At 38.2% G+C, this 72,089-nt stretch overlaps 2 protein-coding genes and 1 pseudogene across 7 annotated transcripts; 1 reads left to right on the forward strand and 2 right to left on the reverse strand.

The window, feature by feature from the left end:
- Positions 1 to 10,142: 10,142 nt before the first annotated feature.
- dctn1a (dynactin 1a) lies at positions 10,143 to 29,506 on the forward strand. Of its 6 annotated transcripts, XM_066659632.1 has the most exons (30): positions 10,143 to 10,299; positions 12,469 to 12,720; positions 13,335 to 13,416; positions 14,358 to 14,392; positions 14,561 to 14,578; positions 15,384 to 15,407; positions 16,730 to 16,783; positions 17,915 to 18,058; positions 18,554 to 18,577; positions 18,862 to 19,059; positions 19,838 to 20,042; positions 20,321 to 20,399; positions 20,634 to 20,793; positions 20,914 to 21,018; positions 21,302 to 21,493; positions 22,034 to 22,150; positions 22,593 to 22,745; positions 23,067 to 23,227; positions 23,743 to 23,911; positions 24,086 to 24,367; positions 24,451 to 24,612; positions 24,761 to 24,892; positions 25,178 to 25,303; positions 25,683 to 25,825; positions 26,054 to 26,220; positions 26,412 to 26,536; positions 26,887 to 27,079; positions 27,184 to 27,257; positions 27,380 to 27,469; positions 27,614 to 29,506. In XM_066659632.1, the coding sequence occupies exons 2-30, from the start codon at positions 12,493 to 12,495 to the stop codon at positions 27,752 to 27,754; spliced, it is 3,783 nt and encodes a 1,260-aa protein (XP_066515729.1). In that variant the 5' UTR covers positions 10,143 to 10,299; positions 12,469 to 12,492; the 3' UTR covers positions 27,755 to 29,506. The 6 variants fall into 6 exon arrangements, with proteins under 6 accessions (XP_066515729.1, XP_066515730.1, XP_066515731.1 ...); XM_066659633.1 differs by lacking the exon at positions 18,554 to 18,577; XM_066659634.1 differs by lacking the exon at positions 16,730 to 16,783.
- A 155-nt stretch (positions 29,507 to 29,661) lies between these two features.
- Positions 29,662 to 34,591, reverse strand: LOC136687266 (ependymin-like). The gene is made up of 7 exons (XM_066661603.1): positions 34,403 to 34,591; positions 34,124 to 34,220; positions 33,441 to 33,475; positions 32,990 to 33,124; positions 32,207 to 32,393; positions 31,658 to 31,745; positions 29,662 to 30,398 (listed from the first exon to the last, which is right to left on the reverse strand). The coding sequence occupies exons 2-7, from the start codon at positions 34,197 to 34,199 to the stop codon at positions 30,284 to 30,286; spliced, it is 636 nt and encodes a 211-aa protein (XP_066517700.1). The 5' UTR covers positions 34,200 to 34,220; positions 34,403 to 34,591; the 3' UTR covers positions 29,662 to 30,283.
- A 1,124-nt stretch (positions 34,592 to 35,715) lies between these two features.
- On the reverse strand, positions 35,716 to 55,421 carry LOC136673280 (alpha-protein kinase 1-like; annotated as a pseudogene).
- Between the last annotated feature and the right edge of the window lie 16,668 nt (positions 55,422 to 72,089).

Consider the following 72,089-nt stretch of genomic DNA (forward strand, 5'->3'; position numbering starts at 1 on the left):
CTGACATAATAACACATATTAATAATAATAATAATAATAATAATAATAATTATTATTATTATTATTTTTATTATTATTATTATTATAAATGGCATTTATAAAGCACTTTTCAGTAATCAAAAGACGCTCTTTACAATGGGAACTAATCACATCTGATAATCAAACAAATCAAAAGGTACAAATAACACACCCACATTCCACTGTTTTTTGTTCTCAGAGATATGCAAATTTTCTGCAAAAAAATTTGTATTGCATTCTGTTGTGTAACAATTTCCGTTTGCATTTCATGCAGTTAAATGTCAACAGTTTTCCCATGTGGCTATATTCCTCACAGTAGCATGTTGGTGTCTGGTGTATTCTTCTGAGTGGGAACAATAAAGGCTTCCTTTGTTTTTAGGCTATTCATTTAGATAAAATTATTATTCATGCATTAAAGTATAACTACAGTATTTTAGTCCACAGTTCACTGTCAGCCCCCTCCAGGGTGTGTTCCTGCCTTGCGCCCAATGATTCCAGGTAGGCTCTGGACCCACCGCGACCCTGAACTGGATAAGCGCTTACAGATAATGAATGAATGAAGGAGTTCACTGTCACCCCTGGCTTGCTCAAGGCTTGGACCCAGATCTCTGTAAAGCTGCTTTGTGACAATTTCTGTTGTGAAATGTGCTATATAAATAAAATTTGATTGACAATGATATGCACGGCATAGTGACACAGCAGGTAGGTCTCTCTGTGTTTAAAAAAACTCCAAATGACATAAACAGAGTGAGAGAACGCTTAGCATACCTGAACCAGACCGTTTATTTTAACTCATTTAGAGACACAGGGGCTTCGTAAACACATTAGGTGGCGTTTGCACACACAAACAGAATGTAGAGGTAGTAAACAGTGAGGAAACATCTGAATTTTATTAAAAGTATATTTTTTTTATTACAATCGTGAACATCATCTTTAATTTGACTTACTTAAATAACACTATAAAAAGAAAAAGGAAAAAACCCATACCATCAAAACAGGGTAGACAACCTACTGCAATGACAGCATATTTTAATAGATATTCATGGGACATTAAACACTTTGTTTAGATTAAATGAATAATCATGATAAAATTTGTAACATTTAGTGTAAAGCTTATACAGAAGAGTAGAGGTTGATAAATTTCAGAAAAGATGCTGCCAAAACAAGTGACCACAGACATATCTATTCAGGTTAATTCATAATGTGAACGCTGGCCTGCGGTTAAGTCTTGTTCGATGAGTTTCCTAAATCTGCAGGAATGTTTCCTCATCAAACTGGCTTGGGCTTGTCAAGGCAAGCTAAGATTAGAAGGTGGTGTATAATGTTTAGGTGAGTGTCAGATTAAGAACAGATAACTTCATCATAACCTACATTACTAAAAAGAAAAATCCTGTTACTTTCCCTGTTTTACTCTTTTGCTTGCACTGCTAGGCTAAAGCCTGTTTATTTAAGTGTGGTCAGCAGATTAGCAGTGAGTTAGCATCAAGCTTTGGCTAGAATAAGTCCCAGGATCCTAAAGGATCTAAGATCCTGAAGCTGTGTGGCAGTGACCCTTCCAGCAGCCACCATGCTACCCTGATGTGCTAACTACCTGTATATTCTATGTAAAAAAGGCCAAATTCCTTAAATTCCTAAAACTATTTTTGCTGTGTCTGTTTTGTAATGGTGGTTTTGCCTAGGAGTGGTTCACTGATCAAAGAAATGTTTAACACTTGGACAAACCAGTTATTCATGGGAATTATGCAAATAGGCCAAACAGTAGGGGTACTGTTTCTGACAATTACAGAAAGAATAAGCTAAAGAAGTTAACAAAACAAAAAATAACATATTACAAAACATTAGAAAAATTACAATATGAAAACTATTCTAACACATATGCATTATATGCAATTATGTGTAAATTGAATAAGGAAAAAAGGTTTACACCACCCCTACATGAACTCCTTGTTTCTACAGTCATTGTTCATTTTATCAGCTCCACTGACCATACAGGTGTATTTTGTGGTTCTGTAATTAGACACTGTAGTCCATCTGCTGCTCTGCATACATTGTAAACCCCGTTTTACCCTGTTCTACAATGGTGAGGAACCTCACAGAGCAGGTAGGTGGTGGATCATTCTCAGCGCTGCAGTGAAACAGACATGGTGGTGTGGTAGTGTTGCGCTGGTACAAGTGAATCAGACACAGCTGTGCTGCTTGAGTTTGTAAACACTGCAGTGTTTCTGCTGGACTAAGAATACTCCAACCAAAAATATTCAGATAAAATCATCTTGTGACCACCAAAGAAAGACTAGAGGAAAACCAACAAAAACAGCAACAGATGAGCTCCTGTCTATGGAAATTTGTTCTTTGTATGTTCTTCCCGAAAAGACTTCCAATTATATTCTAATTAATGGAAAACTGTTGTTAACTAGTCCATGGATGTTCAGTTTCCATTCATTGATTCATTGTGTTTCATGTTTTTTTTAAGGACAAAGGCATCAAGTTAACATTAACGTTAAGATTAACACTTCCGGCTCTGGATAAATTTAGCTAAATATTTTGAGACGTCAAACCTGTGGTTGACGTCTCAAGTCTCTCCAGAATAAACTGGAATGGAACTGGGCATATTCTTGCCTGGAAAAGGGTTAGGCCACATTGAAAAGGGTTAGGCCTTTGTCAACATTTTTCTGTCTCAGAAAAAGGTTATCATCGGCAATGTCAACTGAGATGAAAAACACATTTTCTGCATACCATACACTGCACAAGAGTCTAAAAAAGAGATCACAATCAAGAACAAAGCACCCATGTGCACTCAGTCACATACGCACAACTGCTCATTAATAACAATTACATCTGTAATCTGAGGACAATATGAAATGTAGATATCCGGTGTATGGAAAATAACATTCCAGTTAGGTTATAACACCCTCTACATTTATCACATATTATGAGTCATTTTATCACCAAGACATAGTAAATAATGTTTGTAAATTGATTAGTAGCATTTTAGATTTGCCAGTCAAAAAAAAAAAAGATAAATCTCATTGTAGGCCCTGAATCACAGAGTGGGTCCATCACATGTGGGTCGCCATGTTTAAAATAAGTTTAGTAAACTATCTCTGATACATCCAGGTCACTATATAAAGCCAGTGCCTTAAAGTAATACTACATAATATTTATACCTTAAAATACATTTTCATTCATTCATTATCTGTAACCCTTATCCAGTTCAGGGTCGCAGTATGTCCAGAGCCTACCTGGAATCATTGGGCGCAAGGCAGGAATACACCCTGGAGGATGCGCCAGTCCTTCACAGGGCAACACAGACACACACACACACACACACATTCACACCACTGGAGGAAACCCACTCAGACACAGGGAGAACACACCACACTCCTCACAGACATTCACCCAGAGAAAACCCACACAGACACAGGGAGAACACACCACACTCCTCACAGACAGTCACCCGGAGGAAACCCACACAGACACAGGGAGAACACACCACACTCCTCACAGACATTCACCCAGAGAAAACCCACGCAGACACAGGGAGAACACACCACACTCCTCACAGACAGTCACCCGGAGGAAACACACGCGGACACAGGGAGAACACACCACACTCCTCACAGACAGTCACCCGGAGGAAACCCAAGCAGACACAGGGAGAACACACTACACTCCTCACAGACAGTCACCCGGAGAAAACCCACGCGGACACAGGGAGAACACACCACACTCCTCACAGACAGTCACCCGGAGGAAACCCACACAGACAAGAGGAGAACAAACCAACTCCTCACAGACAGTCACCCGGAGCGGGAATCAAACCCACAACCCCCAGGCCCCTGGAACTGTGTGACTGCGACTCTACCTGCTGTGCCACCGGGCCGCCCCAATACCTTAAAATTACAGGTTCAGAATCATTGTGATGCTTCACTGTTCTGTAATTAATAGAACCCCTGTTTTTGCTCTGTCACTGCCACTGTAAATAAGAATACATTCTGAATGACTTGTCTGGTTAAATAAAAAAAACAAATAAACCTTTTTTTTTCAGTGCAGCACGGAAGAGACTGAAATATGCAACTAATGTAGGATGGTAGGAGATTAGTTCCTGAACCAGAAAAACTACATAATCTGGAAAAAAATGCAATTAAAGAAGTGTATTTTTGCACCTTAAATTTATGGCTGCTGCCTCTGAAGAAGCTACAGAATGTTATACAATAATGTTCTGCTGCTCCTGAGGCAGCCTCTGGGGAACAGTGCATTATAGTATAGCATTCTGTAGCTTCTTCAGTGGCAGCAATGATAAAGTGTGCAATATGTTCTTCTTTAGAATCTCCCTAGACTGCCTAATTTTATCGTGTGACATTTTGCATCTTCCCCTGAGGCAGCAGCTATAATAGAAATGTGCAAGTGTGATAGGAAAAGGCAATAACATTGTAATGAGATAATAATGATTGTATATGTATGATAATAATGAATAATGATGTGTATATGTATTCGGTGACTCAACGGAGACCGAGGGCTGATATATTTTGGCTATGGCCTCAGATCAATCTTTCCTTAACATTGGACAGGTACATGTGCACTTGTCATGCTGGCAGAGCCGACACTTACTTTCCCTAAATTCAAATGATCTGATCTTGCATCTAAAAAGGTAATTCACAGACTCAAGAGGGGTTTCCTGGGGGACCATTTAATGTATCTGTATGCTATCAGCATTCCAAGGGGAATCCCTGATAAATTCAAAGTGCATAACCCTATAGCAGCAGGGTTTGCGTCTATTTTTGTATGGGTTATGGTCAAAAAAAATGTGGATTGGATAAATTTCATTTGGTAAAATATATAATATATGGTATAATATATAAGTATAGTATAAATGATGATTGAATGGTGCATTGGTGTTGAAATTAACTATCATGGCGATCATTTCATTATTAGTACTGGCAGTAATCAGATGCTACATTATTCCCTGTGTTAGAAGTCTGATCACCAAATCTATTGAGTGTTCTGTCACCTTCACTATGGTTAGTGAAGAAGTGTACACGTAATCCTCTGGACGAGTTGCCCCTTGAAATGCCTCAGCCAATTTATGCCTCCTTGAACTATGATTCTACTGAGGAGGATGAGTAAATATTTTAATCATTTTATACATTGCATCAATATTTCTTTAATAATCACTCGTTTGATCACTCAATCGGTTTACCATTTTTATTTTACTTTTGCTCATATTACGCTCATTTTTCAATGCATGATACCTAGCTAGTCTGAGGATGATGTTATCTTTTGCATTTTATTACTTTACTTTGATTTATGATTAAGTTGTTCTTTATTACATGCTTAATTAATCATAAAAAGGGAGGAATGTGATGGGAAAATGCAATATAACATTGTAAAGAGATAATAATGATAATAATCCACCAATATATTCTATAATGATTGTTATAGACACATACTTCCTGACTGAAGTATAGAACATATTGTGCTTAAGCTTGTGACCTTAAAGGGATTATTACATTCTGTTCTCAGGGCACGACCGAGGAGAGAGGGGAGCAGAGAGATTAGAATAGGGAAGTAGGTCCCTAGATAGGGTACACATGATGCTTGGTGTACGTGCAGAAGGGGCACATGACAGTGGGGTGGGCGTGACTGAGGTCCTATATATACTGAATCAAATATTCGAATAAACTAGAGATTAGAGTGAATACTTGACTCAGTGTCTTTGTTCCTCTGATTTCTCCTCGGGCCTGAGAATCGTTCTTCCTTACTGGTTACACTTAGACAATTGCCATAACACAAGAAAGTACTTCTTCAGAATCTGCTTCTGAGGCAGCAGAGCATTCTACAACTTCCTCGGAGGCACATTATCCTTCAATTAATCAAAACAGAATATTAAAAATATTGAACATTTCTAACAAATTACGAAACAGAACTAAGTGTACTGTATACTGCACTCTTTTTCCTTCCAGAGGCATTTCTTGCATTTAGAGCAGACAAGCCTCGAGGGTCTAGGTGGAGCTTTACCAGTTTGTGGTGCAGTATTTTAAAATCTTGGCCCAATGCAGTTTAACCAGTTACATTTGTTCCTGCCTGTTAGTTGGTAACCAATCAAGCTCCTCCTGCCCGAAGGCAGCGCTGCCTTCAGAACCATTTTGAGTAGTGATTTTGCACTTGCACACATAATGTTCGGGAACTATACCCCAAAATACTCTAACAGTTAAAAAACTTTAACAGACGGAATTCATGCATCACTATGATCTGAACCCACATCAAAATCATAAACCATGATTCCTGACTCTATCCATTTATCTATGGCTCAGGTGCTCAATTCAACCACAGCAGTGTTGGATAGCTCCAAGGTTCCCAAGTATCCGGTTCAAGGACCGAAGTTCTTTTACCGCTGCACTATCGAGTGTGTTCTGACCAACTGTGTAACAGTGTGGTACAGCAGCTCTACTGTGGCTGACAGGAAGCCCCTGCAGGAAGTTGTGAAGAATGCTCAGTGATTTATTTGCGCACAGCTAACTTCCATCTGAGACATTCACCACCAGTGCTGTCTGAGCAGAGCCACCACCATAACCAGGCCACCACAACCGCACACTGTACAACCTCCTACCATGTGGAGGGAGATACAGGAGCATTTGTGCCAGAACCAGTCAGCTCAGGTCCAGCTTCTTTCTGTCCGCCATCACTCTACTGAACTCCACAGTAAAGAGATAAACACTGCTGCCTCACAAACTGTGCCTTGCACACAAATGAAAGGTGTATGCACACTGTACACAGTCATACAGGTTTATACTGAATATTCTGGATATATCCAGTCTGTACATAGTCATTATATTCTATTTGTCTGTTTTTTTGTGGAAAAGGGCTGAGTGTAATCTCATAATTGGCCTCAAGGAGGCAGCATTTCAAACACAATAAAAACAAACACCCCCGTTTCTCAGAGTATGAATAAATGACCTACAGAGATTATTACTTTTCTACATTTTGCTGTAGTGCATCTATAGACATAAATATAAGGTAAAACAAAAAATTAAAAATACAAAATTGAAATTAAATTATATATCATATTACTTTCAAAAACATTCATGACTTAAAATGTTAAATTATATAATATAATATAAGTTAATTGTGCCCACAAACATGAAAAGGATCAAATGGAATAAAAGAAGTAGAAGAAGAAGAAGAAGAAGAAGGAGGAGGAGGAGGAGGAGAAGAAGAAGAAGAAGAAGAAGAAGAAGAAAAAGAAGAAGAAGGAGGAGGAGGAGGAGAAGAAGAAGAAGAAAAAGACTGTCATGAGCAGGGTCCTGGGGGTATGGGTTCAATCCCTGCCCTGGGTCACTATCTGTTAGGAGTATGGTGTGTTCTCCCCGTGTCTGTGTGGGTTTCCTCCAGGTGCTCTGGTTTCTCCCACAGTCCAAATGCAGGTTTGTTCAAAATTGGCTGTTCAAAATTGTCCCCAAATATGAGTGACTGGGTGAGTGTGTGATGCCCTCGGATGGACTGGTGCCCTGTCCAGCACGTGTTCCTGCCTTGCGTACAATGAAACACCTGTTAGGCTCCAGCACAACCTCGATACTGAACAGGATGATTAATAGAAAATGTATGAATGAATAAATCCCTAAGTGGAGCAATCGCTCGATTACACAATGTGACAAATAGAGCCTCTTGTGAGTGCGTAGTGAGTGTGTGGGTTACAAGCGAAATCCATGAGGTGTTTCGCATCGAAAAAATAGCATTAATCATGAATAGCACATTAACCGCTTTCTTCTGAATCATAAGTGAACACAAGATGGCAGCATTGCAAACAAAGTAAAGTGCCCCTTGCTTCAGTGTCAGCAAACTGAATAAAACGTTTGTATCTTTGTAGTATGTTGCATTTATTTATACATAAAAACAGATATAAATATCTGTGCTTTATGACATTAGAAATATATATGACCTAAAATATTAATATTTTGTAGTGTACACAGTCCTAATTTTTACAGTTTTTCTCAGTCACTTTGGAGCATTTCTCAGATCAGTATTGAGTTTCTCAAAATTACTTGTTCAAACCCCACATAATGTAGGTATTTGTGCACTTCATTAAAGCTGTTTCTCGTTTATTTGGGATAAATAGCACATGCTTAGGTTAATCGTGCGGATGATTTTGGTGCAATAGGTGTTGCAGTCACAAAGCTCCAGGGTCCTGAGGTCATGGGTTCGAGCCCCGCTCTTGGTGACTGTCTGTGAGGAGTGTGGTGTGATCTCCCCGTGAGCATGTGGGTTTCCACCGGGTGGTCCAGTTTCCTCCCACAGTCCACAAACACACATTGGTAGGTGGATTGGCAACTCAAAAGTGTATGTGTGAGTGAATGTGTGTTGCCCTGCGAAAGACTGACGACCCCTCCGGTAGGCTCCAGACAGTAGTGGTATTAACATGGAACCCAGTAAACATTTAGCCTTTGATTCAATGTTGAAATAACGTAATGACTGCCATCTAATCAACGTTCTCTTAAGGTTGAAAATGAAATTTGAAAAGACGTCCAAACACAGACATTGAAAAGACGACTATTAGACGTATTTTGGACGTCCATTGACATTTTTTAATTGGTCCCAAAATAAATTACTTGTATAAAACGCATTTTGGACGTCCACTGACGTTATCGATTGGTCACCGTGTGACGTCCTTTGACGTTTAAAATATTTCCTTGACGGACAGACTACTTTTAGACCTATTTTGAACATCCAGGGAAGTTCCTTGTTTACTGGGAAAGAAATTGGTACCTTATATTCTGCATCTTCATTTATTCATTCATTATCTGTAACCGCTTATCCAGTTCAGGGTCGCGGTGGGTCCAGAGCCTACCTGGAATCATTGGGCGCAAGGCGGGAATACACCCTGGAGGTGGCGCCAATCCTTCACAGGGCAACACACACAGTCAGACACCACACCCACGGACACTTTGGAGTGGCCAATCCATCCACCAACTTTCCGGAGGAAACCAATGCGGACACAGGGAAAACATACCAAACTCCTCACAGACAGTCACCCAGAGGAACCCACGCAAACACAAGGAGAACACACCATACTCCTCACAGACAGTCACCCGGAGCAGGAATCGAACCCACAACCTCCAGGTTCCTGGAGCTGTGTGACTGGGACACCCACCTGCTGCGCTACCTTTCTGCATCTTACTCACCTAAATAAATGATTTCAAAAGAAAAGCCATAAGTGAAGAAATCAAGAAATCAATCATGCTCTTAAATGATGACATTTCTATCAATTTTATATCAAATTTATTAAAAAGGAATGCTTCACCAATTTCATGTACAAATTATAGTACAACACCTGAATGTGTCAATCATCTATTATCCAAGCATTCTTATATGCAATTTTAAAATAAAGGCCCCTTTGTGTTATCTCATTTCTGTAACTTTAATTCCAAATATAGTTAATTATTAAAAGGACAATTTTATAAAACTATGAAAAATACCACTAACAGAGAATAAACTTTAAATAGTATTTGTTTATAGTTTAGGGGCAAGTTTGGAGCTTTAGATCAATCACTGATCCACCTGCTCTTTCTTTCCTGTATGATAATGAGATGGTCAGTCTTTGACCTACAGTACAAAGAGTACAAAGCATGAATTTTGTCCAGTTTCTTTTAATCAATTTCCCACATACAGTAATGTCTAATGCTGTAATTTTTACATGTACCTCACAGTAAAAGTGCAGCCAAGTGATTTTTTATCACTTTCATCAAAACATTCAGAAAACACTTACAGGTTTAATGATATTTAATGATATTGTTCGTAAACAATAAAATAAGGTCTTGTCATTCTGATAACACTGACATGTTCATTGACACAAATACATGATTCTGGGACATGAACTAAAGAGCAAGTAACAGGCATTAGTCAGCAATCCACTCTGTAGTGCTGTTTATGCGAAATATTTTGAGAAATTTACATAATGTTGTGCAAATATAAATGATGATTCGAGAAATGCTCCAAAGCGACTAAGAAAAGCTGTATTTCTATGCCACCTGCTATATCCTCTTTCACTCTGCTCGTCAGTTGTGTTACTTTGTGTTGTGCAGTTGTGGTCACTGAGGGTAAAACAGGATCTAATCTCCAGCAGCACTGCCGTGACAGTGTTCTGCGCATTGTTCTGCGTATTCTCTACGCATTGTTGATACAAATGATGTTGTGGCGTTGTGCTGAGTTGCTGCTGTTAGCTTTGTTGTGCTGAAGAAACAGACAAAAACTGCAGAAACCAAAAGATTTACCAGCGATATTTTACAGGTAATAGTTTAATTAAGTTATATGTTTATTTTACCTCGGGGTACAAAATCAGTATTTATGCACAGGAAAGTATACAAATATTTTATAAATGTGGAGCTAGCTCCTTCACAGAGACATCAGTATTAGCTACTTGCCTCTTGTTACTCTCATACACGAAGAAAATATTTTATAAAGAAATAAACGTAATTGATATCTAAATGTTCTTATATCACTCAGTTTTAAGCTATTTTGGGTAGTTGTCAACATTAAATAGAGGGAAGATGTTTGTAAATAATGTTAGCAGTGGTTGGAAACGTTAATGATAGCTAGCTTATTTTATATCATCATTAACCTTATCCAAGAATGTCAATACAAACAGAAATAAACAGTCAATTAAAGCAGTGATTACAAAGCAGTGGTTTTATAACCTTATTCCATAAAATTGACAAGAGTTTTCAACATAAATGTAAAAGCCAACATAAGCGTTTACAACAAGCCTCCATTTAGCTGTTCATTTTCTGAAGGAAACGTTCAAAATTCTGAGTAGAAAGTTTGAAATAAAGGTATAATTTTGCCAACCATTTATACTTAATTTATATTTAAGAATAAGTAGTGTTAAACTACACTTCATAAACTCAAATTTGAATACCAGAATTAACAGAATTATGGTTAATCTCAGCATTAGCTAATTATTTATGTCTTGTTCAGAAGACGTGTTTTTGATTAGCAGCAGTTTTACAGCAATAAATAAATAAATTAATAAAAATAATGTTCTATCTCCACCCACACCTCCACCGCTGGCCAGCTGTTAGAAGCCACACCCGCTAGTAGGAAAAAAAACCTTGGCTGTTTGAATATGGGTATTTGATATTGTCTTGGGAATACAACTTTCAGAATTGATCATATAGGGTGTGAAATACTAGTCTGTAAAGACTCATTTTAAATCGCAAGACCTGCAAATGGAATTGTATCATACGTTATTTAAGCCTCAAGGATGCGCTGAGGGAAATAAAGGTTTATTGTATATAAATAATGCTTTTCAACTGCAATATAGGTCAAAATGGCCAATTTTTGCATACTACTTTTGTTGGACTTTTCTTCAATTACAAGTTATTGTCTCAGTATGTATATTCTGTTTATTGTATATTCCACAATACTGAGTCTTACCAACTAGAAAGAGAAGTAGAATCCTAACTGAGCTCTTTGTGCAGATCATCTTTTCTCCTCCCTCTTTACTGAGCAGTTTTAAAAGAGGGGAGAGTAGATATTTAATTTATTTCAGTCCGTAAATCTATCATAACATAACAGCAGCATGTCGTTGGCCAGGAGGAACTCATGCACACCCAGAGTAAGTGTTACAAAAGAGAGATTTTTTTCTTTTATTCAATTTTAAGTAAGTTTACCCATTTTTTATTCTGTACAATATGCCTCTGTTGTGGTTTGCTTATTAATGAACAGCATTTACATTTTTGTGTCTACTGTTTTTTTTGATCATATATCTTATCTTTATAAATAATAGTCCAGTTTATCAAACAAAATCTGTTATTTGACCCAGCCATGAAACATTTATCCAGTATTATAAATGTATACTCACTGTGTCCGTTATGTGAAAGCTTCATTTGTTCTGCATTCGTCCAGTTTTCTTAAGCACGGGTTTACTGTTGTATTTTACCTGTATGAAGAAAGTTGTTTTTGCTGAAATGTTCATATGGCAAACATTCAAGTGCAGAAAGAGGATCCTCTCACATCTTTTTTAGAATTTGTATCAACTGAAGAAAATTGTCACAGAAAAACTATGCATATTTTAATGTTACATATTTAATTTTATAGTGGTGTTAAAGGAGCAGCAGACTAAGATGTTGTTGTGAGGTGTGTATGTGTTTGTGTGTGTGTTGTGGTCAGGCAATTTCAGCATGTGATGTTCAGCCTATCTCTCCCTCAGGGCAAGTGTGCTACTGATTTTTTTTAAAAATAGTTTTTCTTGTTTCTCTCAAAGTTTTTCAGTATTTTTCTTGTCTGAGAACAGTCTTGAAGAACTCTTTCCCCCTTTCTACTCTCTCCCTTATTTCTCTTTATTTGGATTAAATAATGCTCTGATATACTATAAAATGTCTGCATTATTTCTCTCTCAAATAAATTATAAAATCTCAGATTAAAAAAAAATCCTCTCTCTCTCTTTGTCTGTCTAAGCTATCCAGTGGAGTGATAAGCAGGATGAGTGCTGATGGAGGAGCAAAACCTGCAAAAGTGGGATCATTGGTAGAGGTGATTGGTAAAGGCCAACGGGGCACTGTCGCATATGTTGGAGCCACTCTCTTCGCCTCTGGGAAATGGGTCGGTGTCATACTTGACGAACCAAAGGGCAAGAATGATGGCACTGTGCAGGGGAAAACATACTTCACCTGCAAAGAGAATCATGGTATTTTCGTACGTCAGTCCCAGGTGAGGACAGACTGTAAAAGCATGCACATAATAAAATATAGCATTAAAACAACACTATCCATCCCCAACACTAAGCCCCAAAATATTGGGAAATATTATTAATGCAGGAAATGTAAAAAGTACCTTTCTAAAAACAGCTTGAGGTATTGGACAAAAGTTTGATCATTTGAAGCTCATTAAGGTGATTAAAGAGTGAGGTGTATTTAGTGGATCTCCAAACATCTAGTATCTATCAGCACAGGAACTGCAGTGGGCACCAGTCTGTTGTTCTGATTTTTGGATAATTTTGGCTTAAATAAAAAGCTGAATTTCCAAAGTTAGAAGTGGGACCCGATCACAAAGCAGCACAGAAGTAACACACCATTCTGTTACACACAGCATCACATTACACACAGTGAAGGGAATTAGAAACTATATTTATTCAGAATGAAGTAAATAGTAGATTCCTGTAGTCACTAATAATCATGAGCAGGAGAAAAAGTATTACCATTTGAAAATATTCAGAAAATGCACCAATCCATTTTTTAACCAAAAATACAAATATATTACTAAATATAACCCACCCTTCTCTGTGTGTATCATATTGAGATGTTTTGTCTTTACGTTATGTTCAGATCCAGTTGATTGAAGAAGGTGGAAGCTCTGCTACATCTCCAGACACACCTGAGTCAGGTGTCTCCAGACTGCCTCGGAAAGGTAACACATTGATGTTATCATAATTATTCCTGTAAATGAAGAATAAATGTCATGAACATCATTTATTATTGTTATATAATTGTAATAAGGTCAGAATTAAAGGAATACAGTGAAACCTTGATTTACAAGTGAGTCAACTTACTAATTTTCCGAGAAACGAGCCATCGCTCGGTTGATTTCTTTTGCTTTATGATGCAAACCAAGATCTGAGTTATGAGCGAGTGAGCTTACGCCACCCGCTACTACGTGGCCCAGCAAGAGTTCACTTCACTTGGTTATTTTGCCATGCAAGCATCTCTGTTGTATCACTGTTTTATGTAGCATTGAAGCATTAAGTGTATAGCGAGTAAGTTAAGTTAAACTGAGCAATTGAGCACGAAATGAAAAACTCCCCCAGTCTCCTCCACCTCTGCCAGAATCTTCATTTGACATTCAAGGTAAAAACACTTAATAGAACCAATTTATTTCTTTACATTCTGATTTTTTGTGTATTATTATGTTTTTATCCAATATTATTTATTTATAACGTAATTGTTTCCTTATTTAAAAACACGTAACAATAAATGTGGTGTGTTTTTTGAGGAGCTAGAACGGATTAATAGCATTTCAATTCATTTTAAATGGGAAATTTAATTTAATATACGAGCAGATTAAGTTACGAGCTCAGTCACAGAACGAATTAAACTCGTAAGTCAAGGTATTACTGTATTTAGTTTGCATGGCAGAAAAGTTTTTATACATTAGGTTTAATCTGAACCTTTTTGTACGATACTGATATACAGGCAGAATTTGTAACTTCTCAGTTTGAATAAATGCTTTCATGTCTTTTAAATGTCTTTACAGAGTATTTTCTCAAGACATTGGAATTGTAGGCTACCTGGAAAAATTAAGAGTACAATTAAGCACTTAAAATAACAATGTTTTTTTTTCTTATTTTACAGAAATTCAAGAAACCCCAGGAAAAGGAATAAAGCAGGTATGCTCATCTTTTCCCTTTTCCCTTTCCATTTCTTTAGTTGCTCCTGCAATCCTCCAGTCATTTGTTCTCTGTTCTCATTTAAGACTTAAAACTGACTGAGGATCTATTCTCTTGTATGTGTCTACTTTTCTCCTTGTTCTTTTTTCCCCCAACATGATGTAAAAGACTCCAACTGCAAGGAAGGTACAGAAATGCGACAGTTTTTTGGGGTTTTGGTCACTTTTTAATTATCTGTCATTTTACTTATTTATTTACAGAAGTCTATAAAATTACCTTCATTTTTATAAATATATTTTCCTGTCGTTTAGATATCTTTGGTGAAAACATTTCTTTTATCCATTTCCACACGTTACCAGTCCATATTGTCCCAGTTTGCTTGCTGATATTTTTTTATGGTTTTGGCCATAATTACACTTGTTGTTTCCATTATCTGTTTCCATGGCGATGAGTATCTGAAAGGTTTGTGCATTACAAATGACACAAACAGAGAGTGTTTAAATGGGTTTATCATTTTTAATTTGTGGTAAGGAGTTACACTTTTGTTCCATAAACCATCAGAATAAATATAATATTCCATATAATTTAAACGGAATTACACTGACATTTCACTAATTTCCCTATAATTCAGTGTTTGAGTTACAGATAAATTAAGGGAGTGTGTGTTGTTGAGTACCAATTATAGAGAAACTTGTGGTTTTACAAGTTGTCAGAATGTTCCCATTTGCTATGTCTTTTAAATGAGTTTCCTGTATTGTTGTTATTATTAACACTTAACATTGTCTCTGTGATTTTTCTGCCTTTGAAATGCTTGGCTTTTGTCTCTCTCCCTAAATTTTGTCCTGTTTCTATATCCTCTTTCTTGCTGTTACTCCCTCTGTCCTGCTTGCATCTCTCTTGCTTTCTACGCTCCTTTTGCATTCCCTTGTTCCCTGCCCCTCCTCTGTGTGTTCTCCTGTGTTTTCTTCACAAATCTCCTATCCTCCTTCAGTCAGCTGTGCGTCGTAGTACAAAGGTGAGCCCTAACCCATCAGCTGAGGATGCTGGAAAATATAATGTTCTAAACAATATTCACAAATGTATGTCTTCACTGCAATCTGTTCCAAAATATAGTCATAAAGTATGCTTCCTTGATTTAATTTCCAGTCAAAATGACCATTAATTACAAGACATGCAGGAGCTATTTGTGAAAAGATTAGATATAAAAGAGAGGAAAGCATAATGAAGACTGGAGTTCAAAAATAAAAAAAGAATCATTGTAAAGAAAATAGGACCCATAACCACCAAACAAAACCTGGTCCCTTTCCATAGGATAAACACCATTTGAAGTTTTCAACTGTGAGAGAAACAACAAAAAAAAAAATACCAAGCTCCACACTTGGCTTCTGATCCGAACATATCCACAGTTTGTGTTCATCTTTCCACTGTAGAACAGGGGACTCAAAATATGTGGATCTCTCCAGGTAATAACTTTGAAAAAGAAAATGACACTGAAGAATAAACTCAAACAAAGAAGCTCCTGGTTTTTCTCTATAAAATGGACTGATAAACCCACAGAGCCCAGACCTCAACTTGGATTGTGAGAATAAGAAAATGTTTAACTGTTTTCTGAGAATTAACTTTTGAGATGTGGCTGCAAATTTTTTTAAATAACTGAAACCCTGTCTACGTGAATACAAATATTGAGAATTAAATGTGTCTGCTTTGTGGTTTCCCATCCACATGAAAATGGTGTATTACATCAACAAAATTTCAACTTTTTATAAACATCCCCAGTGGACAAATCTGAGAAAAACATTGTTATTGCTGAAGAACAGCTAAGGAAAATGTCAATGGGCATCACATGCCTCAGAGTGAACTGCTGCAGCCTTATATAGAAGGAGATGCAGAAATGTAGAGGTCTGTTTTTTTGTGCTGTGGTGTGGACTGAGATATTTTCAAAAATCCTGATGGTGCAGAGGAATATAGTTTTGAAGACAGACGCACACAAACAAAAACAACAGTATCTGGATTAGCGTGGAAGTGGCTTGTAAATCAATCTCTAGAAAGCTTTAATAATAGCAATGTGTGGGCAAACAGCACTGAATACAAATATGATGTACTTAACGGTCATTTTGACAAATATTAAGGCAATGAAGCATGTTCTCTGCACTGTATTTGTGTTAATGTCAGACGAGTAAAATCCACACCCAACACATGCACGATTCATCTTTTCATAATTCTTAATTAGCTTCAATGAAATACTATAACTACAATGAATAGAAAGAGCAATATTTCTTTACAAAAGCTAGGCTATAAGTTTGTGAATATGGGCTCATGGTGTTTATTCATGTGCAGTGGAGTGCTCCCGGTCGACTTTCATACTCATCCTCCTTCCCCTCCCTCCTTATGGTATGTTCCAAAACCACCCAAAAAAGTTGTGAAAACACGGTGGTGGTCCAGCGCAGTTCTGAAGGGGCTACAGAAATACATTTAACATGCATGGAATTATAGTACCATAATAACAAACAAATATCATACTAAAGGTGGGTGATATGACAGTGATCATTATTGTGATAAACCATTACTAACCAGGTTTTGGAAAAATATGAAGTTGTTTCCTGTCGGATTAATAACATCCTTATCAAGTTGTGGACCCAGATATTGTTGTAATAAATGCACCAGCCTTGCTTAAAATATAAAACTTTCAAACATAACTTTCTTTTTTTTTTGTCAGTTTGGCCTCTGTAGGTCCCTCTCAGGTTCAGCTCTCCTGTTCCCTGTTAATAAGGGATGGCATTTTAGCCTAGTTTCTAATACAGTTCTAGAGTTTTCTGTCTCCAATCACTGCCTCGTGTTTTTACCAAACTTATTTTTTTTCAACCTTTTGTTATTCACTTAAATTAACTAATCTATCAATTCTGCCTTCTTTCTAGTTTCTTTGGCTTTACTTCTACCATCCGTCGAGGTTTTATTTGGTGGAACCTGTATTATACAATACAAAAACCGTTGAAGTCAAAACTGTGGTGTGCGCTACAGTCTAGCACAAATTTAGATCCACTATGTAAAAAAGTATTAATCTTAAAATTTTATAATAAAATGTTGTTGTTTTTTTTATAAAAAAATGTGCCGCCCTAATTTATTATTATTATAATTTATTATTAAATGTTGAATGTTTAGTTCTGTTATTATTCCATACTCTAAAATGCCCCTTCATGAATAAACTGGACAGCGATCTTTCATAAGGTTGTAAAGAAAGCACGTTTGCTGTTGGTGGAAAAGGCATGTTGTTCTCGCACTGTATAGTTTGCACAGGGTGGGGTTTTTTTGTGTTTCACCTTCAAGTTCAATGGGATGAAGATACAGGGTTCACCAATATATGGAGTACCTTTGCTTATAACACACTGGAAATAGCACTGTGACACTTTTTATATCCATTTTAAATGGTAGTGTGTATTTATTTATTCATGTTTCTTTTGTCACTGTTCTTTCTATTAGGCTGAAATATTTATTAGATTTTCTATCCATCTATCTATTATCTAGACTGGTCGTCCCTCTGCTCTTGGATCTGTTCCTGATTTGACGGAGAATGAGCCTGCTACACCTTCCCAAACTGCACTGGGTGCTCCCATAATGCCACAGCCCAGCGGAACCCCTGGAGGCTCTTCCCATGCAACCTCCACCAAGGTGAGATGTCTCTGAAGATAATAATTTAACCCTCAGATCTGTATACCTCCTTTTTATACAAAAACATACACTTCGTGTGATGTATTGCAACCTGCCACAATGGTCGTGCAGATTATGAATACAGAGCATTATAAAGCTTAAAGTGTTTTTAAATATTATAGGGGCCAGATCACCCCTTCTAATTCCAGTGAGTTAGAATGTGTCGGGGTTTTTTTTATTTATTTATTTTTTTTTTGGTGCCTTTCACTAGGATAGGTAGATATTTTATTGAAATGATGCTCACTTTTGATTGTGGCATGGTATTTTTAGCGATGTGGAGGGGTCAATTCTGTGAAGTGTTACATATTTCTCCTTTAAGTAAACACTCCGCTGGTTGGCAACTCTGTTGAAGGAAAAAAAAAACAAGACAAAACTCATTTATTCATTTTCTTGTTTTACACAATCCATCCTTCTTTTCTTATCCATCTCATCATTCTTTCATGTCCTGTTCCACAGGCAGAGTCTGGGATTTCCAAACAGGTGAGTTTGGTTAAAGGGAGGCTTTTTGTCAAGAGCTTGGATTGGATCACACTTTGGAAAAATGAACTAATTTATTAAATCGTTGTAAAATTCACATTCCCTCATTCCATTTGAGCATGCTCTCTCTCTTTGGTATATCTGTTTGTTTTGCACATGAAGATCACCCAGAAGTTCACATTTAATTCCATTTATTTAAACCATGTTGTAGTGAATGGTTCTCTCTTTCTCTCTTCTTGTTTTTTTTTTTTTTCTTTTTTCCTAATTTTTGCTATTCTCTCTCTCAGGAGGAGGAGGCCCTGAGAGCTCAGGTGAAGGACCTGGAGGAGAAACTGGAGACTCTGAAAATGAAGCGAGCTGAAGACAAGGCAAAGCTCAAGGAGCTGGAGAAGCACAAAATTCAACTGGAGCAGTTGCAGGAGTGGAAGAGCAAGATGCAGGAACAGCAGAATGAGCTTCAGAAACAGCTAAAAGAGGCCAAGAGGGTAAAACAAAGCACGCTACATCAATAACAGACGTATACAATACACAATACATCAGACACAGACCATTATGAAACATGAACAGCTCAAGTAAACCAAAACCACACAGAACTGTATGTTAATACATATTCACAGGGATTTTGCTTTGTTCGGAGGTTGTTTTTTCGTGTTTCAGGCAGCAGAATCAAGAGGCTTGACCTGTGATGAACTTGAGGAACAAACTAGAATATTTAAGAATTAAATTAAATTTAAGAAAGAAATTGAAGGGAATTTTCACTGGTTGAAATGCTTAGATGTCAGTTTAAGGATCTGTATGAGAAAATGTAGCTGTAAAACCTTTAGTATTGGGCTGTGGAGCAGTGGAAATATAAATTAAATTCTTTTTAGAGGTTTTGTTTTTATGTTTATGGAGAGCTTTTTACATCTGGTGTTGTCACAAAGCAGTTTTAAATATTACCAGGTCTTAAATCCAGCTGAGCACCAATAAGGTGTCGATATCAAGGAAAAAGAAAAAGAAGAAACCTCATCAGACATTAGAACCTGACCTTGCTAATAGTTATGTGGTTCAGTACTATTATCACATACATGTCCAATATCTAGGTTATAGCTTTCCCAGGAGAGTAGATACTCTTGTTATAGGAAAAATAAAACACACTCCTGATTAACACACTTCATTATAGAAGAAATGCTGGAGATACTAAATAATTGTACCAAATTAAGAAAAAAAGTTACTTTTGTGGCTGTGTTTCTGTACTTGTTCATATGTTTTTTGTGCTTATAGGAAGCTAAGGAAGCCCTGGAGGCAAAGGAACGTTACATGGAGGAAATGGCAGACACTTCAGACGCTATAGAGATGGCAACACTGGATAAAGAGATGGCGGAAGAGAGGGCTGAGTCTCTGCAACAAGAGGTTGAGGGGTTAAAGGAGAAAGTGGAGGAGTTAACCATGGACCTAGAGATCCTCAAACATGAGATAGAGGAGAAAGGTGGAGAAAATATACAAAGAACTGTTCAACATTGACGGGGTTTATGCTTGGAATGGTATAGACTTGGAGCATGTAACATTTAGGTTCAATTCCAGCTATTTATGAAATTATTTGGTGTATGTATGCAAAATGAATATATATGTACATTTTGGTATGATATGTATATACCAAATGTGATTGTAACTTTCAGAGCACCCCAGTGAATGTATAGTACTGTGTGACTGATTGTGTAGGCTTTTTAATTTCTAATATCTCTCTCTCCCTCGCCTCCTCCCTAGGTTCAGATGGGGCAGCGTCTAGTTATCATGTGAAGCAGCTAGAGGAACAGAACAGCCGGCTAAAAGAGGCTCTGGTCAGGTGAGCTCTTTGACAGATTCCTCCTGGAGTTGTCGATACTTGCGTTAACTTTAGTTTAGTAGAGATTATGATTTCAATATTCTTATCAATATAAACGATGTTTCTTTAATGTAAGGCATGACAAATGCCAGTCACAATATGTTGCAAGATAATGGGAATATTAATATTCTGCCTTATTATAATCATTATTTACTCCATTGGCCTCTTCCAATGAAATGCTTTGGTGTTGTCCAGAATGAGGGATCTATCTGCATCAGAGAAGCAGGAGCATTTGAAACTTCAGAAACAGATGGAGAAGAAGAACTCTGAGCTTGAGACTCTGAGAGTTCAGAAAGAGAAGCTGCAGGAAGAGATGAAAGAGGCTGAAGCCACGATTGATGAGCTGAAAGAGCAGGTCCAAAACTGAATGTGTATCTCAATTGTTTTATGTTGTTTTAAATAAGAATATGCTCATGATGATTTGCCCTAAATTGCAGCTTTAAAAAAATGCTTGATAATAATATGTGGGTTGTAGGTGGATGCTGCTCTGGGAGCAGAAGAAATGGTGGAGACTCTGACTGGAAGAAATCTGGATTTGGAGGAAAAAGTGAGAGAAATGAGAGAGACTGTCAGTGACTTGGTAAGAATCTCATATAAAGGAAAATATTTATGAATTTCTAAGGTACAGAGATAAATAACATGGGACATATGGAAAAAAATTACTTTTGAGTGCAGTAGCACATTATTAATTATAGTGGGTCCCTAATAAGGTGCTGCACAGTTAATGCAAATAAAACAGTGGAAACCAGACTGAAGTAACTGATCTGACAGTGTACTCTTGTCTTTACAACAGCACAGAAACAAAAATTATTGCTCACCATTTTTAATCATTTCTGCACTGTCCTATGACTTTTGGCTCCTAGGAAGCAATGAATGAGATGAATGACGAGCTGCAGGAGAATGCAAGGGAGACTGAGCTGGAGCTCAGGGAGCAGTTGGATCTTGCTGGAGCTCGGGTTCGAGAGGCAAATAAAAGAGTGGAGGCAGCTCAGGAGACTGTGGCAGATTACCAGCAAACTATCAATAAATACAGAGAACTCACTGCTCACCTGCAGGTAAAAGAGGAGGGGCAGGGGCACAAAGAAAGATCCAGAATTGTGCAGACAGACCTTTATAATTAGTACATTTTGCAGCTGGGACTGTGTTCACTGGCGTGATGGAACTCCATTCAATATCTGTGGGATGAACTTGTGTGATCCAGAACTAATCATCCTACTTCATTGCCTGACCTCACTAAAGGCTGTATGCAGTAAATCATTGCTGCTATATTTCAGCACCTAGGGTAAATGCTTCTCATAAGCTCTTACTGCAGCCAAAAAGGAACAAAGGCTTCATTTCATAAGAAATTTGATAAACAAAATGTTGAGCATGTATAATTATCATTAGTTAAAATCAGTGCTAATACTGTAGCATTGAATCCAAGTCGCAGATATTTTAAAGCACGTTAATAATTATCTTTGCTTTACACCGTTATTAGTAAAATGGTCCTCAGTAGATTTTACAGGTAGAAATAGTGAAATTAAAGGGACAGAGTAACTAATGCTGTTCCTATGTTTTCTCTCTTTCTCTCCTCTCATCATCTGTGCTATAAACAGGAAGTGAATCGTGAGCTGACCAGTCAGCAGAGTGCTTCAGCAGAGCAGCTGCAACAGCCTCCCACTGAACTCTTCGACTTTAAGATCAAATTTGCTGAAACCAAAGCTTACGCCAAGGTATAGTTCCCTCAGATAAAACCTCTCAAAACCCAGAATGTCAGTCTTAGGATTTTAGTACTAAGTATCACCGCTGTGATACACCTATACCCATGTAAAATACATTTAACATGTTAAGGCTGGGATTATCTGTTCTTTAATTTTTAATTCAGTCTTTTCCTTATATGTTAACATACTTAGTACTGTGCTTTGTATGTGTCTGAGGGAATATGTAGCTTTTTAAATGTGCCTTATATAGTAAAAGTACATTTCTGATTATTATGTAATTAGTATCGCAAATAAATCATAATAAACAGTATTCTGTGAAGGGTTTCCAAACCAGTTTTTTACATTTATAAAACACTCAGGCATTGTACTGGTATTTAAATGAGAAAGAAATTTAAACGTTTCCGTTTATCCCAGGATAATTCAAGCACTGTGTTAATACTATGTTTGTGTGTAGGCCATAGAGATGGAGCTACGTAAGATGGAGGTATCTCAGGCAAACAGACATGTATCTTTGCTTACCTCCTTTATGCCTGAGTCATTCCTGAGACATGGAGGAGATCATGACTGTGTTTTGGTCCTGCTACTCATCCCCCGACTCATCTGCAAGGTAACAATACTTCTAGGGACATCTAAGGTTGAGCATAATGGGTTTGGAGGGTGGGGTTGTATGAGGTGGTGCATTGCTGTGTTGATTTCAGAGCAGATGACCGTTTAGCTGCTTTTTGAATGGTAAAACTACATTAGGAATGTTCACCAGCTGTATGTTATGTAATGGAAAATGCAGATTTACACTAATGAGTGATGATTAATAATAACTAATGACATAATATATGGGGTTTGATTAATCTTGGTAAACCTTTCCATTAACATGTGTCATAAAAATTGCATCTCTTGATAATTACAATAAAAAAGATCACTTTCTTCACAGGCTGAGTTGATCATTAAACAGGCTCAGGAGAAATTTGATCTTAACGGAAATATTGTGGACAGGACAGGACAGCGAGGACCAGCTGGAGAACAGCAGAGCTTTGCCACTGGACTTGTTTACTCTCTCACTCTCCTACAGGCCACATTGCACAAATATGAGCAGTATGTATTCACACGTACACATTCAACGTGCGTTACAAGTTAGCGTCAACCTGCAGAGCCACAGTTAGTCTATTTATTTAATATAGCTTGATAAGTAAGGATAAGGGTATAATAAACTGACTCCTGAAATATTAATCCAAATTTATCTATCCATACTTTTATTTTTCATTTCATTTCAGATTTTCTCATTCTTGGTTCTGGATGAGTTTTTGTAAATGAATGATGTGATAGCAACATTTCTCTCATTTTCATAAAAAGAGAACTTTAAAGGTTTTTAAAAATATAGCCATTATTCAGTGTATTCAGTATTAATATGTAAACAAAGTGATGGAAGCATTTTAACTGAAATTGTTGATTGTGAAAAAATGACTGAATTTATTTCCAGTGGGGTTCAATAGAAACAGATGTCCTTTGACCTACAACATAGATATAACATTTATAATATTTAGTCTCTCTTTCTTTCTCTCTCTCGCTTGCTTGCTTCCTCCCTCTCGCTCTTTTGTGTACTTTCTCAGGGCTCTAAATCAATGCAGTGTGGAGGTCTATAAGCGAATGGGAACACTGTTCTCTGAGATGAGTGTTCATGAGAGATGTCTAGACTTCTTCATTGATCTTCTTCACAAAGACCAGCTTGATGAAACTGTCCAAGTGGAGCCACTCACCAAGGCCATCAAATACTACCAGGTAACCACAGACACATAATAACAAGGATGTGGCAAAGTGCTTGCACTTTTATGAGCTAATTCTGCTTTGATTTTATGGCTGTTAATTTTTTTTTAAATTAGCCAATCTACTGTAAATCTTACTTTATATCTGTTTTTTTTTTTGAAAGAGTAAATTTTTTTTCTCCTGTTCTAGCAACTGTATGGCATCCACCTGGCGGAACAGACTGAAGACTGCACCGTGCAGCTGGCTGATCATATTAAATTTATCCAGAGCGCTCTGGACTGCATGGGGGCAGAGGTTGGTCGTCTGCGGGCCTTCCTGCAGCCAGGACAGGAAGGGACAGAATTTACCCTTCTACTGAAGGACTTGGACACTTCCTGTGGAGATATACGTCAGTTTTGTAAGAAAATCCGCCGCAGGATGCCTGGCACAGATGCTCCAGGAATTCCTGCAGCACTCAGTTACCCGCCTCAGGTATGTTAACAAAACACTCATGCAAGAAGAAATCATCACTTTGCATGTTAATTTGTTAATAATCCGAGTTATACCTCATACAGGTAAGTGAAGTTCTGGTGGACTGTAGGAAGCAGATGGCTAGAGTACTTGCTGTTCTGCAAGAAGTGGCAGCAGCTGGAGCTCAAACGATTGCTCCCCTCGCTGAACAGGAAGGCCTTTCCTCCCTCAAACTGGAGGACCTGACCTTTAAAGCAGTTGAACAGGTGAACACACACATCCACTTCATTGAGACGCATCAAATAAATTAGGATTAAAAACTTTCATTATCATCGCTAAAGTAACTGGTAGTTTACCACTTTAATGAAAGCTACTTAATAATAAATAATAATGATCAGTATCATCCTGTTGCAGGTTTATGGTTCTCACGGTCTGAACCCTCAAGAGTGTCTGCGTCAGTCATGCAGCGCTGTAATAGCAACAATGAACAAGATGGCCACTGCCATGCAGGAGGGAGAGTATGACTCAGAGAAACCCCAGCGAGTGGTAAGACACAGGCTCACAAAAAAACTAAAATAATAAAGTGTGCATGCATACAATCATATACACATAAATACATATCTGTGGTTAGAATTTCTGTATTTCTGCATTTGATTAAAGTTAATATTTGCATGTTTGATATGTATATTTCATGGTATATATGCTTTGCAGCCATAGCCATACTGTTAACATACTACATTACATCGTGGAAGAATGGTAAATTCTCGTTTACAGGAATTAGTTTAATTAGTCCTTGACCTTTTATTGATGTGTGTGTTTGTGTATCTCCAGCCTCCACCTGTAGAATCTCGAGCTGCTGCTTTGAGAGCTGAGATCACTGATGCTGAGGGACTGGGTCTGAAGTTGGAGGACAGAGAGACTGTTATCAAGGAGCTCAAAAAATCACTGAAAATCAAGGTCAGATTAATCCCTCTCATATTGCTCTTTGCTGTTTTTTGGCTTTTTTTTATTTTATTTTCTCCATCCTGTTATGATTAACTGTGGGTCTAGAGATTACAAAGATTCATTGAGTGCAATGCAGGAACCCACCCTGGACTGGGCGCCAGTCCATTACAGGGCATGACGCAGCTGTGTCTCTCTCAACTCGACATGCTCTTGAACAACCAGTGCACCTATGTGTTTTTGGACTGTGGGTGGAAAAAACAGTGACCTGAGGTGGGGTTTAAACCTGTGACCCCAGGACCCTGGAGCTGTGTGACCGTGATGCAATTGGTACCGCACCATCTCACTATATTTATAATTTATGTATTCTAAATATTCTGCTTCTTTCTCTCAGGGAGAGGAACTGAGTGAGGCAAATGTGCGTCTGAGTTTGCTGGAGAAGAAACTGGACACATCCACTAAAGATGCAGATGAACGAGTGGAGAAGATCCAAACCAAACTGGACGAGGCTCTGACTCTGCTGAAGAAGAAAGAGAAGTGGGTTTTGTGTTTATATGTGTGAAAGAGAGAAGGAAAACATGTAGAAAAAATATACTATGGAAGAATTAATTTTGAGCACAAGAGATGGTATATATTTGCAGCGTTCATCTCATTAACTTCTGAATTTTACTTGGACCAGAATATGAGTACATGAATTATTAACATGAGTTATTAACATTTGACTGTGTTATATGAATTCATTTTCTGTGTGTGTGTGAATAAAAGGGAGTTTGAGGAGACGATGGATGCTCTCCAGGCTGATATTGATCAGCTGGAGGCAGAGAAAGCGGAACTAAAGCAGAGACTCAGCAGCCAAACACGGGTCGCTGTTGAAGGTGTGCGCGGGTCCCCAGCATCCGGCATCGCTTCCATTGTTACGGGAACTGCAGCAGGTAAACCTGATGCATACACACGTGCATATGCATACATACATACATACATATGTGCACAAACTATTCAAAATTTCACATATTTGCACATAGCAGTGCAATACAATTATGTGAATATTGAGGTTTATATTTTTAAGCCTGTGTGTGTGTGTGTGTGTGTGTGTGTGTGTGTGTGTGTGTGTGTGTGTGTGCAGGAGGAGGTATTGTGGGAGGTATATCTGGATCTGTTCAGGTGGTGGATTCTCCGCTCATGAGGCAGCAGATTGACGTCCAGAGACTCGCCATCAAACACTTGAAGAATGAAAACTACAGACTCAAGGTCACACAAACACACACATGTGGAGTCTTCTTTAACCATTAATAAACTTCTTATTCCGCTCTATTAAAGCAATAAGAGTGGTCACTTCCATATCAGAAATCCCAGGTCTTAGCTGTATAAATATATATGAATATAATTTTTGAATATTTCTGCTATCGTACCCTGTATAAAGAAAGGTGTTTACACTATGTTTAAATATATGAAATATATTTAAAAGCTATATTTCAAATTTTCATAAAAATGTCAGTGCATTCTTTGAATCACCATGTCCTTAGTGGTTTGAAACAACATATTTTAAATGTATAATTGCTTATTTATAAATTTCATATCTGCTGATTGTTTTCTTGCAGGCTGAGAAGATGAAGGCTCAGCTGGCATCTCTTCCACCTCTCAACACCCCGAACTTGTCTCAGAGAATTAAGGAGGGTGCTCTGACTGAGGGGGCAGCAGGATCTTTGTATCGCAAAACTGACCTGCTCCTCAACAACCTGCTGAAAATGAGTGCAGGGGTCAGGGTTGTGGACATCACCGGAAAAACCCCAGGTATTTAACCAGTGTGAATATAAATTCTGAGCTTTTACTTGATCTCTCCTGTAATGTGGCACATATGCTTCAAAGAGCATCATTTTCCATTTTGTTGTTTGTAGTAAGTGCGAGTGCTCAGCTGTTAGAGCAGATGGCCAGATTGCAGTCTCTCAGTGAAGCTCTGGACAAACTGAAGGTGACTCTCTCTCTCTCTCTCTCGCGCACACACACACACACACACCATTTTTTTAACAATTTTTTGGGATTGTTGTGTTTTGCCATGTTATTATATGTTCTCTCTCTCTCTCTCTCTCTCAGAGTGAAGTATCTGAGCACATAGTAAGTCAGCAGTCAGGGGCTCAGGTTTGCTCAGATTTTGCCACATTCCCCTCATCTCCTTTCATCAAGGTAAAACTACACGTCTATTAATTACAAACATCCTGTCTGAGGCTAAGCCTTTGTTTAATCTACATACCTTGTTTAGTTTCTAAATATTACATCTTTCTTTCTCTCTCTCTCCAACTCCACCTCTCATTTTCCCTCCAACCTCAGGCCGAGGAAGAGAAGAGGAGGTGTGGAACAGTGTTGGTGGGTAAAGTGATGATCCCTTGCTCTCGTGGTAAAGAGCAGGCTCATTCACTCATCCTGACTCACCCTCAGCTCCAGCAAGTTCATCACCTCTTGATGACATAAGCGTCTACTCCTTGGTCAGTCTGGATCAGGAACTGGTCTCTCCATTAATCAGAATTACCCTTCCACGGTTAAATTTTTTATTACTTTGATCACTCTCAGGAACAGGTTAGTTCATTGCTTCCAAGCCAAAGAGAATCACTAACACCAAGCAGATGATTACAGGCGTGTGAAAATGTTTGAACACCTGGTCAAATGTCGACACATCCTCTATGTAGAACATGTGCTAAACATTTTATAAACGTAGCTACTTCCCACATGGGGGACCCATTCCATGAAGCATAAACTGGTTCATTGTTGGATTTAAAAGCAATTAGAATTTTCATCTTAGGTAAAATGAAATAGAAAATAATTGGGTGTTAAAAAATATGCAAAACGTACAAAGTTTTTGGACATTTTATAATGTAAAATTATGCAAATAGTAATTAGTTGTGTATTAAAATATGTAGAAGAGGATGTGTTCACATTTTAAGCATGAAGAACAGATATTTTCACACAATTGTATGGTTGTACATTTTTCTGAACAATCACCAAATAAACAAGTAAAATTAGCTTATATACCTCAAAAACAGGTACATTTGTGGAAATATGGCAACTAATTACTAATGTTTATTATTATTTACGTGTTACTGATGAATGGAGGGCAGTTCCATGAAAAAATGAGGTGTTGGATACAGTTTAGAGATTGCTCCTTGGCTAACTTTGAAGAAGATATTCTGAATATCACTCCTTTTGAGCACTTCATGAAATGATTTTATGCATACTGATGCTTTGCAAGAACGAGGGGGACAGTGCATAGTTCAGGGTATGAAGCGTTAATAAAAAGCTGGTAATAGGCATTAACTCTAGTTTGCACTAATATTCACAACCAGTTTTCAGGGTGTAAACAGATATAGGACCAAAAATTCACCACTTTTCAGGAAATTCTAATTTATCTGTTTAAAAGACATTTACACGAAAGCCTCTAAATAATCTGCCAAGGTTTGAGAAACACTTTGTTTTAACATCTGCTTCTGAAGAACAATTATCTTTTAACAAACAGTAAATAAAGCCCTGATAAATAGAAACATATCGTTTGTAAACAAGTAGAAATTCTGTATAAATGTCTTATTGTGTGTCAATAAATGCTTTATATAAATCTTATTATACATGCTAAAAACACATTTATAAAGCATTTCTCAGCTTGCTTACAAATGACTTTTGTTATTATTTAAGCATAATTAGTTACCAGCTAATATTTAAGTAGTTATTTAGACGTAGACTGTAAAATATAGTGTTACCGAGTTTTGCTCTTCTGTAAGCAGCATGTTCATCAGAAGAAGAAAAGGAAAACTAAATTTATTAATATTCTAGTACGCTATGAGACATTTGTAAGGAGAATTCCTCACACTCAGCATACCCTGAAGATCTATTTGTAATTTTTTCACATTGTGAATTACGCAATTTTGTCATGTTAAAAATGTCCGCTTTTTTCAGACACTTTTCTACACACTTTTGTGACCTTTTCTAACACACCACACAGTTTTGGTCTATTTAATGATGTTAATTAAAATTAGTAAGCTTTGCTTACTGCAATCATAGATGTAGTGTTGGTCCATGTAACTCAATATTTAACAGCTTTTTTGCATTAAAACATCAATAAAGTTGAATAACATGCACCTTTATGAATCATGATGGTTTTTCAGATGTCTTTTGTCTTGGTTTGTTTATGTTTGAATTCTGTATCAGGTTTTCCACTTTTGCTTGTTTTGAGGGTACTGCACAAACAAAATAAAGGTTTTCATTCTCTGCATTGTAATTATCAATAATGTATCTAAATATGTATTAAAAATAGAAATTTTTAACATGAGTACCATAAAGGCAACATCAGTGTTCCATATTAATTAACTTTATTTAAAAGCTACACTGAGATACAGAAGCATCCCCACCCTGTCAGGAAAAGAAATACTAAAAACAGCTCAGTAACCAACGCAGTCAGACACCAAACACTAGGGTGTGATATGTATTCAAACAAACCAGTCAGTTCAAAGATTTCTTTTTGAAGTTTTCGTGTGTTTAGAGATAAAGAAATGGAGATGGGTCAAAAACAGCAGCGTAATGTGTTATGATGTAAATACATTTAAATTTAAATCTGTTGAAGTGGCGCAGTGGTCTAAGAAACGTGGTTCAATCCCCAGCCCTGTAGGGCTGGGAGTCCAAAAGAGAATAATTGGCATCTCTTTGTGGATTAGCAGGGTGCAGGTCGGCAGCAGCTCAACACAAGTCAGTGTCTGATTTCACGTGTCTTGGAGAAAGCATGTACTTGCCTTCACCCTCTCAGATTGGAGGCATTATGTGTGAGTGGGCAGTCCTAACTAACAGGGTGGAACTGGGGACAAATGATGATTGGTAGGACAAATGGGATAAAAACAATTTTGATAAACTTTTTAATAATTCCAAATGTCTTTAGACTGATCCGGATTAGTTTTACAGCATTGATTAATGAGTTTAATACAAATAGCTGTGTTATTTAAAGTCCTGGTGTTTTGTATTTCAGAAGAAGATGCTGAAGAAATCTGAATTCTCCATCTCCATTGTAGCGCTGGTACAGAATGAAGGAGGAGTTAAAGGACCAGGGTCTGTTATCCCCACAATGTTGTTAAAGATGCTGCAAAACACAGAAAATAGAGTGTGAATTTGATCATATAAAATTTTAACTTGTTTTAACACTTTTTAATCTGTGAAATATAAATATAAATATTTCAGGCTGCAACCCAGATCTTTCCTTACACCCAAGTAGTACACATATGCCTTTAAAAAAATATTGACTCCCCGCACTCAGTCAATGCATCGGGAGTCTAAGAAAGATACATTTGGGAGTCAGGTAAACACAACTGGACACACAGTGCAGTATTTGCATGAATAAGGTAAGATTTAACTGAGGTAGAATCACAGACTACCAGAGGGGATGATTCCTAGTTTGAATTATGAAGTGTATGCAGTAAATGGTGTAAGTGGAGGACACAAGTTATCTGTAAACAGATCCAGGGACTCGTTCGGAAACGAGCTGCAATAAAAGCAAAATATTTCTCAGATAAGAGTAAAGCAACAATTTACAGAAGACCTCAACAGTGTCTTGAGCATTTTCCATTTGTTTTTCCTTTGTACTGTGTCTAGTATTCGCTGGTTGTTGCTTTACGCACAGCTCAGTTTGAATCTGTCAATATGCAATATAAGGTAGGTATTAGTTTAATGTGTGACATCATGGACTACACCAGTGTGTGTGCAGGGGAGTGGAGCAAAGAAAACGCATGAGGCATGTTTGAGCACTGTAAACACTGTGGGAGTGGGCGGCAGGGGTATAGTTTGAACAAGGCCCACGTGCAAGTTCATGCGCATAGACACTCGTTTCTGGCTGATACGTGAACTTTGTGTGGGATCTCAAATAAATCTACAAAAGTGGGACACTGCACAAAAATGGTGGTAACCACTGGACTTTGCTGTTTACATTGTTATTCTGAAGCTGTGGTTAGGGGGAAGCACACAAAACAAATTGCATGTTACTTTCTTCACAGTGCTGTGATGAACAACTGTTGGACTGAAACCAAATTCTGAAGAGAATCATATTTTACTGAAAAACTGATTTTATGAATTAAACTTTACTTTCAGCTAAAAATGTATTTTTAACAACATACATTTTTGTCAGGGCCAACATCATTAAAAAACAACCTATTACAAGCTTTCTAGTATTTTATTTGTTTCTCTTCATATTTCTCATTTAAGGTCATGTGATATTTTAATAGTTTTCCCTACTGATGTTGGAAAAGCTGAAAAAAAACAGGCGAATATTGCAAACAAACTAACAAATTAATTCAGTATACATCTGAATAACTATAAAATATCTCTTTATTTGTGACAGATTATTACCTGGTCGCTACCCAGCCAGTCTTCGGTGAGTAGTAGTAAGTGGAGACGGGGAGACAGCCAGAGTCAGTAAATGTCAGGGAGTATTTAGCTAGAAGAAGAGGTAAATATGTTTGTTTAAGACTTTTACTTAAGGATAAGGTTGCTCTCAGAACAAATGATCATCTTCAGAATGTAGCGTTATAAGTAAATCATTTTATTTGGTACAATACAATTGTCTTGAAATTGTTGCACAATGTAAAGGAGATTTGGTTCTTCATTTTGCCTTTAATTATGCAAAAATTAAAAGAAATGTATAGGAGATACAAATTTTTGCCCAGCTAGGAAGACTTAAGGTGAAAATGGCTTTGGGTTTGTCAGAGATTTTTACCCCAAAAACATAGCAAATATTTTTATTTATATGTAACTCTCATGCTTTGTAGTCTCTGAATGAACCAGTTTATGCTCAGTATGAAAGTGGCCAAGTTTAAATTATGCTATGAACAATAAACATTGGGGAAATCACTTATTGCTTCTCTAATGCTGTCCCCGTGTGTGTGTGTGTGTGTGTACCCTGGGTTTTAGGTATTTCCCCAGTCCAGGTGTTCACCACCAGACTCTCTTCTGGCTCTAAGAGACTCCCCAGAGTCACCTGCCCCAGAAGAGTGGCATTCTCAGGGATCTCCATGGGGTGGAAGGTGGCCTTTAGTTCTTTCTTAACGCAGCTCTCATTTTCAGAATTGATCACATACATCACATGCTGAGAAGGAAACACACAGAGAATGAGTGAGGGGATTCATGTGTAGAAGAATTATCTGTATATTTACGGAATTTGTGATTTCTGCTGCTTTAAAGTTTACACATTGTGGACACAGACTGCACCATAGACTTCACAGAAAAGCATCTCGTGTTAAATTCTATAGCAGCTGAACATAAGCCTAAGGTCTTGCTCAATGCCAAATGTCAGCTAAAGCAGTACAACGCCCCAACATTGGGCTTTGGAGCAGTGGAAAACTAATATAATTCCATTCAATAAATTTGGGGTAATTTGGATCTGTAACTAATCATCCAGCATCAGTACCTGTCCTCACTAATGTTTATGTGACTGAATGCCATCAGATCCTCAGAACAATGTACGGAAATTTAGAGCAAAGCCTTCCCAGAAGAGTAGAAGCTGGTGCTGTAGTAAAGAGGAACAAGCACCTGATGTAAACCCTTAACAGAAGAAAACCCTAATGAGAATGTGTCTGCCAAGTTTGGTCAAACAGGGTTTATCAATCTTAAAGGTTAAAAAGGGGAAGTGAAATAAGAAATCAGGTTCCTCTACAGTTTCCCAGAACACACAAAGCATTTTACCTCTTTATAAAGGAAGAGAAGATCTGATTTAAAGGAGTCATTCTTGTATCGTCCAGTGGTTTCCAAGCGGACGCGCTGACCATTTGCATCATAGAAGTACTTCCCCAGTGCTAAGAACTCACCACTAGGAGTTGTCTGGGAGAGAGACAGAGAGATTAATTATAGTGATCTATAAACAAACAATGCTGATCTACATAACTGGACAAATGTCAGAGACCACCTTTTTGTTATTTTTATTGTTAAGTCGTTAGAGTACTATGCGCTCAGGAGAGAATGCTGAAAATATCAGGAGTTTCTGAAATCCCCTGCTGTATTAAATTCTGAGCAAATGTACGTCAAATGTGTTATTCTGCTTTTTCCTCTGATACTGAAAATTACGAAATAACAGCACTGTACAAATAATTCTGACTTATATTGATCCTTTTGGCAAGATGTGAGGAGATCTACCCACCGCCATGAAACTTCCCTCGACTTCTGGAGGAGACTCTGTGAAATAACAAACATTGATCATAAAAAAAAATACTACACTGACCACAGATTTACACCTGCAATAGAATTTGTTAAGGATTCTTTTAAAGTGGCTGAACTCAGCTACATTCCCCCACACACACCACACTGCACTCGGATCAGATAAAAAAACCAGTAGTTGCTTACTATCTGTAATATAATGTTAAACGTAACCATTTTATTTGGCTTATTGTAGGTAAGCGCTGTTTTTTATTGGGAAGTAAGACTCCATAAAAATAGTTTGTCTTGGCAGAAGCTCACATTAAGGCAAACATTTACAAGGAAGTAAATAGAAAACCGGAGGGAATCCTCTTATTTATGAGATATTACTGTAGATTAGACAAAAAATAATCCACCTGCATATGGATTTAAAAAATAATTAAATGATTCAAAGTGGTGCAAACTAATGTCTCCCCAAAACGGTCCCATCAATTAAACAGGTCTAAAGCTTCATGTTTGAGAGAGAACATCAAGCTCCACTCTCGCTTCACATCCACAGATGTTTGTGTCCACCCTTCTGTGAGAATATCATCTCATTTATGACTGAAAATTAAATATACATCTATTACTTACACATTACAGAAGAAAAGAGAGTATAATAAAATGTTTATCTTGTTCATTACTTACTGCAGGGAAGAGGTTTCACCGCCAAACAGGTTCCTGCCAAAATCCCCACGAGAGCGACCCCCAGCAGGTAGTTCATGGTTTCAGCCTGAGAGTAGGGCTGACAGATGAAATGTTTTTCTATCAAAACCACAGCTTGTCAGTGATAGTCATTGATTTTCTCCAATGATTTTTCCTGCACATTATGAAGTACAAATAATACCTGCTGCTGTCATTTAAAGTAATTTCTTTGGTAAAATTAATTGCAATTAAATGTTTTTACCTGAAGTTATTTAGCCCTACCTTTAAATCCTTCTCGTTTCTTCTTTCTTTCTGTGTGTCTTTGGAGGTAAACTCGATGCTTTTCCCCTCCTTAAATAATCCTTCCGAGGCCTGACTTATTGCAACATTGTAAACACAATCTCTTGAAGTTACTCTAAAGTTTTTATAATTGTGTGTGGGATTAAGATAAGGCTCTGTTTGCCAGGTGCTGTCATGCTCTAAATGAGTCCAACCCCGTCAGCTGACTAGTCCAGGTTGCGTACAATTTTTGCATTCCAGTTGGCCACAGGTGCATTTGAGATGCAACAAGCAATAAAGTCCCCAAATATATATGTTGTAAATACAGTAAAGGACAAACTTATTTTTTGTCACTTAAAATGCTTTATTATATGTCACTGAGCATAGATTATTTAAAGAAAAAAAAAAATTAAAATATTTTCTCACACATTCAAGTATCTTCCCCTTTTATAAATCACTGTTAAGTTGTTTGGGGTTGTTTTCTTGATAAAACCTTTTCCGTGATTAATTTTTTCGAGCTGGTTTCTTGTCCAATTAGTTTAAATTCTTATGTAATATCTCCCAGTAGGGTGCTCCTTTTATATTTCTTTCCATGAGATTCAATTTATGCCATTGATCATTACTGTTTGTGTAATAGGTAATAACACACTCTAAAACTTGCATTAAACTATTAACTAAATTGTATTTTTAATTACTTTAAAATGTGTCCTCTTTTGTAGATAAAATATAGCTGAGTTGTAGTTTATTTGTTGTGAACATTCCAAGCATATTTCACAGTTTCTTCATCAGAAAAAATACATTTTACTTTAATCTTGACAAAAATGAAGTTCTCAGTATGAAAGAACATAACAAATGCAACTCTCTTCATCTACACACACTGAGACATTGAAAACATCACATTAATGCAGAGTATGAAAACAGAAAGGAAAGGCAAGGTCATACAACACAGGACTGACTTTTAACTTTTAACAACTGCTAATAGAAATAAAAAGTATTTGCAGTTTAAAACTATAAAATAAAACTTAACGAAATTTAAAGTTATTTCCTGAAATGTAGCAAGGATTTTTTCTGGTTGAATCAAACTTTAAAATAACATTTCTAAACTTTGTCTAAAAACTACAATTAAAAAACATCCATCATAAAGGAGAACAACAGCCTTTAGAACACACAAAAAAACAACATGAGCTGATCACAGATCTGATGTAGAATTGTTCATTTATATCTCTATCAGGGATCTAAAATTACATCTGTCTCTAAGAGTAGCAATTAAAATATATTAATTATAATCAACAATTTAGCAAGTATGTATTAATTTTGTTTCCTCAAAATATGTACCTTGTAATAGCTTTAGTAAATTGTTTATAATGTTTGAACTCTTATTATCGATAGAGCTTAGTTCCTTGTGAACTATGCTTAAATTTAATCAAGCAATTGTTGGAAATTTAGGTTTCTGTGGAATAAATAACACAGTATATTATATTAAAATAAGCCATTCAGGGAAACTATGTAATATTATTCTCCATCCAGGCTAAATAAATGTTACAAATCACTCACCCTGCAGGTCTACGACGACCTCCTCCTTGTTGGAAAATTCGTAGGTGAAGTGTCCGAAGGCGATGCCATATTCTGTGGCTGAATACCGATGATCTGTTTTCGTTGTGTTGTTGGTGAGTTTTACGAAGTCCCCAAGCATGAATGGCTCCACAGAAACACATGCTACTATACAGTCGTCCTCTGTGATCTATAAACAGAGGTAATAAACCTGCTAATCTGAACTTGGAGTTGTGGGTGATAAATCTGAGTTAACAACATAAGCATCCAAAGGTCTATCACTTTCTTTAATTTTTATAATGTTTCAGTGTCTGTGTATTTCATGTGTGCATGTTCGGCACCTGCTTAACACATCGGTGTTCTGTCACTGTGCCGTTTGTTCTTAGACTTATTCCCCTTGCTGTGACTGGTCCTAATCACTGTCATTTATATTAAGACTTATATAAAAATGTCTCTCACCAGAAGGAGCTCTGAGGGGGTATAGAAGATCTGAGTGGTGATGTTACTCTCATAGAGGCGTTTGTTAAACTCCATGATGTAATACTGTGTACGTAAGGCTTCATCTCCTTCAAATACTCCTTCCCTATATAACTGATCAAAATACCACCACAAAATCATTTCTAATATTTAATGGGCCTGAAGAACAACCTTAGATTTTTACATTATACTGTGGAATGACAGTAATGGTCACTTGACTTGAAATAAAGTGAAAATTCTAATTAAATTTAGCTTTATAAATGTAACTTTATACAAAAAAATAATCAAGCAGCATCTTGTTTTTACTTCAGATCCATTAGGTTAAAGTATTCTTGTCCAGAGATATTTTTTGCTGTCATTATGACCTACCTGCCAAGCAGCTGCTCTTGGTGAAGATACTGGATCCTGAAGGCCTGTCTCTGAGCTCCTATTACATCCACCTGCAACAGCTCTCCCACATAAACACTCGTCTCACAACCCGTCCACGTATGTGTGGCTTTTGAATACTTCACTACAAGAGCACCTGAAACAAGAACATGTATTTGAACACTTCTGTGGATCAACAGGTACTGTTCAGACCACTGATGTTTTACGATATTTCTTTAGTGGGTGTCATGTGTGTATCATGAGTTCCAGGTCTAAGCTGAATTCCTCTGTGAGGAAAAAAATGGGATTTTTGAAAAACTGCTTTGGCATCCTGTGTTAAACAATACCGTTCCCAAACCAGTACATTTTTCCTTCAAATGTCACTGTATTCCTAGAATCACAAGTCACTAAATAATCAGTACACTGTTGAGCAATAAAATGACAGTTGGAAGAAGACTGGGAACCTCCTTAGAAGAATCCATACACACACCAGCAAGGTTTGTCCAGTGTGCGAGTTATGAAGGTCTTTGGGTTGTAGGCTTCAGTTTTAGGAGGAGCCGTTGGTTTATAATAGTTTAATAGTAGTCTTTTTTATGTGTGACATTATTTCAGCACACATAAGTGTTAGCTGTGGCAGTATTTATATTTAACTCCTTGATAACTTTGTAATTCCAATGGCATTCTACAGGAGCTAGGAGAACAGGGAAAAACATATCTGGTTTGGAAATACTGTGTTGACTACAGGACTAAACAAAAGGGTCTGACTGATTAGTAATGATACCCATATTATGTGCATATTGATGTTGGAACAATTAAAAAAAAATATTATCCTGTTTTCCCAACCACAAGACAATGTTTCTCGAAACGTACTGTAAGTTTTGTTGTATTGGCTCAGTTTGAAGGTTTTATCTGGCAGTCTCTTCAAGAGGCAGCTTTGGCACACTCCTGAGAAGAGGGACTTGTAGTCGTGCTCTTTAAAACTTCACTTCCCATGACACAACCCTGGAAACATCCTTTACAATAATTTATATAGGTAATTTGGTCAAAACCATTGTCAGAGGGACACTGGCTGTTATCCTTTTTGCGTAGATTCTCTACAGGTTTTGAAAATAATGAAGAAGGTTTACAGTCGTCTGCTTCAGTTTCGAGGAGTGGAACAACTTTCAGAATGTTTTGCTTTTGAGAATCTGCAGGATTTTTATGTATAGCTTTGTGAGCCAAGGCTGACAATCCCAGACTTATCTTTGGGTTCAGACTCATCTCTTAAAAGAGATACTTCTGCATCTTCTATATCTTCAGCAGTCTCAACAGAACTCTCATCTTTAATTTGGCATTTGATAACATCACTTGTCTGAAATGATGTGGTTTGGCCTCCTTTGCTAATGGGTGTAGCACAGTTGAGGCTTATCAACTCAAAAGGACTGTCAGGACCATCCTCACTCGATACAGGCTCACACTTTTGATCGATTACAGACTTGTCCTTTAGGATCTTAGCTAAATCTCCATATTGAGGAGATCTGGAGAAGGATATACTCTGCCATGAAGAGCCCAGGCTACTGTTGAAAGACACTGAAGATGTTCTTGTGTTTTTGCCATTTCTCATGCTGTTGTTGGGGATTTTATTGTATTCGATACTTTCCAAGGTGGTGCAAAGGTCTTGCTCTGGCTGGTTTTGGGCACAGACTTCTTTAACCAAGGCTCCAGCTGACAAAGTAGAAGCTTGTATGGTAGTTTGATCATTCCATTTGTGTCCATTCTGATTATTTTGTACAGATTTTGCTTGTGATCCATTTGTAATCTTGTGATGAACAACATTAGCATCGTCTTCTGCTTCTGTGCAAAGTGATGGATCAACAAGTTCAAAAGACTCTCCAGATGATCCCAAACTGCTGAGAACGCCTTGGACGTTGTATTTCAAAGTTTGTTGGGTTTTGACCATTCTTTGAAGCTTGGTCACCTTCACTCTCCAAAGTAATTCCCAATGTTTCTTTGTGAAAGACTCTGATTGATGGATCTGCAGATTTTTCAGATTTATTCAGGTCCAAAATGTTCGCATCACATTCTGTGGTGAGTGTCCCGGTTAGTGTTGTCTGGAAGACTGTGATGCATTTAGCATGTTGTCTGCTCCTAACTTTCAGTTCTGAAGCTTTAAAAGCCTCACACACAGATTGATGGTGCTTCTGGATGTTTTCGATCATCTTTGTAAAATCTCCGGGAGTGAAGGGGACAGGTTTGTCTTCCATGGTTTTGTAACTATCAGGCATGGAAGAACACAGATCCAAATTTACTAATGGTTTCACTTTCAAAAGGGACTTTGCACGCTGTACCTTCGCCATGACTTCAGAAGAAACCACTATTTTATCCAAGTCATCTTTGTAACAATAAGAATACAACAGAGTGTTGGCTTCCTAACAAGCTTTAATTGCCAGAGAGACCTCTTCTACTCGACCACACATCCACTTATTGGTAATGGCTAAGCAGTAAGCTGCCTTTATAAGTGAGTGTAGCTCTTGCTGACTGGTGACTACATCTTTTCAGTCTTGGTAAGCAGCCCATTCTCAAACGCTTCTTTAGCGAGGGAGAGATAGAGCTGTTTCTCAGCAGCAGGACAATCTCTGGAGAAACTGTAGGACAACAGGCAAGTTCCCTGAGTAAGCTACAGAACAGAAAAACAACATTTTGTTTTTAACACATAAATAATACATACATAACATACATAAATAAGTAAAATAAAATAAAATAAAATAAACACCTAAATATAGAGCTGTGGCCTTCATATATTCTATGAGCTTCACTGCCTATAAAGCAGTGGCTGTCTGTTTGCTCCAAATCAAATCAAATCAAATTTATTTATATAGCGCTTTTCACAACTGATGTTGTCACAAAGCAGCTTCACAGAATTCCAGTAAGACAAAGATTTGACATGAAATGTAAAAACAAATGTAAAACCCTCAAGTGAGCGAGGCAGGGGCGACAGTGGCAAGGAAAAACTCCCCCAGCTGAGGAAGAAACCTTGGGAGGAACCAAGGCTCACAAGGGGTGACCCATCCTCCTCTGGTCAATCTACTGGTGATGATAGTTAGTAGTCCATAAGAACTTCAGTGTAGGGACAGCTTCGAGGCACTTGGTGGTTGCAGGAGCGTGGGCAGCTGGTCTGAAGCGTGGAGGAGGATCTCGACAGTCATCCATCAGTGTCCAGACAGACAGGTGGGCAGTCGTTTACTCGGAAAGATGTAAAGGGATGGAATTAGTTTTGAACTGTTTTGTGTTTGTAAAGTAGAAAATATGAAAATTTCCAGAGTGTGGCTAATGACTCCGGCAGATATGACTATGACAGCTTCAACTAAAAGGAGAGAACCAGGAGGACACACAGACACGGGAGCATCCTGAAACACTGGCATCCCTCCGCTCCACCGTCAACAAACCTGAGTGATCGCGAGAAGCGGCGGGACGACAGCACCAGCGTCTCAGTTTACTATAATTCCCTGTGTCCATGGACCCTCCGGATCTGCCGCCTTTATCTATGGGGGAGTATTAGCTACCAAAAGATAAACTAAACAAATGTGTTTTTAGCCTAGATTTGAAGATTGCGACTGTGTCTGAGTCCCGAACATTTTCTGGAAGATCATTCCAGAGTCTGGGGGCTTTATAAGAAAAGGCTCTTCCCCCAGCTGAGGCCTTCTGAATTCTGGGAACAATTAAAAATCCAGTATTCTGTGATCTGAGTGAACGTGGAGGCTCATAATAGGAAATTGTATCTTGAAGATATTCAGGAGCAAGCCCATGTAGAGCTTTATATGTTAATAACAAAATTTTGTAGTCAATGCGGAATTTAACAGGCAGCCAATGAAGTGATGATAAAACTGGGCTGATATGTTCAAATTTTCTAGTTTTAGTGAGGACCCTAGCTGCAGCATTTTGAACTAGTTGAAGTTTTCTTAAATTGCTGCTGGTGCATCCTGACAGTAGTGCGTTACAGTAGTCAAGCCTTGAAGTAATAAAGGCATGTACTAATGTTTCTGCGTCCTGGAGGGATAAGGCATTTCTAATCTTAGCAATATTGCGAAGATGTAAAAAAGCTGTCCTAGTGATACTACCTATGTGTTGATCAAATGATAAATCCGGGTCAATTATGACACCAAGATTTTTTGCTGCTGAACCAGGTTTAACTGGAAAGTTAGCTAGATTTAAAATTAAATCTGATAATTTATTTCTTGTCACTTTTGGACCCAAAAGCAGGACCTCTGTTTTGTTGCTGTTTAGAAGGAGGAAGTTACGCAACATCCAGCCTTTCACATCTTTTACACAGTCCTCTATTTTATTTAATCTGTGTTTGTCATCGGGCTTGGCTGAAATATACAATTGTGTGTCGTCTGCGTAACAGTGAAAGTTAATGTCATGGTTTCTTATAACTGTGCCTAGCGGTAACATGTATAATGTAAATAATAATGGTCCTAAAATAGAGCCTTGTGGAATTCCAAATCTTACTTTAGAATAATTTGAATTTAGATTGTTTACTTTTACGAATTGATAACGTTCCGTTAAGTAAGATTTGAACCATAATAGGGCTGTCCCTGTGATTCCAACCATGTTTTCTAACCTTTCTATGAGAATATTGTGGTCTATTGTATCGAAGGCTGCGCTTAGGTCAAGAAGCACCTACAGGGATACGTGGCCTTGATCAGAGGCAAGAAGAATATCATTTGTTATCTTGACTAGAGCTGTCTCTGTACTATGATGTTGCCTGAATCCAGATTGGAATTTTTCATATATATGATTCTTATGTAGATATGAACTAAGTTGTTGGGCCACAGCTCTTTCTAAGATCTTGGACAGAAATGGCAAATTAGAAATAGGCCTGTAATTAGACAGTGTACTAGCATCAAGATTTGGTTTCTTGATCATAGGTTTAATAACTGCTAGTTTAAAAGCTTTGGGTACATGGCCCAGACTAAGGGATGAGTTTACTATAGTTAAAAGAGGATCAATAATAGCTGGTAGTACTTCTTTGAGCAACTTTGTGGGAATTGCATCAAGTGTGCAAGTTGTACAGTTTGCGGAGGTGATAATCTTCTCTAGTTCTAATTGTGGGAGTGGGTAAAAGGTTTCAAGTCTTTCTTTTACAGTTATATTATGTTTTATTTCATTCACATCAGGTGGCAGCCAGGATGGATTTGATCCTGTGGCTAGAGTTTGTTGTCTAATATTCTCAATTTTATTATTAAAAAAGTCCATAAAATCTTTACTGGTGAGAGTTGCTGGAATTAGTTGTTCAGAACCTGCTTGATATTTTGTAATTCTAGAAAACACACTAAACAGTGCTCTCTGATTATTTTTATTATTGGAGATCAGCGAGGCCAGATATGCTGAGCGAGCTTTAGTGAGGGCATTTCTATACTCTATAAGGCTGTCCTTCCAGGCAGAATGGAACACTTCAAGCTTGGTTGATCGCCATTTCCGTTCTAGTTTTCGTAATGTTTGTTTTAAAGTACGGGTCTTATCATTATACCATGGTGCGAGCTTTTTCTGTCTTATACTTTTATGTTTAAGTGGTGCTACCTTTTCTAAAGTAGATTGACAGGTATTTTCTAGGTAATCAGTTAGTACATCTAGGTCCATTGGGTCTGATGGAGTTGGAACTGGGGTCGATAGTTCTGGTAGGTTTTCTATAAATTGTAGGGCGGTAGATGGTTTTATTATACGCCTTGTAGAATACATTTTCAGAGTGTGGTTTATCAAGAGTTGGGGCTATAGTGTGTAATTGTAGAAATAATATGTGCTCCAGTATGGTCAGTGGAGCTGATACACTGGACAATGGTTCTAGAAACAAGGAAATAATCTATATTATATTGCTGATCTATGTACAGTTCACATTGTAAGTGTGAAAAATAATTAACTCACCATATGTGTGAGCACATACAGAGAACCGAACTGGCTATAAACCAAAGCCATTCGAGCAGCCTGAGCAGCACAGAGCAGACGATTACTGCAGTTTCTTAGAAAACTCTGGAAAAAAGGCAGCACAAAGGGTTAACTTAACTTACAGCAGGTTTCACTACAGAGCAACATAGACTCGTGTCAAACTTATTAGAAATTCCAATTAATTCTATAATTAAAAAATGTTAATTTATTATATAAAAATAAAACAAATATGAATGCTTATATAATAGTAATAATTCATTTTTACATTTTCCAAAATACACATAAGAAAAAAATATTCAGAGCTTTTTATTGTTAACTATTCACATAAAGATTTCTAAAACATGAATGTATGCTTGTGAACATCATTTAAATGACTGTTTCTTACCAGATCGATAAGAGTCTTTTTTTTAAATGTAGTGAAGTCTTTATCGTTCATTGAGATCAGAACACTGGCCAGAAGTCTGAGAGACGTTCCAATTCCCTGTGATAAATGAAAAATAACATCAATGGCTAATAAGGTGTTATTATTCACATCTTAAGAACTGATTTATCACATAATAAAGTCAAGGAAACAAGATGAAGTAGGTGGGTAGCATGGTCCTCCCACTCCCCCATTACACAGTGAGACTCCAGGTATCAGCTGATATGACAGAGCTTTGATATTGTGTAAGCAGCAGTTTCCAAAGATATAGTGGAGGTTCAAAGTGCTAGCTGGGGTAGAAGTGGCAGTGACTAAAATTATGAATAAATACTTTTTAAAAAGTTATTGTACAGATACATTAGTGTTCACTAAAGATACAGACAGCGTATATATCTTTAAATCTACATCAGGTGTTTTAGTGTCCATTAGTGTTCCCTAATTGTACATTACATTCTCTTCTCTGGAGGGAAACGTTTTCATAATGTAATAGCTTTAAATAGAAAAACAAAATATAAATCCTTGAGTTGAAATGAAATCAATTAAAATTAAATACATATAATTAATATAGAATATGGTACAATCTTGTTCCCTAACTAAAACTACTGAAGATGTATATTGAGGCTACCAACACTGACAAATTTTCTAAGAGTACCAGTGCTGTTAGAAGAATAAAATGGTTTACTGAATTAAACGTGGCGGCACGGTGGTACAGCAGGTAGAGAGGTAGAGATAAAGAAATGGAGACAAATGATGATTGGTAGGACAAATGGGATAAAAACAATTTTGATAAAACTTTTTAATAATTCCAAATGTCTTTAGACTGATCCGGATTAGTTTTACAGCATTGATTAATGAGTTTAATACAAATAGCTGTGTTATTTAAAGTGCTGGTGTTTTGTATTTCAGAAAAAAATGCTGAAGAAATCTGCATTCACCATCTCCATTGTAGCGGTCGTACAGAACGAAGGAGGAGTTAAAGGACGTGTGTCTTTTATCCCCACAATGATGATAAAGAAGCTTTCAAAACACACAAAATAGAGTGTGAATTTGATCATATAAAATTTTAAAGTGTTTTAACACTTTTTAATCTGTGAAATATAAATATAAATATTTCAGGCTGCAACCCAGATCTTTCCTTACACCTAAGTAGTGCACATATGCCTTTAAAAAATACTCGGTCAGGTAAACACAACTGGACACACAGTGCAGTATTTGCATGAATAAGGTAAGATTCAACTGAGGTAGAGCACTATGTAGGAAGTAGGGGAGAATTCAGATGCAGTTTGAGTCTGAGAAACAGACTAAAAGAGGGGATGATTCCTAGTTTGAATTATGAAGTGTATGCAGTAAATGGTGTAAGTGGAGGACACAAGTGATCTGTAAACAGATCCAGGGACTCATTCGGAAACAAGCTGCAATAAAAGCAAAATATTCCTCAGATAAGAGTAAAGCAACAAATTACAGAAGACCTCAACAGCAGGTTCACTGCTGACACTTATTGTCATTCATGGGAGTGTCTTGAGCATTTTCCATTTGTTTTTCCTTTGTACTGTGTCTGGTATTCGCTGGTTGTTGCTTTACGCACAGCTCAGTTTGAATCCGTCAATATGCAATATAAGGTAGCTATTAGTTTAATGTGTGACATTGTGGACTACACCAGTGTGTGTGCAGGGGAGTGGAGCAAAGAAAACGCATGAGGCATGTTTGAGCACTGCAAACACTGTGTTGGAGTGGGCGGCAGGGGTGTAGTTTGAACAAAGCCCACGTGCAAGTTCATGCGCATAGACACTCGTTTCTGGCTGATACGTGAACTTTGTGTGGGATCACAAATAAATCTACAAAAGTGGGGCACTGCACAAAAGTGGTGGTAACCACTGGACTTTGCTGTTTACATTGTTATTCTGAAGCTGTGGTTAGGGGGAAGCACACAAAACAAATTACATGTTGCTTTCTTCACTGTGCTGTGATGAACAACTGTTGGACTGAAACCAAATTCTGAAGATAATCACATACTTTCAACTAAAAATGTATTTTTAACAAGATACATTTTTGTCAGGGCAAACATCATTAAAAAACAACCTATTACAAGCTTTCTAGTATTGTATTTATTTCAATAATAAAATAAAGAATTCATTTCATACATCACATGCTGAGACGGAGACAGGAAACACAGAGAGTGAGTGAGGGGAATCAGGTGTAGACAAATTATCTGTACATTTATGGAATTTGTGATTTCTGCTGATTTAAAGTTTACACATTGTGGACACAGACTGCACCATAGACTTCATAGAGAAGCATCTCATGTTAAACTCTACAGCAGCTGAACATTGCTCAATGCCAAGTGTCAGCTAACGCAGTATAACGCCCCAACATTGGGCTTTGGAGCAGTGGAACACTAATATAAATCCATTCTATAAATTTACAAAACAAATTACACAAAAGCCTCTAAATAATTTGCCATGGTTTGAGAAACACTTTGTTTAACATCTGCTTCTGAAGAACAATTATCTATTAACAAACAGTAAATAAAGCCCTGATAAATACAAATATATCATTTGTAAACAAGTAGAAATTCTGTATAAATGTATTATTGTGAGTCAATAAAGGCTTTATATAAATTTGATCTTATTTATACATGCTAAAAACACATTTATAAAGCATTTCTCAGCTTGCTTATGAAGTATATTTTGCAAATGACATATAATTTAATGTCCTCATATGCATAAGTTATTGAGTATAATTTACTGTATATAGAGATTTGCCACATGTGCAAATGTGTCTAAAATACCACATGATTTCTTTTTAAGGATTGTTATAATTAGATTAGGGGTCCCTGGTCTAAAGGTCCAGGACTCACTAGAGATAGGTCTCTCTCAGTCCAAGACAAATAAGATTAAGTGAATAAGATGCTTACCTTAGTAAATATGTTTACCTTAGTTTCAGAAAAACAACCAACCTATATAAACGGAGGAGCTATGGACTGAGGTCAGAAGACATTGGCTAACTTCTCAGCAAGCTGTCCATTGGACTTGTTAAGATGCTGTTCTTTTCATTGTAATAAATCTGATTATTTTGCAACGAAAAATGGTGTCAGTGTATAAGTCTTTTTCAGCGACTTCTTTACAATACTGAAAATAAACTACACTTACAAATTACTTTTGTTATTACTTAAGCATAATTAGTTACCAGTTAATATTTAAGTAGTTATTTAGACGTACATTGATGTACATTGAGGCTACCAACACAGACAATTTTTCTAAGAGTATCAGTGCTGTTAGAAGAATAAAATGGTTTACTGAATTAAGTGTGGCGGCACGGTGGTACAGCAGGTAGAGAGTTAGAGATAAAGAAATGAAGACGGGTCCAGAACAGCAGCGTAATGTGTTATGACGTAAATACATTTAAATTTAAATCAGTTGAAGTAGTGCAGTGGTCTAAGCGATGCCTCAGATATCTGTTTCAATCCCTAGCCCTCTAGGGCTGGGAGTCCAAAAGAGAATAATTGGCATCTCTTTGTGGATTAGCAGGGTGCAGGTCTGCAGCAGCTCAACACAAGTCAGTGTCTGATTTCACGTGTCTTGGAGAAAGCATGTACTTGCCTTCACCCTCTCAGATTGGAGGCATTATGTGTGAGTGGGCAGTCCTAACTAACAGGGTGGAACTGGGGACAAATGATGATTGGTAGGACAAATGGGATAAAAACAATTTTGATAAAACTTTTTAATAATTCCAAATGTCTTTAGACTGATCCGGATTAGTTTTACAGCATTGATTAATGAGTTTAATACAAATAGCTGTGTTATTTAAAGTGCTGGTGTTTTGTATTTCAGAAGAAGATGCTGAAGAAATCTGAATTCTCCATCTCCATTGTAGCGCTGGTACAGAATGAAGGAGGAGTTAAAGGACCAGGGTCTGTTATCCCCACAATGTTGTTAAAGATGCTGCAAAACACAGAAAATAGAGTGTGAATTTGATCATATAAAATTTTAACTTGTTTTAACACTTTTTAATCTGTGAAATATAAATATGAATATTTCATATTTATATGAAATATAAACCCAGATCTTTCCTTACACCTAAACAGTACACACGTCTTTAAAATATCGTTCTGAAACAAGCTGCAATAAAAGCAAAATATGCCTCAGATAAGAGTAAAGCAACAAATTACAGAAGACCTCAACAGCAGGTTCACTGCTGACACTTATTGTCATTCACTGGAGTGTTTTGAGCATTTTCCATTTGTTTTTCCTTTGTACTGTGTCTGGTATTCGCTGGTTGTTGCTTTACGCACAGCTCAGTTTGAATCCATCTATACGCAATATAAGGTAGCTATTAGTTTAATGTGTGACATTGTGGACTACACCAGTGTGTGTGCAGGGGAGTAGAGCAAAGAAAACGTATGAGGCATGTTTGAGCACTGTAAACACTGTGGGAGTGGGCGGCAGGTGTGTAGTTTGAACAAGGCCCACGTGCAAGTTCATGCGCATAGACACACTCGTTTCTGGCTGATACGTGAACTTTGTGTGGGGTCTCAAATAAATCTACAAAAGTGGGGCACTGCACAAAAATGGTGGTAACCACTGGACTTTGCCATTTACATTGTTATTCTGAAGCTGTGGTTAGGGAGAAGCACACAAAACAAATTTCATGTTACTTTCTTCACTGTGCTGTGATGAACAAATGTTGGACTGAAACCAAATTCTGAAGATAATCACATACTTTCAGCTAAAAATTTATTTTTAACAACATACATTTTTGTCAGGGCCAACATCATTAAAAAACAACCTATTACAAGCTTTCTAGTATTTTATTTATTTCTCTTCATATTTTTCATTTAACCGCGACCCTGAAATGGAAAAGCGGAAAAGAAGATGTATGTATGTATGTATATTTCTCATTTAAGGTCATGTGATATTTTAATAGTTTTCCTCACTGATGTTGGAAAAGCTGAAAAAAACAGGCGAATATTGCAAACAAACTAACAAATTAATTCAGTATACATCTGAATAACTATAAAATGTCTCTTTATTTGTGACAGATTATTACCTGGTCGTTATCCAGCCAGTCTTTGGTGTGTGGTAGTTGGTGGAGACGGGGAGACAGCCAGAGTCAGTAAATGTCAGGAAGTATTTAGCTAGAAGAAGAGGTAAATATGTTTGTTTTAAGATTTTTACTTAAGGATAAGTTTGCTCTCAGAACAAATGATCATCTTCAAAATGTAGAGTTATAAGTAAATCATTTTATTTGGTACAATACAATTGTCATGAAATTGTTACACAATGTAAAGGAGATTTGGTTCTTCATTTTGCCTTTAATTATGCAAAAATTAAAATAAATATATAGGAGATACAAGATTTTGCCCAGCTAGGAAGACTTAAGGTGAAAATGGCTTTGGGTTTGTCAAAGGAGCAATCAGAGATTTTTACCCCAAAAACATAGCAAATATTTTTATTTGTATGTAACTCATTTGTTCAATGATCATAATAATTTGCACACAATGTAAAGAGATAATAGTATTTTTGTATTTTCTGGAACATTTCATATACCAAAGGAATTTAACATAACATTTTAAAATAATTAAAAGCAAAATTAACAACAGTGGAAGATTAAATACAATAAACTTAGACAACTACAAAAATAATAGTCACTACCTGAAACATATTAAAAATATTTCACTAAATGGCAGCAGCTACAGGATCATACTTAAAGTATAATTACAGTAATAAGGATTGTCATTTAAACATAGTAATGCCGGAGTGATTTCAGCCACTTTATAAAGTGCATCCATTTCTGACACAGATGTTTTACACAAAGAGGTTTTATAATCTATACACAAAAATATTTAAGCTGCAGTATCCTTTGTGCTACTGTGTGAGCTGTGTGAGTGTATTTAAAATGGCACATCATATTAGACTACAGTATTTTTTATGCCACTGTGTGAAATGTATGTAACTGTGTGAGTGTATTTAATGTGACACCGCCAAATGGGGCTGCAGTGACCTCTGTGCTACTGTGTAAGATGTGTGAATGTATTTAAGGCAGCAAGGCAGATAGAATTGCAGCGTTCTCCATGCTGCTGCAGCATGAACTTATTGATGCCGTTCTGGTGGAAGTTACTTGAGGATCTGGGTTTTCTGAGTGAGTGGATCCGTCAGATATGCAAGGCCTTTACCATTAACCGTCACCCAGCCTTTAGAACACACACACGAAAAAAAAAAAAAACATGAGCTGATCACAGATCTGATGTAGAATTGTTCATTTATATCTGTATCAGGGATCTAAAATTACACCTGTCTCTAAGAGTAGCAGTAAAAATATATTAATTATAATCAACAATTTAGCAAGTAGCCCCCCCCAGGGTGTATTTCCGCCTTGCGCCCAATGATTCCAGGTAGGCTCTGGACCCACCGCGACCCTGAATTGAATAAGCGGTTACAGATAATGAATGAATGAATGAATGAATGAATGAATGCATTTGGCAAGTATGTATTAATTTTTTTCCCCAACATATGTACCTTATTATAGCTTTAGCAAATTGTTTATAATGTTTGCACTCTTATTATTGCTAGGGCTTAGTTCCTTGTGAACTATGCTTAAAGTTAATCAAGCAATTGTTGGAATTTTTGATTTCTGTGGAATAAATATTTGTTTCCGTGTGATATTATTCCAGCACACATAAGTGTTAGCTGTGGCAGTATTTATATTTAACTCCTTAATAACTTTGTAATTCCAGAGGCATTCTGCAGGGGATGTGAACAGGGAAAAACATATCTGGTTTGGAAATACTGTGTTGACTATAGGACAAAACAAAAGGGTCTGACTGATTAGTAATTCATTCATTCATTCATTATCTGTAAACGCTTATCCAATTCAGGGTCGTGGTGGGTCCAGAACCTACCTGGAATCATTGGGCGCAAGGCGGGAATACATCCTGGAGGGGGCGCCAGTCCTTCACAGGGCAACACAGACACACACACACATTCACTCACACACTCACACCTACGGACACTTTTTTGAGTCACCAGTCCACCTACTAACGTGTGTTTTTGGACAGTGGGAGGAAACCGTAGCACCCGGAGGAAACCCACGCAGACACGGGGAGAACACACCAACTCCTCACAGACATGGGTAAGTAACTGAAACTTGTATTAAACATTTCTAAAGTAACTGAAATGGGGTTAAATTTCTAAAGTAACTGAAAATTGTTGTGCTGTAAATTTTCTAAAGTAACTGAAACTTGTTGTGTTATACGTTTCTAAAGTAACTGAAATGGGGGTAAGTTTCTAAAGTAACTGAAAATTGTTGTGCTGTAAATTTTCTAAAGTAACTGAAACTTGTTGTGTTATACGTTTCTAAAGTAACTGAAATGGGGGTAAGTTTCTAAAGTAACTGAAACTTGTCATGTTATACGTTTCTAAAGTAACTGAAACTTGTATTAAATGTTTCTAAAGTAACTGAAATAGTACTGAAACATGATTTCTGCCTGAGATATTGAGGCTGTGGTGAATACATACAATCGTTTGACCCTGAAGCAGCCTGATTGGTGGAAGTACTGAGATAGTTTGTCGATATTTAAGCAAAAATTTATTTTTTCTTTCTATTACACTGAATAAAAGCCTTAGAATAGAAAAACTAGTCGTTGCATACATTTCTAAACATGGTTCAAAAGAACTATTTATTGGGATTGAAAATATTGTGGATGAGACCTATGAGTGGGCTATGTCCCGATTCGAAAATGATCCTAAGTGCCTAGGAATAATAAGAAGAATATTGCTAATGCCCTTCATGCCATTTTTGCGTCATTCAAACTAACCAGAAAAAGGTTCAGAGACATCAAGGCAGAGAGAAATGCACTTGATACACAGAACACAGTGCTTCGTACTCGAATTAGTGAAAACATGTCTATGAATAATTACCAAGCAGGGGAGACAATTCAGAAGGAGGAAATAGTCTTGTGTTGTCTTGATTGTGTCTTCCCTCTACTCTAGGCTGAGCTCTTTCAAATACAGTTAAAAATAAAAAGGCTAACAAGGCAGAAAGAAAACAGGCATTGTTAGAGGTTTTAGGAGCAAGAGTCATTAACTGGGAAAAGTTTCTCAGAGAGACTCATGGATGCTTTCTTAAACTACAGCGGTATTATGGACATTACTACACAAGACCAGAGATTTAAATCTGCTCTGATTGGACAAAGTGACGGTTTTCCCCGTGCAGCCATTGCAATTCATGTGACCTATATGTCTACATATGATGAAATCATTACTAAAATGACTCAATTTTACAATAGTAATGCTGATACAAGGAAATCCATTCCCATAGCAGCTATTAATCATAAAGCTTCCAATCAGAATACAGCTCGGAAAAATGTTTTCCGGATTAATGAATGGCAGGTAGCTGGAAGAGCAGACTGTAAATATGTGCAAAGTTCTGCATAGGAATCACAGGACTCTGTGATACCTGTAGCACTTGTAACCAACCTGGTCACTAACTATGGTATACCTCCTCCTATCCTCTAGGGGGCAGGAGGGAGGTTAACATGTCTAGGGGTATAAATAGGGGAAGCCAAGTAAGAGTAGGAGAGAGTTGACCTACAGGCACATGTACTATCTGCTTGGAAGACCTCCTTGTGAGAAACTTTAAGTTTCAGGCTCATTGTGAGTATGTATTACTTATGCCACAATGCTGATATTATGCTAATATAATGCTAATGCTAGTGCTAGGCTAAGCCTGTTTTTTATACTAGCATGCTAAGGCTAATGGGTTAAGAACATGGTAGTTGGGGAATTCATTTTCACCCTTTTATACAGAAGGAGGTTCTTAATGTGCGGATGGCTGGGATTTAAGAAACTGCTTGGAGGTTTTGCCGTACTCAAGTTCCTTCAAGTCTATATCTTCCACCTGCTGCTCATCCTTTCTGGACTGCATTTCAACTGGTGGGACTAATTATCTCCTTTTCCATTAAGGATCTACCCAAACCTAAGCCCATGCTCCTATAGGATAAAAGGACTGTGTTTGGAGGAGTTACTTGTTTATATCGTTTAGGGTAATTGTTACACACTTATGCCATGAAACACTATTGTAAGCCAATTTAAAATGTTGTTGGAGGTCAGTGCAATGATTGGCCATTGAAGATATTAAACACATAAAATAAAAATGATGCATTTGGGAAATCCGTAATAACCATTCATTACTGGTTTTGTGTTTACAATCTTTAATGCAAGATGAAACAGTTTGGCCCATTTGACATTGTGTATTCACACCACAATCTGAATATTGGAGTTTGTGCTGCCATTTGGCACAAACCCCCCACTGACAGATCTGACACTCAGCATTTACAGCTGTGTGATAATGAGGGGAGGGACAAGGTGTGCAGGCAGCTTTCATACAAAAATAAAAACACTTATACTTCACATCATTATTTAGTGCTACAACTAATATTAGGGAACACATGAGTTACTCTAAAGAAGGGCTTTGAGCAGAACTCAAAGTGAAGACTCCCTATTCCCCAATAAAGCAGTTAGCGCCTTAGAGTCTTATGGCCTTAACTCTCATGGTTAGGTAGGGACAGTAGTAGCACTATTTAATATGTGGAAGTCCACAGTTATTTTATTAACAGATACCATCAAAACAAGATACTGCTATTGCTTTGTTTATGCATTTCAGGAAATGTCGAGTGAGTATTGGAGGATTTTCTGAAGCCATGGTGGATAAAGAGATGCCAGCTGGTAAGACCTTATTCTACTCAGCAACCTAAAACCAACTGAAATATAGATGACGACGGAAGATGCAACACTTAAAGCATTCATCTCTCCCACTGTCTTAAATGAAATCAAAAAGTGCTGTCAAAATGGGAGAGATTGTAGGATTTCTATTTGTTTTTAAATTTCTTTTATATACTTTCATTTCACATTCCCAATTTACAACCTTTCGTGAACTGATCAAGCTGACAAAGCTGAGGTTGGTGTCTAATGTATAATGGTGTGGTTAGTGTTCACATTACAACTTCCTCAAACACTTCGTTTTGGCAGTTCAAGTGAATGCGATTGTTGTTGAATGAGACTCCAAGAAACCTTGTTAATGTTTGGTTGTTTATTGTTTTTCTCTCATTCTCTTCTTCCTTGTAGAGGAACTGTTATGATAGTTTGCTATTAGAGCAAGTGGGTACCAGTGTGTTTTGAGGCACTTCTCCAATGACGGGTAAGACTTCTCAAGCCAGTGAGGGGCGACCTAAGGCAGGAGGGTGTCGACCAATGTGTTTTTTCTACACTTGTGATCATCATTTAAATGACTGTTTCTTACCAGATCGATAAGAGGCTTTTTTTTTTAATGTAGTGAAGCCTTTATCGCTCATCGAGATCAGAACACTGGCCAGAAGTCTGAGAGACGTTCCAATTCCCTGTGATAAATAAAAAATAACATAAATGGCTAATAAGGTGATATTATTCACATCTTAAGAACTGATTTATCACATAATAAAGTCAAGGAAGTACGATGAAGTAGGTTGGTAGCATGATCCTCCCACTCCCCATTACTCAGTGAGACTCCAGGTATCAGCTGATAAGACAGAAATGGACAGTACTCCTTAAAGTGAACTGAGCTTTGATATTGTGTAAGCAGCAGTTTCCAAAGATATAGTGGAGGTTCAAAGTGCTAGCTGGGGTAGAAGTGGCAGTGAGTAAAATTATGAATAAATATTTTTAAAAAGTTATTGTACAGGTACATTAGTGTTCACTAAAGATACATATAGCGTATATATCTTTAAATCTACATCAGGTGTTTTAGTGTCCATTAGTGTTCGCTAATTGTACATTACATTCTCTTCTCCAGAGGGAAAAGTTTTCATAATGTAATAGCTTCAAATAAAAAAAAACAAAATATAAATCCTTGAGTTGAATTTAAATCAATTAAAATTAAATACATATAAATAATATAGATTATGGTACAATCTTGTTCCCTAACTAAAACTACTGAAGATGTACATTGAGGCTACCAACACTGACAAATTTTCTAAGAGTACCAGTGCTGTTAGAAGAATAAAATGGTTTACTGAATTAAGTGTGGTCTGTACCTTTTTATCAGGTAAAGGTAGAATATAGAAGCCGATAAGAGAAGCTCAGATAAGCTCTGTAGCCTCCAGCCACAGTCCTGCAAAAAAATATAAATAAATAAAAGATTTTACACAAAAATATAAACATATAAAATACCAAACAAAAGCAACAAATATTATGATCAGTGATGAGGTGTCAAAGACTGTGTCCTCTAATGCAAGCCAACTTTAAATCAGAATGTAGTGTTTTATCTTATTACTTCTGTGATGGGAAAATGCAATATAACATTGTAATGAGCTAATAATGATAATAATCCACCAATATACTCTATAATGACTGTTACATCCTAGACACATACATCCTGATTGAGGTATAGCACATATTGTGCTTAATCTCATGACCTTAAAGTGCTTATTACATGATGTACTCAGGACATGACCCTGCAGTAGAGAGGGAATTCACTTCTGTAGTTAAATTAGAGAAGTAACATCTCTAGATTGATTGGAGAAGTCTAATAAATATGTTGAAGAACATTTTGAGTGGAAAACTTGACCTAACTGTTTGCAAACATTATGATTACAAGAAAAAAGAAGACAACAGAAATATGCATAGCATAAGATGCCAATTATGGTAATGTCTGGGTTTGTGAAATGAGACATGATGTAATAATGTCCAAATGGTACACATGATGCTTGGTGTACATGCCGAAGGGACACATGACATTGGGGTGTACGTGACAAAGGTCCTATATATACTGCATCAAATATTCAAATAAACTAGAAATTGGACTGAATACTTGACTCAGTGTCTTTGTTCCTCTGATTTCTCCTCGGGCCTGAGAATCGTTCTTCCTTCCTGGTTGCACTTAGACAATTGCCATAACACAAGAAAGTACTTCTTCAGAATCAGCCTCTGAGGCAGCAGAGAATTCTACAACTTCCTCATAGGCACATTATCCTTCAATTAATCAAAAAAGAATATTGAAAATATTGAACATTTCTAACAAATTATGAAACAGAACTAAGTGTATATTATACTGCACTCTTTTTCCTTCCAGAGTCATTTCTGGCAGTTAGAGCAGGCAAGCCACGAGGGTCTAGGTGGAGCTTTACCAGTTTATGGTGCAGTATTTTAAAATCTTGGCCCAATGCAGTTTAAACAATTACGTTTGTCTCTGCCTGTTAGTTGGTAACCAATCAAGCTCCTCCTGCCCCAAAGGCAGCGCTGCCTTCAGAACCATTTTGAGTAGTGATTTTGCACTTGCACACATAGTGTTCGGGGACCATACCCCAAAATACTCTAACACTTAAAAAACTTTAACAGACGGAATTTATGCATCACTGTGATCTGAACTCACATCAAAATCATAAACCATGATTCCTGACTCTATCCATTTATCTATGGCTCAGGCTCTCAATTCAACCACAGCAGTGCTGGATAGCTCCAAGGTTCCCAAGTATCCGGTTCAAGGACCAAAGTTCTTTTACCGCTGCACTATCGAGTGTGTTCTGACCAACTGTATGACAGTGTGGTACAGCAGCTCTACTGTGGCTGACAGGAAGCCCCTGCGGGAAGTTGTGAAGAATGCTCAGTGATTTATTTGTGCACACCTAACGTCCATCGGAGACATTCACCACCAGTGCTGTCTGAGCAGAGCCGCCACCATAATCGGTGACTCCTCCCACAACAACCGCACACTGTACAACCTCCTACCATCTGGAGGGAGATACAGGAGCATACGTGCCAGAACCAGTCAGCTCAGGTCCAGCTTCTTTCTGTCCGCCATCACTCTACTGAACTCCACAGTAAAGAGATAAACACTTCTGCACATAAACACTACTTCCTCGCAAACTGTGCCTTGCACACAAATGAAAGGTGTATGCACACTGTACACAGTCATACATGTTTATACGGAATATTCTGGATATATCCAGTCTGTACATAGTCATTATATTCTATCTGTCTGTTTTTTTGTGGAAAAGGGCTGAGTGTAATCTCATAGTTGGCCTCAAGGAGGAAGCATTTCAAACAATAAAAGCAAACACCCCCGTTTCTCACAGTAAGAATAATTGACCTACAGAGATTATTACTTTTCTACATTTTGCTGTAGTGCATCTATATATATATATATATATATATATATATATATATATATATATATATATATATCACATTCAAAAACATACATGGCTTAAAATGTTAAATTACATAATACAATATAAGTTAATTGTGCCCACAAACATGTAAAGGATCAAATGGAATAAAAGAATTAGTAGAAGAAGAAGAAGAAGAAGAAGAAGAAGAAGAAGACTGTCATGAGCAGAGTCCTGGGGGTATGGGTTCATTCCCTGCCCTGGGTCACTGTCTGTTAGGAGTGTGGTGTGCTCTCCCCGTCTCTGTGTGGGTTTCCTCCAGGTGCTCTGGTTTCTTCCACAGTCCAAATGCAGCTTTGTTCAAAAGTGGCTGTTCAAAATTGTCCCCAAGTTTGAGCGACTGTGTGAATTCCCTGCCCAGCACGTGTTTCTGCCTTGCATCAAGTGAAACACCTGTTAGGCTCCAGCACAACCTCGATACTGAACAGGATTATTCACAGAAAATGTATGAATGAATGAATCCCTAAGTGGAGCAATCTCTCAATTACAGTGTGTGAGAAGTAGAGCCTCTTGTGAGTGAGCCATTGAGTGAGTGAGTGAGTATGTATATGAGTGTGTATATGTGAGTGAATGAGTATGTATGAGTATTTTTTTTTGTATGTGAATGTGTGTGAGTGAGTGAATGAGTGTGTGGGTTACAAGCCAAATTAGGTGTTTCGCATAAAAAAAATAGCATTAATCATGAATAGGATATTAACCGCGCTCTTCTGAATCATAAATGAACACAAGATGGCAGCATTGCAAATAAAATAAAGTGCCCCTTGCTTCAGTGTCAGCAAATTGAATAAAACGTTTGTATCTTTGTAGTATGTTGCATTTATTCATACATAAAAACAGATATAAATGTCTGTGCTATATGACATTAGACATATAGATGACCTAAAATAATATTTTGTCAAATGTTATTGTAGTGTATACAGCCCTAAATTTTACAGTTTTTCTCAATCACTTTGGAGCATCAAAATTACTTGTTCAACTTCACATCATCTAGTTACTTGTGCATCTCATAAAAGCTGTTTCTCGTTTATTTGAGAGAAATAACACATGCTTAGGTTAATCCTGCAGATGATTTTGGTGCAACAGGTGTTGCTGACACACAACTCCAGGGTCCTGAGGTCATGGGTTCGAGCCCCGCTCCGGGTGACTGTCTGTGAGGAGTGTAGTGTGTTCTCCCCGTGAGCATGTGGATTTCCACCGGGTGGTCCAGTTTCCTCCAATTGTCCAAAAACACACATTGGTAGGTGGATTGGCAACTCAAAAGTGTATGTGTGAGTGAATGTGTGAGGCCCTGCGAAGGACTGACGACCCCTCTGGGATGTGTTCCTGCCATATGCCCAGTGATTCCTGGTAGGCTCCTGACAGTAGTGGTATTAACATGGAAAGGAATCGGTATCTTACATTCGGATGACACTGGCACATGCCAGTGGCTTCTGCATCTTCATTCACTCATTATCTGTAACTGCTTATCCAATTCAGGGTCCAATTCAGAGCCTACCTGGAATCATTGGGCGCAAAGCAGGAATAGCAAATACATTCAAATTCATTTTCAGAGCTGATGTCTTCCTATCTGTGTATGGGTGCATATTGAGTGTTGTTGTTTTTATACTGAAGGGATTCTAATTACTTATGGGTATGTCTTGTTCAAACTGTAGTGGAAATAGTATGTGTAGTTGCATTAGCACTACATAGTGGATTCAATGATAATTAATTTTTATTTTATTCATAATTAATTATTTAATTCATTTAGCTAAGCTCCATGTTTGCGAGCCATTAACTAATATGTAGTGTCTTTACCTGTCTTAATTTCATCTCAGACAAGAAAGTCATCTTCACATATTATACAGCAGAATTAGCTAGAATGAATTATTATTAATGAATTATGCTCATTGACCCACCGTGGGTTCTTGATTCTGAAATGGAATCTGAACTAGAAATTATAATTCCATACAAGAAAGGTGTACACACAAACAAATAACCAAGGATTGGTTTTATCACACGACTGGTTTATTAATTGTAATATCAAATAATGAATATTAATTAGACATTCATATAATGAAATGGATTACAGCAATAGACAAGTGAACAGGGAGATTAATATATGGGGAAATTTCTCTATGATAATTATTACCCTAGGTTCTAAGAAAGGCTATTGTTTATCCCAGCAAACTTTCAGTACCAAACCATGAGCCATGAGAGACACGAGACCATGTGACCTTACGTATCCGGAGATGAATGGGGAGCATGTCGCTGACAGTGCCTTCCGGCACGACTTCCTGGAGAATTACAGAGTCTTGTAGGTTACAACCGCGGGCGTTCATTTTCTCCCGAGGCTTTCAGACACAGCCATTGGAATGGTGATGTTCTGAAGGTCTCTGTGGGGATTCTTCGTCGTCGCTGATCTGCCGCCTTGTGAGAGAGAGACACATCCATGCAGGTCTCTCCTGGGCAGGTTAAGTGTGCATGCAGCCGTCCTCTTCGTGGCGTTGTCGTCGTTTGGAGGGTCAGAGGTCTAAGGTTGCCTTCATGCTCTGGGTGTGGCGTTGAAACTTTGCTAGGGTTAAACTATAGCTTTTCTTAATCTGTAGTTTCTATCTGGACCACGCTTTAAAGGTCCAAGACTGTTTAGGAAACCCATGAGTCTGACGCCTGCAGAGTCATTTCCAAAACTCAGGTCATTTTACTCTTTTAGCCTTAAAAAAAGGCTAAGAGAGACAACACCCCAAGTGTCTGGAGCCTTGAAGTGAAGAGTTGAACATCGGAGAAAAAGGGGCAGAAGCCTAAACAGCTTAATTCAAAAACTTGTCATTTGGCGCCACAGGGTTTTTAACTAGAGTTTAGAAAACCTGCCCCGAATACCTGATTCGTCCTCAGTTAGGGAGAATTGGAGGTTTTCTTGCTCCTGATTGGCTGTTTCCTGTACCTTGGGAGTGGCATCACATAGAATTTATGACACTTGACAAGACAAAGATTTGACCATCCCTGAGTGAATACTTTGCAATATAAAAGATTATATGTTAACACAAAGTATTATCATTAAGAAAAAGACAACCATGTTCTATATAATTATTAACCAACTAAACACATAGTATGTGGCTACCTTTGTTCTACATAAATTCATATAAACAAAAATGACTTTAAACACATGTAAATTAATTCCACCTATTTTGATTGTCAAAACGGGGTTAATTTCAAACAGTTGTGCCCATATACAACTTGTTTTCCATGTAAGAACTTTGGGATGTTTGAGTTTGAGAGTTAACAAAAAGGTCTTTAAAAAGGTGTCCTTTAAAGAGGGCATTGTGAGTTTCAATTAAGATTGAGTGTCTGTGTCTCTCTGCATTCTTTTCTTGACCCTGGGGTTCCATAAATCATAAAAAAGGGTCTTTGGACGGGGTTTTACAGACCTGCTCTGGAGGTTTATCTCACCTTACGATCTTGGTTAGAGATGTCTCTGAAAACTAGCGAAAGCTTGGGTATTTAAAATCACATCTTCAAAAAGTCACAATATCCACTACATATCCCCCCTTTCAGATCATGCTTTCTTTCTAGAAGCATTGAGCTGATAATGCAGAGATGAATGTGAACAGCAAGGTCAGTGGAATCATTTATTCATACACTCAGGGTTGATACCTTTCTGGGATCATTTAATATGGGAATAAACAAAGTGTCTGTTAACTAGGAAATATTATTGTTATCAAAGGAAATGTTCAAGGGTAGTTATTCATGCAAATACTTAAAAACATATCTTTGCCTTAGTGGTAATTACTGGATAAGCAGGGTGTTCCTCTATAGTTAAGCTAACTACTAAGAACTCTGATTTAACATGACTAGTGGGCATAGGCCTGTTAGGCATTGAATGTGAGTGTTATCACCTTAGATTGCTGAAGAAACAAAGAAAAATACATTTTCCAGAGAAAAAAAATGTACTGTGTGCTGACTGCATCACCCCCATTTTGAATTGTTTGTCGTGGCTTAATGAATTAGCTGTGCATAGCGACGGACGGCGATACACAAATTAGAATGGGATACAATGCTTGAAGTAGAAATTAGAATTTTTACTCCTAGATTGATATACCACAGATTGCTTTATCAGGCGGACGCAACGTAAGTACAGATGAAAGTTTGTTTGGTTGGTTTTTTTTTATATATATTTCTGGGTGTCTGCTGCTCTTTTATGACTTAACAGGGGTGTTGTTTTTCTCTACAAATCTCCTAGTGATTTGGTGAGGCTCCATCTGGTTGTGAGGAACCCATTTGAAGTCAGCACTTTGCTGATCTTTATTCACATTCCTGAACAGAGGATGACTGGTGGGGGAAAGATTTAGGACCCTGTGTGGGTCTGACTCATGTGGCAGGAGCTGATGAGCCTGTTTCTTACCTTTCCTGAACTTTTGGGCCAGTTTAATGGAGTTGTACTTTTGCTTTTTATACTTTCAGCCTTTCACGGAACACATTTTGGTCATAACCATTTTTTTATCCCCTTTTTGCTCTTTTCCAGTCTCTGCTGGCTGACTGCAAAGGCGGCTCTGAGGAGTTTTGCAAGCTGCCCTTATCTTGTTGTGTGTTGTACGTATTTTGCTGGACTATGTGATGTTTCACTTTAATCCCTTTTTGTCCTGCACTTAAGAATTGAATGGAATCAAAATCACATGGGAGGTTTTTGTGGTTACCCAGGTTTGTCAGGTCTTTTAATTTATCTCTTTATGGAGGCCATTTGGAATCCAAATGGGTGTTAGCAAAAGGGACTGTTATTGTGTGAACAGTCATTTGTTCATCTTGAGCTGAGATTCTCTGGCTCATGGCATCCTTTGTCATTGTTGGAGTGTGAAAGGTGTTGATAGTCTCTGTGTACCTGGTGTTTAGGTGACAGGACTGAGCTTCAAGGTGGTGTGAGTGTGTGATGGGCAGGGGTTTGTGAACCTGGGCCCAGATCTTCAAACACTTGAAGTCAATCAGTGGCTCAAGCCTGTTGACTAGGTCCTTGCCAATAAGGAAGGGAATGTTTTCAATAGGAGACACATATACAGGGTGAACCAGACTTATGAACCCTATTGTTATGAGCACTCTTGCCACAGACCTTATGCTGATACCAGTGTATGAATAAGGTACAATTTGGAGGGAACAGTTTTGTAACTGTAATCTCCGTGGGGCATGGTCTGCTGCAGCCCACACTTCATCAAAGAGTGTGGATGACATCAGAGTGATGTCTGATGCAGTGTCCAAGAGAGCTTCTTGTACAAGCTTCTTTTCCAGGACTGTGGTCAGGTTTCATCTACGAGCACCCCCCTTTTCTGTTAAATGGCTAAGGAACTGTGGTGCAGGTGGATCACATTGAACAAGCGTGACATTAAGAGGTGTCTGATTTTCACCCCCCTTATTAAACTTGTCAGACATGCAAGTCTGAATTGCAGGGGTCCTTGGGACATGCTCAGTTTCACCTGAGGTGTCTGAGAAGAGGTCAGCTGTCTGACGCTCCTCTTTACACAGGTGCGAAAACACCTGTTCAGTGGTTACTGGAATTTCTGTGCTAATTCCAGGTACTTCAGACTTATTCGCATCATCTGAGCTTCCACACTGGTGCCAGTTCTCATCCCTGTTCTCGTTAGTTGAGTTAGGACAAGGGTTTTTGTCTAGGGTTTTGTCGCATGTGTGAGAGTTTTGGGACCATCTGTGGTCCAAAATATATTTCCTTGGGTGCTTGATTCTCATGCCTACTGGCAGGGATTTTATTCTGAATGTGCCCTGACATTAACTGATTAACACAGGGGTTTGAGTGATGTTGAGTTTCACCTGACCAGTGAGGACTGGAGTGAGGAGAACACCTATTGGATCATAAAGGGTTATTTTTCGTCTGATTTTCTGTAAGCCTGTGAGATGGTGTGGGTCTTGGATACCATGATTCAGCCCTAGGGGCTTCGTCTAACTCCATGGGGGAAGGCTGAATGTAACAATTAAAATTTTTTGGCATTTCTGGCTGTTGATTTAAAGTTTGTTGGTCTTTTAAAAAGTCTTTGAGTGCTAAGTCACACAGCTGTTTGCTAGACAAGGTGCGTGGACATGCTGCAACCCCTAGATAGTAACTAGTGTTGGGATGGAGATTTAGGACAAACAGTGTTTTGAAATCCAACTCTTCTTCCATTCCTGGTTCATTTCGAGGCCCGAAATAAGCTTGTCTAAGACTTCCCTGCTGGATGTCATTCTGATCAGGTACCGTGTTTCCCCGAAAGTAAGACAGTGTCTTACATTCTTTTTACCCCCGAAAGTCCCGCTATGTCTTACTTTCGGGGTATGTCTTATATTGGTAAAAAATGTCGATTTTTGTTTTAACCATAAAATTAACATTTATTAACAACCTGAACAGTATGGTATTCACCATAAAACAGTTTTATAAAAGCAAGTGCCAAGAATGTCTTGTTACAACCGTATCATGACGGTATTTCCATGTATAACATGTAAAACAATGAAAAACGGTAAGAACGAACAGTTTGAATATGTTATACTGGAAGATAAAACAGATTTATTCCATGACAACCATGGCCATGCCAATCAGAGCGGCCACCAGCGGCTGCACATGAGGGCACTGAGGCTGCGTGTTGGACCACGGACAACATTACTGCTGCTCCCGCGGCCTCCACATCCCTCCGCTCATTCCGCTCCAGATCCGTCCGCATCCCGCAGTTAATGCAGCAAAAGGTACCGGTACTATGGCTTATATTTTTCCAACGTACAGTTTACTATGTCTTACTTTCGGGGTACGTCTTACATTAGCCGACCCCCCTAAAACCCACACTGCGTCTTACTATTGGGGGTGTCTTACTATCGGGGAAACACGGTAGATTCTGTCATCTATCGTGGCTCCGGGGAACCTTTGCAAAAAGAAATCTATGTCTTTTAGGTACGAATAGATTTCATTTGAGCCATCTGGCTTTGGCTCAAAGTGCGTTATGTGGTGCGCGAATCTGTCCAGGTCCCTGTAGGGAAACTGACAGAACCTATGTTCAGCTGTGTTTGGGAGGACTCTGTTAGCCTCCAGTGATGGAGCTGGTGTTGGGGCTGTTGGTGCAGCGAAAGGTGACTCAGGGATACCTTTCGACTTTGGAATCTGCAGCTCCCTATATATGTGAGCGGTTCTCTGTTGGTTACTAAATAGCTGTGAGCGTACCTTCTCTAGCTCTGCTTTAACAATGTTTAGCTTGCTTTCTGTCTCTGACTGCAGGTGCTGAGACAATTGGAGTTCATCTTTGACAGCAGCAAGTTCTGCTGTTTTTGCATGCAGTGCCATTAAATGATTAGGCTCTTTGTGAGCATTTCTGATGTTCTCCATTTCTGGGCTCATCATTTGTGTTTTCACTGCTTCTAAGTCTATGTCCTGGACAGTGTGTTTAAATTTTTCTATTGCTAGTGTAGCCATTTGGCTGGCTAACTTTTGTTAAGGCCTCACCTTTAGGTTTCTCCATTAAATGGAGGGCCATTAATTGTGACATCAGATTTGCCATGTGAGAGGGCTCAGCGCTGTGGATCATGGCTGTATATTCTGACACTGTGGCTCCTGTTGAGCTGGCTAATTACAAATACACCTCAGTCAGGGGTCTTACCACTGATGATTGGTGACTGGGTTGTGTGTCAGATTTAATACTAATTAATGCTTAGTTAGATATGCAGTTTTAATTTATTTCACCTCAACCAATATAGATTTTATAATCAGTAATTTGTTATTTTCACTTATGGAAGAATGAGTAAAGGATAGAAGCAGTACAACAAATATAACTTACAATTTACATGTGAATTTACTGTACTATATTAAAGACAATTGCTTTTAATTAACTTGCACTTACACAAGTCATACACAAGAGTGCACCAGAGAAACTTTAAATGCAGTAACGCAAGTCATGCGAAAGGGGGCACTATAAATTGACTTCAGTTGCAATAGCACAAGTTATACACAAGGGTGCACCAGAGAAATTTTATATGCAGTAGCGCAAGTCATACGAAAGGGGGCACCATAAATTGACTTCAGTTGCAATAGCACAAGTCAGCCACAGGGCTACTGGTGTTTCCAGGGCTGGGTCATATTTACTGAAACCCCCCCCCCGGGGTAGGTTCACTGATTTGGCATAATTTAAACCATTCCAGTTCGGAAACTGAAGGGCAAACACACCATTGCCAGTCTTAAACTAAACAGACTTAAACAAAAAATTGCCGATCAAAAGCTGGAATTCGCAGACTTTTGGGCGATTCAGAACGTACAAATACACGGAGATTCGCACATAATGATTAATTTAACCTCTCACGGGTGTGTCATACGCTTTTCATGCAGGTGATTACAGTGACGCAGGACAGCTGATAAACCCACAGTATTACTTCACAATTAGGTGCACGGCGTAAGCCTAATAATTTCACGAATGAAAAGTGTGTTCACACTAATCATTAAATCAAAACAACAGTGAAATGACAATCATCGCACACATTCAAGGCTTATTTTAGAAACAGGTCCTAGTTATGAATTAGAGGGGATTAAGGTTGGGAGGAACCATTTGTGAGGCCCGTATCTTAAACAGGCTTATCGCTGAAGTACAAGACTGCGCTTAAATTATTGGTGTGCAATTTTTTCTTGTACAGGAATCATACCTTCTGATCACGACTATTAATCAGAGGCCCCACGTTGGGCACCAAAATTAAATAATATATATATGTAGTGGAAAGGCTGCACGGTGGCGCAGCAGGTAGTGTCGCAGTCACACAGCTCCAGGGGCCTGGAGGTTGTGGGTCCGATTCCCGCTTCGGGTGACTGTCTGTGAGGAGTTGGTGTGTTCTCCCCGTGTCCGCGTGGGTTTCCTCCGGGTGCTCCGGTTTCCTCCCACAGTCCAAAAAACACACGTTGCAGGTGGATTGGCGACTCGAAAGTGTCTGTAGGTGTGAGTGAATGTGTCTGTGTTGCTCTGTGAAGGACTGGCGTCCCCTCCAGGGTGTATTCCCGCCTTGCGCCCGATGATTCCAGGTAGGCTCTGGACCCCCCGCGACCCTAAAATTGGATAAGCGGTTACAGATAATGGATGGATGGATGGATGTAGTGGAAATAGTATGCACACGTTGCGGTGGCATTAGCACTACATAGCGGAGTCAATGATAATTAATTTTTATTTTATTAATAATTATTTAATTCATTTAGCTAAGCTCCATGTTTGGGAGCCATAAACTAATATGTAGTGTCTTTACCTGTCTTAATTTCAGCTCGGACAAGAAAGCCATCTTCACATATTATACAGCAGAATTAGCTAGAATGAACTATTATTAATGAATTATGCTCATTGACCCGCCGTGGGTTCTTGACTCTGAAATGGAATCTGAACTAGAAATTATAATTCCATACAAGAAAGGTGTACACAAAAACAAATAACCAAGGAATGGTTTTATCACACGACTGGTTTATTAATTGTAATATCAAATAATAAATATTAATTAGACATTCATATAATGAAATGGATTACAGCGATAGATGAGGGAACAGGGAGATTAATATATGGGGGAATTTTTCTATGATAATTATTACCCTAAGTTCTAAGAAAGGCTATTGTTTATCCCAGCAAACTTTCAGTACCAACCCATGAGCCATGAGAGACACGAGACCATGTGACCTTACGTATCGGGAGATGAACGGGGAGAACGGTGCCTTCCGGCACGACTTCCTGGAGAATTGCAGACGCTGGCCTTGTAGGTTGCAACCGCGGGCGTTCATTTTCTCCCGAGGCTTTCAGATGCAGCCGTCGGAGCTGGTGGTGTTCTGAAGATCTCTGTGGGGATTCCTTGTCGTCGCTGATCTGCCGCCTTGTGAGAGAAAGACACATCCATGCAGGTCTCTCCTGGGCAGGTCTCCTCATCTCAGAAGGTCATTCTGAGGGTGTGTGCAGCCGTCCTCTTCATGGCGTTGTCATTGTTTGGAGGGTCAGAGGTCTAAGGTTGCCTTCATGCTTTGGGTGTGGCGTTGAAACTTTGCTAGGGTTAAACTATAGCTTTTCTTAATCTGTAGTTTCTATCTGGACCACGCTTTAAAGGTCCAAGACTGTTTAAGAAAGCCATGAGTCTGACACCTGCAGAGTCATTTCCAAAACTCAGGTCATTTTACTCTTTAAGCCTTGAAAAAGGCTAAGAGAAACAACGCCCCAAGTGTCTGGAGCCTTGAAGTGAAGAGTCGAACATCGGAGAAAAAGGGGCAGAAGCCTAAATAGCTTAAAAGCTCAAAAACTCAAAAACCTGTGTCATTTGGCGCCACAGGGCTTTTAACTAGAGTTTAGAAAACCCGCCCCGAATACCTGATTCGTCCTCAATGAGGGAGAATTGGAGTTTTTCTTGCTCCTGATTGGCTGTTTCCTGTACCTTGGGAGTGGCATCACGTAGAATTTATGACACTTGACAAGACAAAGACTTGACCATCCCTGAGTGAATACTTTGCAATATAAAAGATTATATGTTAACACAAAGTAATATCATCAAGAAAAAGACAACCATGTTCTATATATTTATTAACCAACTAAACACATAGCATGTGGCTACCTTTGTTCTACATAAATTCATATAAACAAAAATGACTTTAAACACATGTAAATTAATTCCACCTATTTTGATTGTCAAAACGGGGTTAATTTCAAACAGTTGTGCCCATATACAACTTGTTTTCCATGTAAGAACTTTGGGATGTTTGAGTTTGAGAGTTAACAAAAAGGTCTTTAAAAAGGTGTCCTTTAAAGAGAGCATTGTGAGTTTCAATTAAGATTGAGTCTCTGTGTCTCTCTGCATTCTTTTCTTGACCCTGGGGTTCCTTAAGTCATAAAAAAGGGTCTTTGGAGGAGGTTTTATGGGCCTGCTCTGGAGGTTTATCTCACCTTACGATGTTGGTTAGAGATGTCTCTGAAAATTAGCGAACGTTTGGGTATTTAAAATCACATCTTCAGAAAGTCACAATTTCTTATTAGAAATTAATACATATTCGTCATATCCACTACAAAACCTCGAGAGCTGGTTCTTCGACATTGCCTTCGGCTTCATATCTAAAACTTGGGGCCCACCCCTCTGGGCTCTCTTGTGTCTAAGAAACTTAACCATTTTATTAGACCAAGTTTCTAATCTGCTCTGTAGGGCTTGAGTGCGTTTGAAATTGAACCAAGCTATACCAAAGGTCAAAAGATATCCCAATCCTACCAGTGCAACTAGTAAGGTGTCTGGAGTGGACCATGCATAGGTGACAGGCTGTACTGGCCAGAGGGGTTGAGTTCTTTAAGAGTGTTATCAATAGGGGTTAGGTCAATGACTCATTACCCTCATACTCTAGGAGAGTTAGTGTTTTACTATCCAGCTCGATGGTGTGCTTGGAGAAGAAATCTGAAATTTCTATGTCGCTCTCATATTGGTTCAGATGATACAGGGACAGGTCTCCCACATGTAGGATTGCATTTATGGGGACATCTACCCAGAAAGTCTGAGTAGGAAGAGGTACCCTTTCTGAGGTGTCATGTGGATCATAGGTTAGTAGGGCCTCTCTAAGGGGGGTGGTAACCAACCAACGGTTTCCAACAATCTCAGCTTGGATACTGGTTAACAAACGTCGAGGTGTGACGACCACCGGGCACTGAGTATTACTCATCATAGGCTTAAGGCCACAAATCCCATTTGCGCTGTCACAAATAAAAAGGTTTGCTAGGGCACAAGTAGTGGATGTCGTTGGTGAGTGTGCACATAAGCAGGTTAGGCACCAAGTATAGATCAGGGTTCTCATCTTGGTATGCTACAAGAGGTGTTGTCTTTACATGAACATAGGCAGAATCTTGCCAGAACCCAACATTAACGACATCTTTCAATGATGAAGATGTTTTCAGGCGCCATTATGGGAAGGTTAAAGATGAATGCTAATTCTCTGTCTTGGGGATTGACATAAATTGGGATGGTGCCATCTAAGGTATAGGCTAGGTGGGCCTGGAGATCAGTGACTACTTCTCAAGTTGCCGTAGACAGAATCTTTGGTACTAAGGATAGAGGAACCAGATAGGGAGGAATCTTCCCCATGGCTAGCCTATCCACAGAGGAGCTGATTTCTTGTAGCATATCAGCCAAGAGCATATTCACAAGCTGGATGTGGGCAAGGTCAAGTTGTACTACTGAAAGCAAAGAATTAACCATCTGGAGAGTTTTGTTCAAACACTGTAAGCATTGAGTACTACGACGGTGCCTTGTAGGGTTTGCCCGATTGTTTGCAGGTGTTGTTGCTGCTTGTTTAATTGGGTTTTAATGTTTGGAATTTTGGTCTGCAATTCCCCTACTTGACGTTTGACAGTGGCTAAGTTGATGGCATTGACGGCGGATGTTCCGAGGCTCAGTATTGATCCCACAGTTGCAGCTGCCATTAGCAATCCCCCTATGAAAAGTTTAGATAATTTATTAACACCACTTATTTCTGATTGCGTTACTGTAAACTTTTGTAGCTGGTGGTAAAGTAACCTTGCAAGGTTTAGGCCACATGAGTATGTGCAGGACAGTAGTAAAAACAGGAAGGTCAGTGGTTCATAGCAAGCAATATGCTCTGCACATGTAGACAGTTAATCTTGAACAATCTTGCAAAGCTTAGGCAATATGAGTAAGTTCAGAAAAGCAGCAACACAGGAAGAAGAGACAGGCGCACTGCTAATCAGATGGATCAGCTGAAGCAAAACAGAATGTTCAATAACACATACATATCCAGACAGAAAAGACAATTATACACACATAGTAACTGGCGTGATTCAACCGTACAAATACTCTGGGTATGTAGGTGACAATTAGTGACTAGCAGTCCTGGCTGGTCTTTCATTATTATCCCTGAGTCAGGACCCGGTTCAATCACTTCAGCGAGTACGATGGATCCTAGGAAGCCAATGATCAGGAGAATGAGCAGCGGGGCCATCCTACCGGGAGAAATGCTCATGATTTTTTGATAAAAAATGTATATCTAGGATAAACACTCTACAATAATTAACGATGAGGGACTCAGTCTGGTTAGAAGCTTGTTGCCTGCTCAAGAGTGAGAGGAATCAAATCAAATCAAATCAAATTTATTTGTATAGCGCTTTTTACAACTGACGTTGTCACAAAGCAGCTTCACAGTTTCAAAACAGAACATTTAAATCAAAGCCCAATGCAAGCAAGCCGAAGGCGACAGTGGCAAGGAAAAACTCCCTCGAGGCTGGAGGAAGAAACCTTGGGAGGAACCAAGACTCACAAAGGGGACCCATCCTCCTCTGATCAAACTATAGATTGAATTTTAAATGATCACCAATGAAGTGTCATTATGCTACATAATAATAATAATAATAATAATAATAATAATAAGGTGAGCAGCTGGTCTGGTCTGGTCTGCAGGAGAATCCAGCAAACAATCTTCCATCAGTGGGCCACCATTCTCTCAGAAAACAGTAAAACAGTAAAAGGGAAGCAGTTAGTTGAGTTGAGTGCAGCAGAGAATAAGAGCATGTGAATATTTTCTTTAGTGTAGTGACGGATCTGACTGTAACAGACTGGGAGGAGGGAAACCAGAAGGAGCTCAGGCAAAGACATCCTTTCGTTCCAAGCAAGAGAAATTGTGAGCACATCATCCAGGTTTACCCTGATTCTCCATGTCCATGGGTTCCTGAAATGACAACCTTAAACTAGACAGAGGTTAGTTGCCAAAGGCTAAACTGAACAAGTGTGTTTTGAGCCTAGACTTAAACATAGTGACTGTGTCTGCGTCCCGAACACTAGCTGGAAGATTGTTCCAGAGCTGAGGGGCTTTGTAGGAGAAGGCTTTCCCCCCCGCTGACGTCTTATGAATTCTGGGTACTAGTAAGAGGCCGGCGCCCTGAGATCTGAGTAATCTTGGTGGTTCATAGTGTGTGATGAGGTCTTGCAAGTATTCAGGGGCAAGACCATATAAGGATTTATACGTGAGTAAAAGAATTTTGTAATCAATACGGAATTTAACTGGAAGCCAGTGAAGGGCCGATAAGACTGGACTGATATGATCAAATTTTCTAGTTTTAGTGAGGACCCTGGCTGCAGCATTTTGAATTAACTGGAGTTTACTCAAGTTTCTGCTGGAGCATCCTGATAAAAGTGCATTGCAATAATCTAATCTTGATGAAATAAAAGCGTGAACTAATTTTTCCGCATCTGGGAGGGATAAGGAATTTCTTAACTTAGCGAGGTTCCGAAGATGTAGGAAAGCTATTCTTGTAATGTTACATATATGCTGATCAAATGATAGATCTGAATCAATTATAACACCCAGATTTTTAGCTGATGAGCTAGGGAGAACAGGTAAGTCAAAATTATGTATTAAATCTGATACCTTATTTATCGCAGGTTTTGGACCTAGAAGGAGAACCTTGGTTTTGTCGCTGTTTAGCAGAAGGAAATTGTATGACATCCAATGCTTCACTTCTTTAACACAGTCCTCCATTTTCTTTAATGTAGGTTTGTCATCTGGTTTGGCTGATATGTATAACTGTGTGTCATCTGCGTAACTGTGGAAGGTAATGGAAGGAAGAGGGGAAAAGAGATAGAAGAACTAAGGTTGGGAGTAGAAGGCTATAGCTGATTGTTAACCAACACCCTTCTTGTCTTTGGTTCTATTGTTTATGACCTAACACCAGTGGCGGATGCTGGTCTTTCAAGGAAGCTTAATTTCGGCCTACATCATAAAATGTGTAGGTTTATTTATACGTAAATTCTACCCTCCGTTCGTTTTAAAGAAAATGATCTGTGACCCTGTCGTACCTACAAGGTGTCTTTTCCAGGGACTTGACTAGTGTCCTCTCAATGGCCAGCAAAGCTAGGCTGCTTAAGCGGCCTTGGCCCATGTGAAGTGTGTCCGCCTGTGAGTGCTTTGTGATGGCGGAGGGGCTTAGCACCACCCGCTGGACAGAAACTGCGATAGAAGTCAGAAAGAGTGATAGAAGTCAGTCTCCAAACACAAGCAGCTACAAAAAAACCATCAGAAATAGAAGCTCGATTTGTCACTAGTCGTTTTTAACAAAGAATATGCTGCTAAGAGGATTAAGAAAGTCTGGTTCAACTCAGAACAGAATGAAAATTTAATGCTCCCATGGATGTTTACACCAAAGGATCGCTGATTCGCTCATTTCGCTGTCAATCAAAAAGGGATTCACCCTTAGACAGATCATCCAATCATCATGCAGAAGCTCAGCATCCGGGCCAGCCGAGGCCAGCCCACTGCCCCATAGACCCCCAGAGATGCTGAGCATCTGATGGGTGGGACAAAGCCCAGCATTTATCCAATGACTCATCTCGTTTCTCTGCACTTCACTGCTTCGCTATTGAACTCTGTGGATGCTCAGCGTCCACACTGTTTAAAGGTCAGTGAAGCTGCGGGAGACTCGCCATCAAACACTTGAAAAACGAAAACTACAGACTCAAGGTCACACAAACACACACGTGGAGTCTTATTTAATCATTGATAAACTTCTCATTCCACTCTATTAAAGCAATAAGAGTGGTCACTTCCATATCAGAAACCCAAGGTCTTAGCTGTATAAATATATATGAATATCACTTTTGAATATTTCTGCTATCGTACCCTGTGTAAAGAAAGGTGTTTACACTATGCTTAAATATATGAGATATATTTAAAAGCTATATTTCAATTTTTCATGAAAATGTCAGTGCATTCTTTGAATCACAATGTCCTTATGGGTTTGAAACAACATATTTTAAATGTATAATTGCTTATT

The sequence above is a fragment of the Hoplias malabaricus genome, chromosome 2 (assembly GCF_029633855.1).
Source record: "Hoplias malabaricus isolate fHopMal1 chromosome 2, fHopMal1.hap1, whole genome shotgun sequence".
NCBI classification, from domain to species: domain Eukaryota; kingdom Metazoa; phylum Chordata; class Actinopteri; order Characiformes; family Erythrinidae; genus Hoplias; species Hoplias malabaricus.

Excerpts from the sequence above, each read along its gene's own strand:
- LOC136687266 (XM_066661603.1), bottom strand. The coding sequence starts at position 34,199 with ATGAACTACCTGCTGGGGGTCGCTCTCGTGGGGATTTTGGCAGGAACC. Across the intron at positions 33,476-34,123 it reads GGTGAAACCTCTTCCCTGCA|AGTCTCCTCCAGAAGTCGAG; the intron begins GTAAGTAATGAA and ends GTTATTTCACAG. Across the intron at positions 32,394-32,989 it reads TTCTCTTCCTTTATAAAGAG|CATGTGATGTATGTGATCAA; the intron begins GTAAAATGCTTT and ends TTTCCTTCTCAG.
- dctn1a (XM_066659632.1), top strand. The coding sequence starts at position 12,493 with ATGAGTGCTGATGGAGGAGCAAAACCTGCAAAAGTGGGATCATTGGTA. Across the intron at positions 23,912-24,085 it reads AGGCCATCAAATACTACCAG|CAACTGTATGGCATCCACCT; the intron begins GTAACCACAGAC and ends CTCCTGTTCTAG. Across the intron at positions 26,221-26,411 it reads TGTTACGGGAACTGCAGCAG|GAGGAGGTATTGTGGGAGGT; the intron begins GTAAACCTGATG and ends GTGTGTGTGCAG.